General features: G+C 32.2%; 1 long non-coding RNA gene across 6 annotated transcripts; it reads left to right on the top strand.

The window, feature by feature from the left end:
- Window positions 1-11578: 11578 nt before the first annotated feature.
- LOC107441825 (uncharacterized) lies at window positions 11579-51350 on the top strand. Of its 6 annotated transcripts, none has more exons than XR_015433905.1 (9): window positions 11595-11816; window positions 15304-15406; window positions 17384-17482; window positions 29448-29646; window positions 31960-32022; window positions 34018-34041; window positions 37089-37202; window positions 45059-45196; window positions 51244-51350. It is a non-coding gene; the product is annotated as an uncharacterized LOC107441825 (long non-coding RNA). The 6 variants fall into 6 exon arrangements; XR_015433906.1 differs by having other exon boundaries at window positions 11677-11816; window positions 34021-34041; XR_015433904.1 differs by lacking the exon at window positions 31960-32022 and having other exon boundaries at window positions 11579-11816.
- The last annotated feature ends 17577 nt before the right edge of the window (window positions 51351-68927 follow it).

The following is a 68927-nucleotide window of genomic DNA, read 5'->3' as shown; positions in this document are numbered from 1 at the left end:
TCCGAGTTTCAAAATTATAACTTAATATTAAAGGGAGTTAGACGGCTTTGAAATTCTAACACCACCCTGCCATTTTTTTTTTTATTTTTTTTTTTATTATTATTATTCCAATATGCGTTCTTTAACAAAGAAAGATGCACGTTTCTACTCATAGAACACCTTACTCATGATAAACTTTCGAATATATTGCAAAAATAAATTAAAACAATGGAAATAAACCAATTTTCCTGGATTTTTCCAGTTTTTATCCATTATTCGCCATTTTTCCAATTTAAAAAAATTATTTCTTACATGTAGGACGTTATAAAATATAGAAAAACGCATTGAAAAAATAATATAATGCATAATAAGCGGAAGAAAAAAAAATAATTTTTTTTTTAAAAGTTGCTGAAGCTGGGATTCGAACCTGCGCCCCCTCGCCCCAGTGGTCAGTTACTAGTCCGGTGTCTCGACCACCATACCACTCGAACACGTGAAGCTTGCCACAATTTCACTTCAAATGTCCTCTCACAGTCAGCTATGCAATAGACCTTTGAGGGTTCCCTGATCCCCCTAATTCACCTATAAAAAATTCCTTAAATAGACGTGTTTGGACCGTAGTCCCCTACTTAGGGTCCGAGTTTCAAAATTATAACTTAATATTAAAGGGAGTTAGACGGCTTTGAAATTCTAACACCACCCTGCCATTTTTTTTTTTATTTTTTTTTTATTATTATTATTCCAATATGCGTTCTTTAACAAAGAAAGATGCACGTTTCTACTCATAGAACACCTTACTCATGATAAACTTTCGAATATATTGCAAAAATAAATTAAAACAATGGAAATAAACCAATTTTCCTGGATTTTTCCAGTTTTTATCCATTATTCGCCATTTTTCCAATTTAAAAAAATTATTTCTTACATGTAGGACGTTATAAAATATAGAAAAACGCATTGAAAAAATAATATAATGCATAATAAGCGGAAAAAAAAAAAATAATTTTTTTTTTAAAAGTTGCTGAAGCTGGGATTCGAACCTGCGCCCCCTCGCCCCAGTGGTCAGTTACTAGTCCGGTGTCTCGACCACCATACCACTCGAACACGTGAAGCTTGCCACAATTTCACTTCAAATGTCCTCTCACAGTCAGCTATGCAATAGACCTTTGAGGGTTCCCTGATCCCCCTAATTCACCTATAAAAAATTCCTTAAATAGACGTGTTTGGACCGTAGTCCCCTACTTAGGGTCCGAGTTTGAAAATTAAAACTTAATATTAAAGGGAGTTAAACGGCTTTGAAATTCTAACACCACCCTGCCATTTTATTTTATTATTCCAATATGCGTTCTTTAACAAAGAAAGATGCAAGTTTCCACTCATAGAACACATTACGCATGATAAACTGTCGAATATATTGTAGAAATAAATTAAAACAATTGAAATAAACCAATTTTCCTGGATTTTTCCAGTTTTTACCTATTTTTCGCCATTTTCCCAATTTAAAAAAATTATTTCCTACATGTTGGATCCTCTAAAATATAGAAAAACGCATTGAAATAATAATGTAATGCAAAATAAGGGGAAGAAAAAAAGAAATTTTTTTGAAAAGTTGCTGAAGATGGGATTCGAACCTGCGCCCCCTCGCCCCAGTGGTCAGTTACTTGTACGGTGTCTTGACCACCATACCACTCGAACACGAGAAGCCTGCCACAATTTCGCTTCAAATGTCCTCTGACAGTCAGCTATGCAATAGACCTTTGAGGGCTCCCTGATTCCCCTAAGTCACCTATAAAAAATTCCTTAAATAGACGTGTTTGGACCGTAGTCCCCTACTTAGGGTCCGAGTTTCAAAATTATAACTTAATATTAACAGGAGTTAGACGGCTTTGAAATTCTAACACCACCCTGCCATTTTATTTTATTTCTTAATTATTATTCCAATATGCGTTCTTTAACAAAGAAAGATGCACGTTTCCACTCATAGAACACCTTACGCATGATAAACTGTCGAATATATTATAAAAATAAATTAAAACAAGGGAAATAAACCAATTTTCCTGTATTTTTCTAGTTTTTACCTATTATTCGCCATTTTCCCAATTTAAAAAAATTATTTCCTACTTGTTGGATCCTCTAAAATATAGAAAAACGCATTGAAATAATAAAAGTAGTGCGAAATAAGCGGAAGAAAAAAAAGACATTTTTTTTAAAGTTGCCGAGACTGGGATTCGAACCTACGCCCCCTCCCCCCAGCCGTCAGTTACTAGTCCGGTGTCTTGACCACCATACCACTAGACCACGAGAGGCCTGCCACTATTTCGTTTCAAAAGTCCTCTCACAGTTAGTTATGCAATAGACCTTTGAGAGCCCCCGGATCCCCCTAATTCACCTATAAAAATTTCCTTAAATAAACATGTTTGGACCATTGACCCCTACTTAGGGTCCGAGGAACAAAATTATAACTTAATATTAACAGGAGTTAGACGGCTTTGAAATTCTAACACCACCCTGCCATTTTATTTTATTTCTTAATTATTATTCCAATATGCGTTCTTTAACAAAGAAAGATGCACGTTTCCCCTCATAGAACACCTTACGCATGATAAACTGTCGAATATATTGTAAAAATAAATTAAAACAATGGAAATAAACCAATTTTCCTGGATTTTTCCAGTTTTTACTAATTATTCGCCATTTTCCCTATTTAAAAAAATTGATTCCTACATGTAGCACCCTCTAAAATATAGAAAAACGCATTGAAAAAATAATATAATGCAAAATAACAGGAAGAAAAAAAGAAATTTTTTTGAAAAGTTGCTGAAAGTGGGATTCGAACCTGCGCCCCCTCGCCCCAGTGGTCAGTTACTTGTACGGTGTCTTGACCACCATACCACTCGAACACGAGAAGCCTGCCACAATTTCGCTTCAAATGTCCTCTCACAGTCAGCTATGCAATAGACCTTTGAGGGCTCCCTGATCCCCCTAATTCACCTATAAAAAATTCCTTAAATAGACGTGTTTGGACCGTAGTCCCCTACTTAGGGTCCGAGTTTCAAAATTATAACTTAATAAAGGGAGTTAGACGACTTTGAAATTCTAACACCACCCTGTTATTTTATTTTATTTTTTTATTATTATTCCAATATGCGTTCTTTAACAAAGAAAGATGCACGTTTCCACTCATAGAACACCTTACGCATGATAAACTGTCGAATATATTATAAAAATAAATTAAAACAAGGGAAATAAACCAATTTTCCTGTATTTTTCTAGTTTTTACCTATTATTCGCCATTTTCCCAATTTAAAAAAATTATTTCCTACTTGTTGGATCCTCTAAAATATAGAAAAACGCATTGAAATAATAAAAGTAGTGCGAAATAAGCGGAAGAAAAAAAAGACATTTTTTTTTAAAGTTGCCGAGACTGGGATTCGAACCTACGCCCCCTCCCCCCAGCCGTCAGTTACTAGTCCGGTGTCTTGACCACCATACCACTAGACCACGAGAGGCCTGCCACTATTTCGTTTCAAAAGTCCTCTCACAGTTAGTTATGCAATAGACCTTTGAGAGCCCCCGGATCCCCCTAATTCACCTATAAAAATTTCCTTAAATAAACATGTTTGGACCATTGACCCCTACTTAGGGTCCGAGGAACAAAATTATAACTTAATATTAACAGGAGTTAGACGGCTTTGAAATTCTAACACCACCCTGCCATTTTATTTTATTTCTTAATTATTATTCCAATATGCGTTCTTTAACAAAGAAAGATGCACGTTTCCCCTCATAGAACACCTTACGCATGATAAACTGTCGAATATATTGTAAAAATAAATTAAAACAATGGAAATAAACCAATTTTCCTGGATTTTTCCAGTTTTTACTAATTATTCGCCATTTTCCCTATTTAAAAAAATTGATTCCTACATGTAGCACCCTCTAAAATATAGAAAAACGCATTGAAAAAATAATATAATGCAAAATAACAGGAAGAAAAAAAGAAATTTTTTTGAAAAGTTGCTGAAAGTGGGATTCGAACCTGCGCCCCCTCGCCCCAGTGGTCAGTTACTTGTACGGTGTCTTGACCACCATACCACTCGAACACGAGAAGCCTGCCACAATTTCGCTTCAAATGTCCTCTCACAGTCAGCTATGCAATAGACCTTTGAGGGCTCCCTGATCCCCCTAATTCACCTATAAAAAATTCCTTAAATAGACGTGTTTGGACCGTAGTCCCCTACTTAGGGTCCGAGTTTCAAAATTATAACTTAATAAAGGGAGTTAGACGACTTTGAAATTCTAACACCACCCTGTTATTTTATTTTATTTTTTTATTATTATTCCAATATGCGTTCTTTAACAAAGAAAGATGCACGTTTCCACTCATAGAACACCTTACGCATGATAAACTGTCGAATATATTATAAAAATAAATTAAAACAAGGGAAATAAACCAATTTTCCTGTATTTTTCTAGTTTTTACCTATTATTCGCCATTTTCCCAATTTAAAAAAATTATTTCCTACTTGTTGGATCCTCTAAAATATAGAAAAACGCATTGAAATAATAAAAGTAGTGCGAAATAAGCGGAAGAAAAAAAAGACATTTTTTTTTAAAGTTGCCGAGACTGGGATTCGAACCTACGCCCCCTCCCCCCAGCCGTCAGTTACTAGTCCGGTGTCTTGACCACCATACCACTAGACCACGAGAGGCCTGCCACTATTTCGTTTCAAAAGTCCTCTCACAGTTAGTTATGCAATAGACCTTTGAGAGCCCCCGGATCCCCCTAATTCACCTATAAAAATTTCCTTAAATAAACATGTTTGGACCATTGACCCCTACTTAGGGTCCGAGGAACAAAATTATAACTTAATATTAACAGGAGTTAGACGGCTTTGAAATTCTAACACCACCCTGCCATTTTATTTTATTTCTTAATTATTATTCCAATATGCGTTCTTTAACAAAGAAAGATGCACGTTTCCCCTCATAGAACACCTTACGCATGATAAACTGTCGAATATATTGTAAAAATAAATTAAAACAATGGAAATAAACCAATTTTCCTGGATTTTTCCAGTTTTTACTAATTATTCGCCATTTTCCCTATTTAAAAAAATTGATTCCTACATGTAGCACCCTCTAAAATATAGAAAAACGCATTGAAAAAATAATATAATGCAAAATAACAGGAAGAAAAAAAGAAATTTTTTTGAAAAGTTGCTGAAAGTGGGATTCGAACCTGCGCCCCCTCGCCCCAGTGGTCAGTTACTTGTACGGTGTCTTGACCACCATACCACTCGAACACGAGAAGCCTGCCACAATTTCGCTTCAAATGTCCTCTCACAGTCAGCTATGCAATAGACCTTTGAGGGCTCCCTGATCCCCCTAATTCACCTATAAAAAATTCCTTAAATAGACGTGTTTGGACCGTAGTCCCCTACTTAGGGTCCGAGTTTCAAAATTATAACTTAATAAAGGGAGTTAGACGACTTTGAAATTCTAACACCACCCTGTTATTTTATTTTATTTTTTTATTATTATTCCAATATGCGTTCTTTAACAAAGAAAGATGCACGTTTCCACTCATAGAACACCTTACGCATGATAAACTGTCGAATATATTATAAAAATAAATTAAAACAAGGGAAATAAACCAATTTTCCTGTATTTTTCTAGTTTTTACCTATTATTCGCCATTTTCCCAATTTAAAAAAATTATTTCCTACTTGTTGGATCCTCTAAAATATAGAAAAACGCATTGAAATAATAAAAGTAGTGCGAAATAAGCGGAAGAAAAAAAAGACATTTTTTTTTAAAGTTGCCGAGACTGGGATTCGAACCTACGCCCCCTCCCCCCAGCCGTCAGTTACTAGTCCGGTGTCTTGACCACCATACCACTAGACCACGAGAGGCCTGCCACTATTTCGTTTCAAAAGTCCTCTCACAGTTAGTTATGCAATAGACCTTTGAGAGCCCCCGGATCCCCCTAATTCACCTATAAAAATTTCCTTAAATAAACATGTTTGGACCATTGACCCCTACTTAGGGTCCGAGGAACAAAATTATAACTTAATATTAACAGGAGTTAGACGGCTTTGAAATTCTAACACCACCCTGCCATTTTATTTTATTTCTTAATTATTATTCCAATATGCGTTCTTTAACAAAGAAAGATGCACGTTTCCCCTCATAGAACACCTTACGCATGATAAACTGTCGAATATATTGTAAAAATAAATTAAAACAATGGAAATAAACCAATTTTCCTGGATTTTTCCAGTTTTTACTAATTATTCGCCATTTTCCCTATTTAAAAAAATTGATTCCTACATGTAGCACCCTCTAAAATATAGAAAAACGCATTGAAAAAATAATATAATGCAAAATAACAGGAAGAAAAAAAGAAATTTTTTTGAAAAGTTGCTGAAAGTGGGATTCGAACCTGCGCCCCCTCGCCCCAGTGGTCAGTTACTTGTACGGTGTCTTGACCACCATACCACTCGAACACGAGAAGCCTGCCACAATTTCGCTTCAAATGTCCTCTCACAGTCAGCTATGCAATAGACCTTTGAGGGCTCCCTGATCCCCCTAATTCACCTATAAAAAATTCCTTAAATAGACGTGTTTGGACCGTAGTCCCCTACTTAGGGTCCGAGTTTCAAAATTATAACTTAATAAAGGGAGTTAGACGACTTTGAAATTCTAACACCACCCTGTTATTTTATTTTATTTTTTTATTATTATTCCAATATGCGTTCTTTAACAAAGAAAGATGCACGTTTCCACTCATAGAACACCTTACGCATGATAAACTGTCGAATATATTATAAAAATAAATTAAAACAAGGGAAATAAACCAATTTTCCTGTATTTTTCTAGTTTTTACCTATTATTCGCCATTTTCCCAATTTAAAAAAATTATTTCCTACTTGTTGGATCCTCTAAAATATAGAAAAACGCATTGAAATAATAAAAGTAGTGCGAAATAAGCGGAAGAAAAAAAAGACATTTTTTTTTAAAGTTGCCGAGACTGGGATTCGAACCTACGCCCCCTCCCCCCAGCCGTCAGTTACTAGTCCGGTGTCTTGACCACCATACCACTAGACCACGAGAGGCCTGCCACTATTTCGTTTCAAAAGTCCTCTCACAGTTAGTTATGCAATAGACCTTTGAGAGCCCCCGGATCCCCCTAATTCACCTATAAAAATTTCCTTAAATAAACATGTTTGGACCATTGACCCCTACTTAGGGTCCGAGGAACAAAATTATAACTTAATATTAACAGGAGTTAGACGGCTTTGAAATTCTAACACCACCCTGCCATTTTATTTTATTTCTTAATTATTATTCCAATATGCGTTCTTTAACAAAGAAAGATGCACGTTTCCCCTCATAGAACACCTTACGCATGATAAACTGTCGAATATATTGTAAAAATAAATTAAAACAATGGAAATAAACCAATTTTCCTGGATTTTTCCAGTTTTTACTAATTATTCGCCATTTTCCCTATTTAAAAAAATTGATTCCTACATGTAGCACCCTCTAAAATATAGAAAAACGCATTGAAAAAATAATATAATGCAAAATAACAGGAAGAAAAAAAGAAATTTTTTTGAAAAGTTGCTGAAAGTGGGATTCGAACCTGCGCCCCCTCGCCCCAGTGGTCAGTTACTTGTACGGTGTCTTGACCACCATACCACTCGAACACGAGAAGCCTGCCACAATTTCGCTTCAAATGTCCTCTCACAGTCAGCTATGCAATAGACCTTTGAGGGCTCCCTGATCCCCCTAATTCACCTATAAAAAATTCCTTAAATAGACGTGTTTGGACCGTAGTCCCCTACTTAGGGTCCGAGTTTCAAAATTATAACTTAATAAAGGGAGTTAGACGACTTTGAAATTCTAACACCACCCTGTTATTTTATTTTATTTTTTTATTATTATTCCAATATGCGTTCTTTAACAAAGAAAGATGCACGTTTCCACTCATAGAACACCTTACGCATGATAAACTGTCGAATATATTATAAAAATAAATTAAAACAAGGGAAATAAACCAATTTTCCTGTATTTTTCTAGTTTTTACCTATTATTCGCCATTTTCCCAATTTAAAAAAATTATTTCCTACTTGTTGGATCCTCTAAAATATAGAAAAACGCATTGAAATAATAAAAGTAGTGCGAAATAAGCGGAAGAAAAAAAAGACATTTTTTTTTAAAGTTGCCGAGACTGGGATTCGAACCTACGCCCCCTCCCCCCAGCCGTCAGTTACTAGTCCGGTGTCTTGACCACCATACCACTAGACCACGAGAGGCCTGCCACTATTTCGTTTCAAAAGTCCTCTCACAGTTAGTTATGCAATAGACCTTTGAGAGCCCCCGGATCCCCCTAATTCACCTATAAAAATTTCCTTAAATAAACATGTTTGGACCATTGACCCCTACTTAGGGTCCGAGGAACAAAATTATAACTTAATATTAACAGGAGTTAGACGGCTTTGAAATTCTAACACCACCCTGCCATTTTATTTTATTTCTTAATTATTATTCCAATATGCGTTCTTTAACAAAGAAAGATGCACGTTTCCCCTCATAGAACACCTTACGCATGATAAACTGTCGAATATATTGTAAAAATAAATTAAAACAATGGAAATAAACCAATTTTCCTGGATTTTTCCAGTTTTTACTAATTATTCGCCATTTTCCCTATTTAAAAAAATTGATTCCTACATGTAGCACCCTCTAAAATATAGAAAAACGCATTGAAAAAATAATATAATGCAAAATAACAGGAAGAAAAAAAGAAATTTTTTTGAAAAGTTGCTGAAAGTGGGATTCGAACCTGCGCCCCCTCGCCCCAGTGGTCAGTTACTTGTACGGTGTCTTGACCACCATACCACTCGAACACGAGAAGCCTGCCACAATTTCGCTTCAAATGTCCTCTCACAGTCAGCTATGCAATAGACCTTTGAGGGCTCCCTGATCCCCCTAATTCACCTATAAAAAATTCCTTAAATAGACGTGTTTGGACCGTAGTCCCCTACTTAGGGTCCGAGTTTCAAAATTATAACTTAATAAAGGGAGTTAGACGACTTTGAAATTCTAACACCACCCTGTTATTTTATTTTATTTTTTTATTATTATTCCAATATGCGTTCTTTAACAAAGAAAGATGCACGTTTCCACTCATAGAACACCTTACGCATGATAAACTGTCGAATATATTATAAAAATAAATTAAAACAAGGGAAATAAACCAATTTTCCTGTATTTTTCTAGTTTTTACCTATTATTCGCCATTTTCCCAATTTAAAAAAATTATTTCCTACTTGTTGGATCCTCTAAAATATAGAAAAACGCATTGAAATAATAAAAGTAGTGCGAAATAAGCGGAAGAAAAAAAAGACATTTTTTTTTAAAGTTGCCGAGACTGGGATTCGAACCTACGCCCCCTCCCCCCAGCCGTCAGTTACTAGTCCGGTGTCTTGACCACCATACCACTAGACCACGAGAGGCCTGCCACTATTTCGTTTCAAAAGTCCTCTCACAGTTAGTTATGCAATAGACCTTTGAGAGCCCCCGGATCCCCCTAATTCACCTATAAAAATTTCCTTAAATAAACATGTTTGGACCATTGACCCCTACTTAGGGTCCGAGGAACAAAATTATAACTTAATATTAAAGGGAATTAGACGGCTTCGAAATTCGAACCCCTACCCGCCATTTTATTTTATTCAGTAATTTTTTATTATTATTCCATTATGCGTTCTTTAACAAAGAAAGATGCACGTTTCTACTCATAGAACACCTTACTCATGATAAACTTTCGAATATATTGCAAAAATAAATTAAAACAATGGAAATAAACCAATTTTCCTGGATTTTTCCAGTTTTTATCCATTATTCGCCATTTTTCCAATTTAAAAAAATTATTTCTTACATGTAGGACGTTATAAAATATAGAAAAACGCATTGAAAAAATAATATAATGCATAATAAGCGTAAAAAAAGAATTTTTTTTGAAAAGTTACTGAAGCTGGTATTCGAACCTACGCCCCCTCCCCCCAGCCGTCAGTTACTAGTCCGGTGTCTTGACCACCGTACCACTAGACCACGAGAAGCCTGCCACTATTTCGCTTCAAAAGTCCTCTCACAGTCAGCTATGCAATAGACCTTTGAGGGCCCCCTGATCCCCCTAATTCACCTATAAAAATTTCCTTAAATAGACGTGTTTGTACCGTTGTCCCCTACTTAGGGTCCGAGTTTCAAAATTATAACTTAATATTAAAGGGAGTTAGACGGCTTTGAAATTCTAACACCACCCTGCCATTTTTTTTTTTTTTTTTTTTTTTTATTATTATTATTCCAATATGCGTTCTTTAACAAAGAAAGATGCGCGTTTCCACTCATAGAACACCTTACGCATGATAAACTGTCGAATATATTGTAAAAATAAATTAAAACAATGGAAATAAACCAATTTTCCTGGATTTTTCCTGTTTTTACCTTATATTCGCCATTTTCCCTATTTAAAAAATTGATTCCTCCATGTAGCACCCTCTAATATATAGAAAAACGCATTGAAAAAATAATATAATGCAAAATAAGGGGAAGAAAAAAAGAAATTTTTTTGAAAAGTTGCTGAAGTTGGGATTCGTACCTGTGCCCCCTCGCCCCTGCCGTCAGTTACTAGTCCGGTGTCTTGACCACCATACCACTCGGACACGAGAAGCCTGCCACAATTTCGCTTCAAAAGTCCTCTCACAGTCAGCTATGCAATAGACTTTTGAGAGCCCCCTGATCCCCCTAATTCACCTATAAAAATTTCCTTAAATAGACGTGTTTGGACCGTAGTCTCCTACTTAGGGTCCGAGTTTCTAAATTATAACATAATATTAAAGGAAGTTAGACGGCTTTGAAATTCTAACACCAACCTGCCATTTTTTTAAAATTATTATTCCAATATGCGTTCTTTAACAAAGAAAGATGCACGTTGTGACAAACTGTGATGGCAAGTCTGAAAATTTTTTGATACATATTTTCGTTGCCTTTTTTAGTACTTCTCTATATCCAAGTGGTCCCACTGTTGACTGATCGTTAAGACAATGTTCCCAGCAGAACACCGAAGTCAAGCATCACTGGCTGCGGTCATTGTGCGGGAATTTGACCATTTGGATTAGTCTGCGTAGGGACCGAGGATTTGCGTTATTGGTCCTCGTTAAAGTGATCTACAGTAAATTGCTCGACTTCGCGTGCATCGAGCTACCGAAGCAGGGGTGCCATCCCCTCTGCAGAGGATCAAAATTGTGATAGTATGTTTTCGGATTTTCCTCAGGGATGTTTCCCATTTCGTTGTCAAAAGCCCATGTTGCAGCTTTAGTGCGACGTAAATGAACTACAACTATGCTCAAGTGCTTGTTTTAGTTTTTCCCGCTAAAACATTTCATATTTCAGGTTATACTTCAAATCTCTGTCTCCCATTCGCGAATTTTTCTTAAACAGTGAGAATGTCCCTTGAGGTTAAGCAACGGGTGAGCTAGTTGCTTTAGGGTAGGCTGATCATATGATGTAAGATTAAAGAACTCATATAACAGAAATAGCAGGTCAGAAACGTCGTAATCAAAATAAACAGAATACAAATTTGGCAGAAAATTTAATTTTTTTTTTTTTTTTTTCAATGAGCTTCGATAAATGAGATTAAAATTTTCTATTTTTAATAGACTGTGAAGAATGGACCTCATTTAAGAAATCCTTCGTCTCTTGGGAATTCCTTTAAAGAACATTAAGCAGTATGCTCTTGATGAAGCTATATGCTTGGTTACTCGTTGGTTAGTTTTATTTCCACCCACTAAATGCTTAAATTAGTCATGGAACTAATTTAATCTTTTAGTGGTATACCGTGCTTATTGTATTTTCTACTACAAATCGTATTTTGATATCGTAAATAGAATAGTAATTTTTATATTGAAAAACTGTGAAGTATGAATAGTACTCAAACCAACTCTTAAATTCGATATTATATAGGTTTTATAATTTTGTATGAAACTTTAATAATACCAGGGGTCTGTCTAGGTTTTTCTGTAAGGTACCTATTTTCTGAAAATTTAGACATAATTTGTGAAAAATTATATTAAAAAATCAATACAAAAACGTAGATTTATAAACTAAAAATATAGATTAATCGTTTCTTAAGGGATAAAAAAATAAAATTTTAAGAAAAAGCATTTTGTGAAACTACCGTTTTACCTAAAATTGAATTTGCGAAGGTACCGCTAAACGGTAGTAAATTCGCCCTGGACAGACCCCTGAATACATAGTTATTTAAAAAAAGAAATATAAAAAAATTACATTTTCTGTTATTATATTAAATTGTAAATTATTTAAATTCAAATATAATTATGTAGGAACGAATTGCTAAACAATTCTATTTGGCCATTTTTAGTATCACCCATTTCATTTACTTTGTTTCGATTTTATTCTTTTCTATTTTCAATGACCTGGAAAAAATAAATTTTTTCCAGTAAATATTCCTAACTAATATAAAACCAAGATTTCTTGACAATCGAGAATACAAAATTGTTTACTATATTTTCCCTTTTTATCAAGAAAGACCCTCTTTTTTCTTGCCCTTTGGTTTATTGAGCCCACATTGTATGCTGAAAGTTTTTTGCTTTGGTAAATTCTTTTACCCTTTATAGTTGAAACCATTAGTTTTGTCACATCTTGTATACTACTAACAGCTATGTAATTGATTAAATTGTTCTCAATCAAAAATTCTTGCAAATAAAAGTTTATTCAGCTAACTTTATTTTGGTTGTAAGAGACAAATTTTCAATTTTTTAAGTTTTGTTTGCAGAGTTAAATAATTGAAGTTTTTTATTTTTGTGAAATATGACTAATTTATATTTATTTATATAATATGCCAATAATACTTACTTCTTAGATGATGCTACTAAAATTAAACATTGTTTATTTTTTTTAAAAATTTCTATAAAAAAATGTGTGTTAGGGAGATATGTCTCACACTTTTATGGGGTCGGCAGATTTGACCCTGAGACTTAAATGGTCTCAACAGAGAATTAAACTACCACTAATCATTTTATATGTTTAACTGCAATAGCATAGCAATTTTTGGGCATTTAATTACTTAATTTCTAAAAAATTTTTGGCAAATCCACCATATACATTCAAAATAAATTTCAATAATTTTACTTACCTAAAATATGTAAAAGACATATATAACCAGATGTAACTTTGCGAACACGTTTTTTAAGCAACTCTCATAAGTGAAAACATCAGATTGTGTAAACAAGATATTTCTGAGAGTTTAAATAGCTTTCTTTACCTTATACTTTTCTCAAAAAAGAAAAGAAAGGAAAAAGCTAAAAATCTTTTATGAAAATTGTACCATTACTGATGATCATAAAAATTAAAAGCAAAGGATTTTAAGGTGTAGCACAATAAAATCCTTAATATAATATTCCAAGTTTCAGAAAAAAAGGCTTACAGATATAATAATTTAAAATTTTTGACATGTATTTTCCAAACAGTCATTGTTTAAGAAGTATGCTCATGAAATTAAAATGTTGTGAGAAAGAAAACAAATTTTTAAAATCCAGCTATGTTTATTAGAACTCCTTAGACTGCTCCAAAACTATTGTTGTTCAGTTCTGAGATTTTTCTATTTATATCATGATAACATCATATGCAGGTTGGAGTTTTTTTATTTTGAAATATAAAAAGTTAATTTTAGAAGTAAATCATCTTTATAGGTAAAACAACAAAAGCAATTAAATTACTAAAATCAACTCTTAAATATAAAACATTTCTAACATTTTGTATAGTTTTTATGTTTTGTAAATATATTTGATTTTAACAAATCTATCTCATTGTCAAAGGAAAAGAAAAAGACCCTAAATACTTTTTATATTTTCTTTTTAATATAGTATGCAAAGGAAGACAATATTTGTTCAATATATGTCAACAAATTGTTCACACGCAAATATTTATTTCACAATTTTTAATAAATTTATTTATAACTTTTAAATTAAATGTTTATTTTACTTTATCTATTTACCTATATTTTTCTTACTTCAAATAAAATTTTTTATGTGTTTAAATTAGTATATTTTTATAAAAAATACTAAGAAATTTTTTTAAAAGTCAAACAGTATTTTTCATAAAACTTTATTTTAGCTTTTTAGTACTTATTAGTTATTTCTTAATGTGATCTATAATGTCATTTCATTTTTAATATATAACTGAGTTTGTTTCAGTTTTTTTCCCTTTTAATATTATGAAATAATAAAAAAGATATTGTAGCTTTCTTTTATTATACATATTTGACGCAATTTTTCACAACTTTAATTTTCTCGTATGTAAGGGGAAACCTTTCTTTTCTAATCAATTAGATATACTATTTTTCTTAAGTTTTTCTTAAATTTATTTTTCTATTTCGATCCTTATGAAACATACACTTAATTGTAAAACTTATACTTGGCATTTTAATTTTATTTATTTAATTTTAGTTTTTCTTTTTTTGATATTCATAATGCATATCATTATTATTAAAAAGATTTTATTTTTCATATATTATGCACACACAAAGCCACCAGAACATCATAATGGCCCCCACTCTCTTTCTTTTTGTTAACCAGCACAAAACTTGTGTGAATGACCAAGAAAACCTTTCAGTGGCCTCAAACTAAATAGCACATTTAAATTCAGTGCCACATAATGTAATAAAATTTTGATTGATATTAAGATTTTAATCTACAGGCGGTGCCATCTCCTTATTTGTGTGCGAAAAATCAATCATTAAATCTGAAGTTATTCAGTTTTTTATTTATTTTTTGTAAACGTTTTTCTTATATTCAGTTACCTAAAAAACTGCATGATATTTTCTCAGACTACTAGCTTTCAGGATTTGGGTATTAAGTCTTTTTTTTTTTCTTATCTAAGTGCATTAATATGTGGATCCATGCACACATTTTATACAACTCCCAACACTGTTTCTTCTAGATTAAATCTGATATCTCAAAACCTCTATATCTCAAATCTAGACGAAATCTTATGTTCCAATTTAAACTTTGTTTTATGGTATTTGTGGCAATGATACTTTTTTATGCTAATATGCTTGATTTGATACTATATCAATATTCTCAAACCAATTAATATTGCACCTTAGTATGTGAAAATCTGTTCACCAGATTAACAATTATTCACAGTGTTCTTTTCGTGCATTCTCCATAGTCTTTATGCTAGTATATTCCTTTACTAAATTGTTATTAAATTGTTAGTATGAATTTTTTACAGGCTTATTCTGAAGCTTTGTGTGATTTTTGGAAACATTTGTTTAAGCTAAATGAAAGAAGAAAAGAAAACAACATAATTGTTCATTCTAATCCAGTTAACAAAGGTATTAATTCTTTTATTATTTTAAATATTATAAAGGGAGAGTAGGGGGAAATTAGGTAACTTGATTGTGTCAAAATTAATTCTATTTTTCAGTGGGCGAACTCTGAATTACACTTCACTAGTCAAAAAGATGCACCTATCATATTGTTGGGGATTAATTCAATGCATCTGTGTAGATAAGCTTGTTTTTCCGTATCAACTTTAATGTTCTTTTGTTTTTAAATCTAACCTTATTACAATTATAAAATTATTTTTAGTTCAGCTTAATATATGTTTACCAATGATTCATAACAAACAATAAGGTTCATTAGTATCACTGTTCAGTATAACCTCTACTCTTGGGGTTAGACAGGATAACACCCAATCTTTCTCCTTGATGTGTGTCTACGCTGAGCCCACTAAAGCTACCAAACACTGAAGGAAGAAAATAACTGCATTTAAGATTGAACAAAAGTTTCATGGAACAAAGTTTATTGCTTCTTCCAAGTACAAAAACCTTATTTTCATATTTTGTGTAGTTTTTGAAGACAGCAGAATTGTAGTATATACTTTGATATAAAAAATTCTCTGCAGTTTTCTTTTAAAAAAATGCTATAGTTTTCGTAATGAATTTTGGTCAGGCCCCCAGATGTTTTGTCCCCCTCCCTTGAGTACAGTCTTGACTGACTGCATTACATGTAAATTGCTTGCATAATTTTCCTAAATTTCCTTATAAAATGGAAATGTCTGCTACTTTTTTCTTGAAATTCAAGTATTTCTAAATTTCCCATAGAGTTAGCATTTATTCCTGGTCTTACCCCACTAATGGGGTAAGGCTGGGTGATTCGACTTTTTCTAGAAAAAAATCATTTATAACAAAAGTTGTACATGTGTGACTTTTCATGACTGTTGTCTTGTATAAAACTAAACAATGGATATCTGAAAGTTTCTATGTTGAGCAGATCAGCTCCAACACCCTTTAAATCTTAGCTAAACGATCTTTACCCACTTTTCCCAATATCTGAAAATGAAAGACTATGATATTGAACTAAATTTAAGTATTATTTTTTTAATTATCCTTTTTTTAATAAACTTTTATAATTTAATAATATCTCACTGCCATGTATATTTTTTTTCATAAAATTATAATTCTCTATTTAGGTTGTATTTTGTGGATAAATTTACAAATTAAGTCATTGAAATGTAACATCACAAGATCACTTATGTATGATCTTTTGTGATGACTACTTGTTCTCATTCTATAATCTATGAAACAAAAATGGCAAACCTACAGTACTCGTGCCACTAGGTGTTCAGATGTTATAGTGGCACACATACTATAAATGACTTTATTTGCTTACATTTACTGCAAAGCGTTTTAAAAAAATCTCTAAGACTGACAACAGCAAAGGTAGATTCAGAAACGAGCACCATTGTGTGCAGAAGTTAACATGCAGTTATTTTATGATCTTTTGTCTATTTTAACTAGAATTCTTAATATTTATATCTGAATGTGCTTTAAAAAATCACAAGTTCTCTGAGTTATTACAGGAAATAGAATCTCAATAGGACAACATTTTTATGTTGTGTACAAATTCTTCTCAAATTTGAGGAACTTTTAGATGAAATTTGATTTTTTATACCAAAAAAAGAATTTAATTAATTTATGGGTTCAATTTCACTGCGTGATTTCATGTTTTTTTTTACATATGCAGCACTATCATTAGGAATTGCAAAGAAAAGTTTAAACTGAAAATATATTGCTTGAGATCCCTGAAGTGCAAACTTGATATATATTCCTTAAAGGAATAGCGAGTTTCGCTGATTTATCTTCTAAAGGCAGAAAAATATTTTTAAGAGCTGTTTGTATGTTACAAAATTCAGATGAAATATTATCAACGCTATCTTCTCTATTTTGTAAATTTTAGAAAACATGAAAGTTTTGTTTTAAGATCTCCCTTTGCTGAAATGAATGATCATAAAATGTAACTTTTTTTAGTGGTTTGATATTTCGGAAAGGAAACTGACAGAATGATCTTGGTAAAGCATTAGAAGAACTTAAGAATACAGATTTGAAGAATTGAACACAAAAAATCGGGTAATTTAATCCTTAGGAAATTGAATATTTTAATACTTGTTTTTAATGTGATATTATATATTTATTTATAATGTAATATAAACACAATTTGAAAAGTAATAGGTGCATTAAGAAGGCATCTTAAATTGAACAAAATTTTTTTAGAAACTGAAAGAAAATAATGGCAGATTAAAATAATATTTTCTGTTGTATTGATGCATTTAATTTTCCATGCTATAAAAAATTAAAAACTTTTAACATTAACTATTTTTTTCACTTACAACGGTGTTCTTCAGTGCAATTTAAAAATCTTAATATTAAATTGAAATATTTTCAAAAACATTTATTCAACTTATATCTGATACAAGTTAATCCTAAAACAGAAAATTCAGTAATAAAACATAATTTGATAGTTTAAAATCACAGTAAGGGTTTAAATATGAGTTTCAGAATGAAATACAATTTGTGGTATACTGGACACTTAAAAATAACAAACCAAAATCATAGTTTCATTGGTAAGAAAAAGGTTCATCATCCATGTTTATGGCTTAATTATGAAATATGTTTATCATGAACCACTTTTGAAATGACCTTAACTCTATTGTTGAGATTTAAAAGCATTTAAGTTTTAGCAAAAACTTTTAACCATTCATTTTATAAATTTATAATTTTTCATGAAAATTCCTTATTTGAAATTTTAATTATAGGATTTAAAATAAATAGTTCTATAATTGCAGAAACTCTTTATTATTATTTAATAACAAATATATAGTATATTGCACATTTACAACATCATGAGTATGCTAAACATATTCTGTGGAATTCAATTTGCTTGAAAACTATGGAAACAGCTCTTATTCTTTGTGAGGTAAAACTCACATTTAAAATTCCTAATTGAGACCCGAGGGTCATAGATAGGACACTAGATGAACATTTTCAAATTCAAGAGGATTGATTCAAACAGGATATATAATGAACAGATTGTTATAAATTTACAACTGCATAAAATGAAGGGTTGAAAACTTTAAAATGCTTTCAAATATAATTAAAATAAGCTATGTTAGGCCAGAAACTGTAATTGCCTTATAACTAATAGATAATAAGTCAAGTTTCTACTGATAGGGACAGCTTTTTGTTCTATCTTACATCAAATATGATGCAATTTATTGTTAACTAACTGTTGATCAGTCAAGATCAGGACATACTTCCTTTTATATTATTGAAAGTCGAATTTCTTAAAATTTTTGAATTATCATTGATAAAAGTAATGTTAATCTAGAGGGTCAGATTCAATAGCCATTTCAGCATTCTTGCTCTTAATTCAGACGATGAAAAAATTATTTGAAGATATTTTGAAATTGTAGGTTTGATGACAAGTTGACAAGAAGAACTGTTAGAAACTATTATAAATATATATTCAGTGATGATGAGTATGAAAACATCTGGTAAAAACAAAAAGCCCTTTCTTATGTCCAAGTGTGTAGTATATTGATATTTCCATGAAACTATTTATTTTTAGAGAATAATTAAAAGTCAACCACTAAAAGGTTTTCTTAAGGGAACTTAAGATAGAAACTTGGGTTTGCATGTTTCAAAAGGATAAATAGAAATTATTGTATTTCTCTTGAAGGTGACGTTGATGAGAACAAGTAAATGAGACATAAATACCATAAGCAGAATTTTATTTAACAGCTGCAACTACTTGGAATCTCCCTGTATATTAACCACAAGTAAAGAAAGTATAGTTATGAAAGAAGTTTTTTTTATAAGAAGAAATCCAAAAATCCTATCTAAAAGTACATGAAAAATATCCATTTAGATTTTTTGTGTACATATAATTTTTTATGTAGTAGATAAGCACATTTTGTCAATCTTCTTTGTTTATGGTGCCTTGGGCTTCTTTAAGCCACGCACTTGGCAATCTCTGATAATAAATCCAAAACTTTCTTAATAAATTGTTTAAAAATTATTCTTACACTTAAAATATTTTCTTGCATACAAATTACTAATCTTTTAAAATTGTAATTTTGTTCCCAAACTGTTGAGCTGTAATGTATCTTAATTTTAAGTGAACTGATTGTTAATATTTTCGTGTTTTATCTACAAAGTGCTTACAAAATTAAATTTTTAAACTCTATTAATTTACTATTTGTATTGTTAATTTACTAATGTGTCTGGAATATATTTATGCATTGAAATTAAATTGAGTGTATACCTGATAGCTCTTACTTTCATGAAACTAATATAGTCATATTTGCTTTTTGTAGTAATGATTTTGATGACTTTTTTCATATCATCACAATCTTGTTATTTCAAAGGTCCAATGTATCACAGATTTTAGATCATAACTGTTATTATAGTTTATTTCAACTGTGTGATGCAATTTATTTTTATGATACATCATACATTCGTAACTGCAGTTGTATAAATGTATAAGAAGAGTGCAAAAAAGTAAAACAAAATAAATTTGTAGCAACTTTTTGCAACAAACTTTTTTTAGCTAATTTTTTTCAAGCCTTTTGTGTAGTGCTAATTATGCTCCTCTGTTATGTGTACAAATCAACTGTTCTTTAAATGATATTTCAGTCCTCACATACTTGGTGGATCAACTATGTGACTGTTTCCTCTCTATTTTTTACATATAATGGACCAATTACTATGTATTCTCCATAATGCTATCTTACCTCGTACTATAAACTAATTTTTGTAATTTTTTTACTGATACTGAATGATTTTAAAATGATAAAAATGATAATAATAAGTTTTTTTTATTCCTTCTAATTAAAAGAAATCTTAATTTAGAAAAATATGTAAAACACTTCTAATACACTTTTCCACAATAAAAAAACATAAATGAGCCATGCAAGCACATTAATTCTTATTGCCATTCTTTCCTTCGCTTTGAAAGAATTAACAGGTTACTTCAAGCTATTTAGTCAAATGTAGTCTGTGCGTTGTATCCTTTTGCTAAGTTGCAAACTCACAAATAGATTTTCTATCTACAGAAGAAAAACTCAAAAGTATATTTTAAGTGTTTTATTTTGCTAATTTTGTGCTGTGTTTATTTTTATTTTGTGAATTTTTAATTATTTTAAAATTTGTTTGCTGATTTTAGAAAAAAACATTTCACATTATTGAAATGGTGTAATTATTAGTTGTTGTACATTATTAAATAGAGGTTATATATTATTCATTTCTAAGAATATGTAGGAATAAACATTCATTATGTAACAAATGAAAATGCTGTCAGAAACTTAAAGACTCATATCAATAAGAATATCTATGCCTTATCAGTTCAAAGAAATGAGAAATATTGGTTATTTGTACTTTTCCTAACTTTGTCATTTGAGTAGATTGTTCTGGTAACTGAATCTTCGTTTCAAATTATTTTAAATACAAAATGAAAATTTAAAACTCCTATTTTTATGTCTTTTTTTCTAGTGTATATCATTGAGCAATATTTTAAAGAAGGTATCAGATTTGTCAAAATATATATTTATTATAAAGCTACTAAAAATATTCATGATTATCACTGACAAACATTGATAAGTGGTTTGAGTCACTGATAATTAAAGTTCTAGCTTTAAAGAGCACAATTAATTGCAGTGATATTTAATTCCATTTTCATGGTAGATATGAGAACTGAATAAAGTAAAATATAAGACATAAAAAATAGTGTAGAACTAAATTATGTAACATTTTCTGTAGTTTAAAAAATGCTTTTCTTTTATCTTTACTTCAACGTTACCTTTTCACAAATTAAAACTGCTATAAAATTAAGTTAATCTGAGGTCAATATGTGCAATTTTAATCTGGTTATGTTATATTTTGCCAGTCTATTTATTTTCTGAATTGAGTCTATAAAATTTTTTAGACAGTTTAGAAGATCCTTGCATTTGCTAAAGGTGCGGGTTTTTTTCTCTCCATCTTTTCTGATTTTATCTCATTAGCCTTCTTCCCTCAAAATATATTTACTCATTTTCATTTTCTAAGAGAAAATGATAAAGCATGCGCTTATTAATTAGATATGCTGAAAAATCTGAAAATTTCGTTGTTTCAATTTGTACCAAGCATTTTATTTATTTATTTATTTTTACCTAATTCAGTCAATGCAACTTTTAAATGTTTAATTGAAAAAGTATTTATAGACATTTTAGAACCTGGAGTAGTGTTTAAAATTGAATTGTTTTTGTTGGAAGTTTACACTAAGTGTCATAAATCATAAGTAAAGAAGAATAATTTTTTTTTAAAAAAAATGCATACTTGCTGGCAGTAATATGATGAAAAAATAATTTTGTTTCAATGAAACAAAACTGATAGGTAGTGGTTACAATTTCAATGTCAATGGTTCAAAAGAACCCTTTAGCAAATGTTTGATATATTTCTTTATTGCAGATAGCTGTACAGTTAGCTGTCAGATAGTTGAAACATTCAAATTATATGGGTACATAATTTTAATAATCTACATTTATTTATGAATTCTGAAAATCAAGATTTTTTTTAACTGTAATAATTTTTATATACAAAATCAAAGCAACCAACTTTAACTAGTAAAATATTAATTTGTAGTCACTTCATTCATTAACCAATGATTCAGCTGTAAAATTTCTTAATGTGACTAATTGAAAAATTACTTTCTGAACAACCCAATACTTGAACTTTTCTCACCTTACCTGTTTTTAAACCTTGCTTCAATTAATCAAATGATTGCCCGAAGCAATCAAATTATTACTTTAATCTAAACTAAAAGTCTGTAGTTTCATAAAATTTAAATCAGGCTATAGACCTTTTAAATGATCAATAGATCTTCATTGAACTAAAGGAAGAAATACATTCTTGCCATTAGCAACCTTAAAAACACCAATAATTGATTGGTGGACAATTCATCTATTTTTGCCTCATAGCTTAGACATTTCTATAACATACAGCATTTTCAGGTTTTTAGTTACAAATCATTTATCACTCAAAAGTTATTTCAATAATTTATTTTCCAATAATTTATTTCATTGAGAGTAAACATAAAATGTAAACTACTTTTCTTGTAGCCGTTATTTTAAAAATTTAAACAATGGTTCATCAAACTTTGAGTTTTTGTTTGATATCTCAACTTTATTAAATAAATGAAGAAAAAAATGAATAAAACTGGGTGACAAATTTTATTTATGTGTAACCATAATTTAAGTTAAATATTTTAAATTTTAATTGAAGGAACTTTTGTCATTTGTTTTTTAAACGCAAATTGCTAGCTTATTTTTATTTGCTCGCTCCCAATGAAATATTATCCATGTTGCTAGATGAAAATGAGAGGGAATGTTGTTTATAGGTCATAGATTGATTGAATGTAGAGTTTAATGGCACAAAATCCAAATGTGGACATGCTGCGCCAAACAATATGTTTATACATGTCAAAATTGAAGTGCATACTTATTTTCCTAAATATAATTAAAAATTGATAAAATCATATACAAACAATCAACGGTAGTATTGGAATAAAATCACGTCAAAGTTAAAACACAGTAAAATAGTATAAAGGTAAGAATATCCTTCTAAAAATGAATAAATTCATGAACAGAATAAACTTATATACAATTTAAAATGCCCATAGCACGTAAAAATGCAAAAATGTTCGGATGATGAGAGTCACCTAACAAATCTCCCATAGATAAAATAGAACTGCCAAAAAAGGCAAGACGATGTCTGTTAAAATACGGGCATGTGATTAAAATATGGTGAATCGAAAGTAAAACATCACAAGTGTTGCATTGAGGAGGTGGTTCACCAAACAACAAATGTAGATGGGTCAGTCTGGTGTGTCCGATTCGCAGACGGGTAAGCTTAACATCTGCACTACGTAGTCGCAGCACAGGGAAGGGTTCCAAATTTGACTTATGAGCGTGCAACTTATTATTCACTTGGTTATCCCACTGCTGCTGCCATAAAGATTTTATATACTTTTTAATATGTATTTTTACATCTGAGAATGGTATAGATAAATTTAAAGTAGTAGTAGCAGATCGCGCTGCTGTATCGGCTAAATCATTGCCAGGGATTCCAACGTGACTTGGAACCCAGCAAAATAAAATATCGAAACCATTTTTATGAAGATTAAATAGCAAATGCTGTATAAAACACAAAATGGGATGAGTTTCATTGTCAAAATGGTTGAGTTGGCGCAACACGCTCATACTATCTGAGTAAACGCAGTATTTTCGATTCAAACTAGCTGAAATAAGCCTTAATGCCAACAGAATTGCAACTGCCTCAGCGGTGAATACGGAACACATAGTTGGTATTTTATAACTGTAGGTGTCGTCAGCAATAACAATACCACAGCCTACATAGCCAGGACATTTTGAGCCATCTGTGAAAACCGGAACATGTTGACAATATTGATGACGATGAGCTTTGTATAGTTGCTGAAAAATGATAGGCGCAACATGAGATTTACTATGTACATCGAATGGAGAATGAAAATGATATTGTGAAACGTTCCAAGGTGGAATAAGCGAGTGATCGACACATTGTGTTGTTGAGTCACAGATATTGAATGATTGGTTGAGCGAGCACATGCGAGCATTAAAAGGGCGAACATGTGAGGGTCGAGCATCATAAATCCGCTCTAAACTTACTGGAAGTGTTTCACGTTTAAGAGGGTGTGATGTGGATGAGACTACGTGAAAATAATATGTTAGACTGAGCTGCATGCGTCTCAAATCTAGAGGCAATTGGTGACACACAGCATACAGGCTTTCAACTGGAGAAGTACGAAATGCGCCGCTACATATACGCAAGGCAGTATGATGCACTGTATCCAACCTTTTAAGGTGAGAAGCTGAGGCACTGCCATATACTGCACAAGCATAATCAATACGCGATAGAATAAGTGCTTGATATATCCGTAGTAAGGCAATACGATCTGCACCCCAATGCGTATTTGAAATGACGCGTAACATGTTCATAGTTTTCTCACAGCGTTTTCGCAACTGTCTAATATGAGGGCCAAATGTCAACTTCTTGTCGAAAATCACTCCCAAAAATTTAGCTTCTTCAACTACGGGTATAGCAATGTTATTAATATGTATGAAGGGATCATTATGCAGCCTGCGCAACCGACAAAAATGCATGCATGAACTTTTGGAGGGGGAAATTGTATGCCCGTTCTCATCACACCATTTGATGGTTTTATTCACAGCAAGTTGAAGTTGACGTTCAATCACTCGCATGTCAGATCCTGAGCATGAGACGTTTAGATCGTCAACGTATAGTGAACCAAAAACTGTAGGTGGTAAAATATGTAAGATGAGAGATACATGAACGATGAAAAGTATGACACTCAGAACGCTACCCTGTGGAACACCTTCAGATTGAATGTAGACATCAGAGAGTGTATTACCCAGTCTGACTCGAAAATACCTCTGTCTCAGAAAGTTTTCAATAAATGCAGGGAGATGACCTCGAAGACCCATGTTAAACAAAGCCTTTAGAATGCCGTAACGCCATGTTCGATCGTACGCCTTCTCAATATCAAAGAAGATAGAGATAAAATGGCTACGTCGAACAAAAGCATTACGAATACGCGATTCCAAAGCAGCAATGTTGTCTACAGTCGATCTGCCCTTGCGAAATCCACTTTGAAAGTCGGGGATTAGATGTTTCCTCTCTAGATAATAGACAAGTCGAGAATTTACCATGCGCTCGAGAGTTTTGCAGAAGCAACTCGTCAGCGCAATCGGGCGATAGTTCATCGGATTTGTCGCATCCTTACCTGGCTTCAAGATAGGTATGACAATTGCCTCACGCCAATTAGTTGGAAATATCTGTTCTAACCATATTCGATTGAAAAGATCGAGAATATTGCGCAAGGAGACAGTATTCATGTGGCGTAGCATGCAATACGTAATTCCATCGGGGCCAGGGCTTGTATTGGGAGATTTCGCAATTGCTCGTAGTAATTCTGTAAAAGTAAATGGTTGATTATACTGCAGTTGCTGTCGAGTCACAAAATTTAGTTTATTTTTTTCCGCAACGCGCTTATGGCTTTGAAACGCTCGGCTGTAACTGTCAGGACTGGAGACGGCAGCAAAAGCTTCACCTAGGATGTTACTCACATCTACAGGATCGGAGTAAATAGTACCGTGTCTTTCAAATACCGGAAGATGGAATTCACGGTACATACCATTCGCCTTTTTAACTCTCGACCAGACTTGTCTGGGAGACGTTGTAGATGTGATAGATGAAACGTAACGCTTCCAAGACTCCCTTTGACTTTGGCGCCTTGTCCTACGAAAGAAAGCTCTAGCTCGTTTAAAAGCCACAAAATTAGTGTTTGTTGGATAGCGACGGAAGATGTTCCACAATCTCTGCTTCTCTTTGCGAGCCGCAGAGCAATCGGCATTCCACCATGGTCGGCGGTGACGGGGAAGAGAGGTAGATGTTTTCGGTATGCTAACTTCGGCAGCATGCATTATGACCGAAGTTACGTTTTCAACTGCATCACTTATATTGCTAGAGTTAACCATATCTTCAGTGATATCAGCAAGCTGATTAAAGAGACTCCAATCAGCATGATGATATATGAAGACAGAGGGTCTAGGAGTGATATTACTAGTAGATGAATATGAAATGATGACAGGAAAGTGGTCGCTGTTATGAAGGTCATCATCAACTGAGAGTTGTGAGAATGGTAAAATTGCCGGTGAACATAAAGCTAAATCAATGCAATGGAAAGTCTGTGTGGGTGCATGAAAATATGTGTCCTCTCCTTGATTCAGTAAACATAAGTTATGATCAATAATGAGTCTTTCTATTTGACATCCGCGTGCATTGGAGTCGGAACTACCCCATAATTCGCTGTGACCATTAAAATCCCCTAATAGTAGAAAAGGTGTGGGCAGTTGATGAATCAATGAGTTTAAATCGATTTGAGTTATAGCGGCATGTGGAGGTAAGTAAACAGAGCAGATTGTAATGGAGATATTAACGTAAATTTGAACGGCAACAGCCTGTAATGGAGTCGACAATGAAATGAGAGATGATGGGAAACTTGTAGAGATTAATATTGCAACACCACCGCTAGGTCGATTAGTATCAACGCAATCCTTTCGATGGCAGACATAGTTGCGAAGTTTAAAATTGTCTGATGAAACCAAAAATGTTTCTTGAAGCGCAAGACATAAAGGTTGATATTTAGATACAATATCTCTGATATCAGAGATTTTATTTCTTGCACTGCGACAGTTCCAAGAAATAAGGGAAATTGTCATTATTTCTTTTTCTTGGATGTAGAAGTAGATGTGGATGGAGGTGCGTCATCCATCGGAAGTTCATCAAAAAGCGATTCATCTTCTGAAGGATGTAACGTTAAAATATCATCCGCCTTCTGTGCAATAGCAGAAGCAGATTGATTAGAGTACTGATTAAATTTAGGATTTTTCTTTTTCCGGGTGAGTCCCGGTTTTTCGCTAGGAGGGAGTTTTGACTTCGAGCGCTGCGTAAAGTCAGGCCGAGGCTTCACTGAGAAATCTGTCCGAGATGCTTTTGTAGGTGGAGGAGATGTTGAGACAGGTCTACGAGGTGCTGAAGGTCCAGTAAAATTAAATATGGGCTTTTTGCTGCTCTGTGTCAATGGAATCGGAATTTTTTGATTTTTGGGCTGTGAGGGAGGGGTTGGTAGATTATCTGTTTGAGTGCTCACTGAATTATATGAAATTTTAGTAGCCGCGGAATAGGATACACCCGGGCGAGGAGTACGGGCGGTGACTATCCGGCGAGCTTCACTGAACGTAACATTTTGCAACACTTTTACACTTTGTATTTCCTTCTCTTGGGACCATTTTGGGCAGTTCCTGGAGTATGCTGCATGCGCGCCATTGCAGTTACTGCAAAGGGCTGGCAGCTCACAGGAAGTGTCACTATGGTCAAAACCAGAGCAGTGGGCACAAATTGGCTTGCTACGACAAGATGTTTTAGAATGGCCAAACCTTTGGCACTGAAAGCACCTTAATGGGTTTGGCACATATGGTCGTATGGGGCAGTTATGCCAGGCAAGCTTAACCGAAGATGGTAGTTTCGGCGTGTCAAAAGTAAGAATCAGATGTTTCGTTGGGATAAGTTTACCATCCCTACGTATCTTAATTCTACGGACAGCAGTTACATGTTGTTCTTTTAATTCTTCAGCGATAGTTTCCTCTTCATCATCGAGGAATTCTGATTGTGATATTACACCTCGTGAAGTGTTGAGAGTTTTATGAGGGGAGACAGTTACTGTAAATGAGCAGATTTTCTCGCATGTGGATAATATAGCAGCTTGTTTTTCGGAGACCTCAACTAAAAGGTCACCCGAACGCAATTTTTTCACAGAAGCTACTTCTCCCAATACTGACAGAAGAGCCTTGTGGATTAAAAATGGCGAGACTTTCGCAAACGAAGTGTTTGGAACAGTTGGATTTGTCAAACTTATTATGAAATATCGAGCGTGTTCTAACGGTAAAGGGGTTGTTCCGCTGTTTTTGCTATGGTGTGCAGAACTAAACACCTTGCCTCTATTTTCAGCCATAGAAAATTTCAAAATACTTCCACTATCAGCGGCATCACCCACCACGGAGTCCTACATGGGGGATGCAAGTAACAAAAATGAGGAACTTGACACCGATGCTAACCAATAGCTATACGTCCGCGAGTCACCCCTGAAGCAGCCTCCACCCTTAACGAGGTGCCCAGTAAGTGACCCCGGACTTGACCCTAGCCAACTGATGACGGTCGTGACTAGCCGGTTGATGCATACAGGCCAATATGCACCTCCCGTTTACCTGAAGCACGGGCCGAAGCAGTGTATTGGGGTACCAGGATGCCCCTCAACTGCCAGGATCCCCTTTTCCAGGGACACGGGTCTCCACGCACGGCAAACACGCGGGTGGTCTCTTCCCATCTGAGTCCGATACAACAGGGTGGTTATCGAACACAGACAAAAGCCCTCACCAGTTAATGTGGCAACCACGACAAGGGGGAAGAGAAAGGAGAAAGTGGGAGAAAAGGGAGAGGAAACGGAAGGGAGGACAGAGCACTAGGGTATCCCGGGGCGTGACTCCCTGTGTTTACCTAAAGAAGGTAAACCCCCTCAGGGGTTATAGGTCATAGAATTTTGTTAAAAAACTATCTGTTAACTTTTGAAAAGAAGCATAATGTTTTTAAAGAAATAAAGATTTTGAAGTTATATAAATTTTATAAAGAAAAAGTAAAATTCTAAAAACAAATAATCCACTTTTTTCAATGATTTTTTTTACTTTAAAATATGTTTTATAAAATAATTTTTTGATAATCAGATTTACAGCATCGAATTACTCTGTTTTATAGAATCAACCTCTCTTTTTTTAGTAATTTTTAAAATAGCACCCTCCTGTGTTTTTCTCATTTTGTAATAATTATGAAGCAACAATACTGTGAATTCTGTTTTTTATTTAATTACTTAAATCAGGTTGGAAGATAAGACAAAATAATGATAAGTGGATAGTCGAAACCCTTTGAATGTAGTAATCATTGATAAAGAAAAGGCAGTAGAAGAAAGTGAATTTTTATTTCTGTCTAAAAATAACCTTTTAAAGAACCTTTTCTTTTGTTTTTTATTGTGGACACCCTTTTTTCTCATTTAGATACAAGGTACAAAAATTAATAAAAAACATTGTGCCAGAAAACTGAGATAAAAACACATATATTGATAGTTATGATGTAATAAATATGTGTTCAGTTATATATTTAGATTATTTTATGAGTGAATAAACCCTTGATGCTTATTACACTTTAGGAAATTTTAAATGTTGACTTACTGACCTCTTGGTAGACACTCTAACTAAATGTATCATTAAGAATTAATCTTCTGGATTATGGGATTAAAGAAAAATTATATGATTATAGTCATTACATGTTTATAGTCACTGTTAACTTTCCACTGCAATAAATTTTTTCATTCAAACTTTTTATTCTTTCACAGGAATGGACACCAGGTGAATGTGTTCTGGAATTTTTTTCAGTTCCACTGATTTTTAATTCTATTCACTCAGACTTAAATAATCTTTGCATGGTGGTGTGATAGTCCAGAAGATTTTGTGGCAAAGCATAGAAATGCTTTAGAAAGTTCTCATGTATCTGAGCCACTTCATCACTGGATTGATTTAACTTTTGGTTGTAAAGTATGTATTCTTAATATTTCTCTTTTAAACAAATGGATTTATGATTTTGGTGTGTTGAAAATTGTATTCATTTTCTGTACTGTGATCTTTAAGTAGCTTTTAGACTTATCATTATTCATATACATAAATTTTTCAGGTAAAAATTTAAATAAATAATGTGAAAGTACTAATTTTAACCACAAATTATTTTTTTAAAAAATTGTTTGTTACTCATTTTTTAAAAAGAAAGATTAAACTTCATAAAAGTAGATGTAAAATTTTTACTGATATAGCCTTTTTGTAAAAATTTTCTATTGTTGGGTTATTAATTTTTAAAGGGTAACCTAAATAACTTTATTTATTGTTGCAGGAAATCTGGTTTTGTAAGCACTAACTACTTTTTCAACTACTGATCAACTGTTTTTCATGTGATCAACATTTAGTTAACATATTATGTTACTTTTTAAGTTTGATAAGCATTATATGTTACTGTTTTTTCTTAAAAAAAATCCATTTTTTTAGTATTTATATATCATTTTTAAATTTATTTTTAGAATGAATTTTAACCTTTTATTTTAAACTGCATACATCATAATCCTATGAGACAGGAGGCGTAAGCTTTTTTGAAAATGTTTATTTTTTAAGCTCATTTTTCATTGATGAGGTAAAAAAAAAGTTTTATATAATGTTGCTTAAATGTATCATACTGGTTATTTCTTATTAATTTGCTCTATGATGCAAATAATGAAGGAAGTTGCCCTTAAAAATGAAAGTATTGAAATTTTATTTCTAAAAGTATTGACACCTGAATTCCTAAAAGTTGTATATTTGTAGGGAAATGAAAGAAGGGGACAAATATTTCCTTTTAAGATGAAAAAAATGAAGTTAAAAGAAATAATGTATACATTCACTAAATATTACATGACGATATTATTTTAGAAAACTTAGAAGGGAAGGGAAGAACTAAATTCTCCAAAATAGATTATGACTTAGTGCAGTAATATTGTAAAATAATATTGTACCTAATATAGTAATATTATAAAAATGACCAAGCTGTTGTTATTCTTAACATGCAGAAATCATAAAAAAAGGGGGGAATGTAGTAAGCTAAGGAAGTAATCAACTTATATGACCTCATTCTTGTGAATTGCATGTATTTTTTTTTATTTGGGAACCTATTTTTATTTTTTTAAATTATAAAACAGATTTTTCGTTTCATTATTTAAATTTTTTTTTTCATTCCATGCCACATTTACTGAAAAATAAGCTAGTGTGCTTTTATTTTTAGTACTAAAGCATTCAAAACAAATCTTTATGAAGAAAAGAAATTTTTAAATAATTTTTGGTAAAAGAAAAATATGGATTGAGCTAATTTTCATTTAAATTTAGGTCTATATAGTTTTAAAGTTACCTTCAAATCTAATAGTGAGCTATAAATGGATCACTCAACCTGATTGCTTTGAGGTTTTATAAACAGTCAATTAGCACTGCTTTATTTAGAAGTCTAGCATAGACACAATCTTGGAATTTCCAGATAATTGGTTTTTAACTATAGTAGTAAATATTAAAAACAAAGTATTCTTATTTTGGTTTTATTGACATTTAAACTAGTACTTCCTTTTGTAAAAAAAGTTTTAGACCATGTTCTTAAATGTATAGCAAATCATTATAAAATACGTATTAAAAAATATGAAGGATGAATTTCTCTTAAACATTATTCAATAAATGACTTTTTAAAGAGTGAATACAAAATTATAGAACTGTCATCTTCGTGTAAATTTTATTTTAAATTTTAACTTTATGCATAAAAACTTCAATTTTGTAATTTTATTTATCAATGATGAATTAAAAATAGTAGACTTTTGACATCTAAATTCTAAAATAACATTGATTTATGTACACTATATTTAAAAAATTGGAACAAAAGAAGCTTAAAAGTACAATTTTATGTTTGGTGAAACTCAATTTTATTCAGGGAGTTAAAAAGAAGGATCTTAATTAAAATTTTGATGCAATTTTAAAAAAAATACAATTTGTTTTTAAAAAATATTAAAATTTTGTAAATGTTTTAAAGTTATTTATTTATAAAAACCAAACAAAGATATTGTAATATATTTGTAGTTATTATTGTAGTAAAACACTTTTTAAAAACTATTCAGAACTATTTTTTTTTTAATTATTCAAGCAAGCCCCCTTAATCTATGCAGGTTCAAGGCTCCTAAAAGTGGCCAAGCTAAAAAAAGTATAATCATAAATGTTAGTTTTAGAATGTTAGTATGAATGTTAGTTTTAAAATATTGACATCTGATTGTGCACCAAATTAAAATGTTACAGGTGTTTGACACAAAAGAAAGTAGTGCTGAGGGAGGGCAAGTCCAGCTTTTTTAAAAGATTTGGGTAATATAAATAATCATTTTAATTTAAAATAATACATTTTTAAATTGTTATTCTTTAATTACTATTTGATTAACTTTCAAAAATTTTGACATAATAATTATATGGATTGAAATTACGTAAAATGTTGCTTAAGAGAATTTCAAATAATAATTTTATTAAAAAGTATTTTTGTCTTCAGAATAAATATGTTGAATTGTTCTGAGTATGTTGACTTTTTATCGATTTCAATAATAAAGAAAATGAAAATATTGTTTTTAAAAGTATTTTTTGCTATAGTTTTCTTGAAATTATTTATCAAATATAGTGAGCTTATTTGTGTTCAAAACTAATGACAAAAAATAAATGAAACATTCTAAATTACTTTAGATGTAATGATTGGATTTTCACATACTAAAACTCAATCTTTTCCCAATGGGAGAAGTTTAAATCTACTTGTATTTCAAATCCTATGAAGATGCAATTCTATTCTGTGCCTAAAATTATAGTTTTCAAAACATTCCAAAGCACTGTCACAAATATGGGATGGTCGGGAGTTAACGAGAAAGTGCATGCCAGTGTGTCGGCTGGAAAATGAGAGGGTTTCATTTCTGCTTGTGTATGTGACAGTCAACTCCAAACTGTTAATTGTTCAAGGAAGTGACATCAGATATGTTAATTAATTAATGTAGATGATTTTTTAGTTACAAAACCAGACCACACATACTTTCTCTGAATAAACTTACCTTTTTTTGGCAAATTTTTACTTTGCCCTCAAAATATTGGGGCTAGTTGTTATCTGGGAATAATGGTCAGGAAAGCAGTTAAAATTTTGGAACTTTTAATTCAAAGCTCAGCCCCGTCCCGCCCACTAGCGGGGGCATCCGGGGTGAAAATTTATTGATTTGGAACTTTTAATGTTAATTTTACTTTTTGCTCAGTTTGGAGTGTTTTGAGAATTTCTTATGTGAATGGAAAAGTTTTTGCACACAATTATGGAATTGGTTTCTTCAGAGCTGATTTCTTACAAATTTTTTTTATTTTATTCCTTATTAATTCAGGGTTGCCACTCCACAGGGAAAACCTGGAAAATACAGGGAATTTAAAAATCACCTAAAATAACTGGGAAAACACAGGGAAATTTGTTTCTTATTTTTGTCTTTTAAAAAATGATGACCACTCAAAGCGTAATCTGTGGGATATTTAGCCTTGATATTTCAGCTATACTAAACTATTTCATTCACTATAGCATTATTTAAGTATGTTCAGCTGTTTTTCCAGCAATTAAAACTAATAAATATACCTCACACAAGACCACAGTAATTGTTGTTAATATATTGTGTATAACATGTACAGGGAAAGCAGGGAATTTTTTTCCTTATTTGAGTGACTACCCTGCAGCTTAAACAAGTGATTTCACACTGTCGTTTTCATAGCTTAAACAACTCTAATATGGCAGATCTTTTACTTGATATTGTGAAAAAGACAAGCAGAAAAACACAACTTAAACTAAGAGGAATTGTAAAATATGTTATTATTAATGTGGTTGATAAAAAAAGAACACTAATTAGAAAGAAATCAGTTAACTTCTATTTTATGATGCAATAGCATTTTTTTAACCGAATCTTGTAACCTGTGAAACTTATCTAATTTTATGGTTAAAAACGCTGTTTTTGCAATGAAAAGAAGCATTTTGTTTCCATTTTAATATGAAATTCAGTAAAATTTATTTTATCCATTAATAAAATTTTATTACAAGGTGCAGCTATTTATTTTAATGACTTGATCCTAAAAATATTAAGTCAATTTTATACCCTTTTAATGAACTTCAAAACAATCTCCCCTTGCCGTAACGTGCTTCCATAATCAGTTCTAAAATTTTCCAACATATTAAAAGGGTATGTAACTCACTTAATATTTTCATGAGTTATTAGATCTGTCTTAGTTGATAGCTGCTCAACGTATTTAAAATTGTATATGTAGCATTACGTGCATGAATGATTCTTTTATTTGTTTCAGAAGAAAAGATCAAAGGCTCAGTAGGTAAATACAATTTTAATTATAATAATAAAATTTTTAAAAAAAAAATAATTCTGACAATGTTTTATGCTAGATTTATTTATATCATTGTAAGTTGTGAAGAAATTAATACTATAAATTTTTTATGCATAAAATGTGTATTAAGGATTTATTTTAAACTTCTTCTGTTAATTACTTAAAATCTATCATAGCTGAGCATTTCATATTCAAATTTTATCTATAGTCAGTTATTGATACTTATCATTTCAAAACATATTCTTCTACTTTTGATTTGATTGTTTTGTTAACTGCAATTGTCATTTCATTTCAGTGTTGCTGGACATTGCAGATAAGTTTTAATTTTATGATTGAATGATATATTAAAATAATACTGACTAAAAGTAAAAAAGAAGATAAAAATAAATTTAAAATTTAGTTTTTCTACTAAAAACGAAGAAAAATATATACAGTTGAACCTGTTTATCTCGAACCTCTTTATCTCGAAAACCTCTATATCTCAAAATTTCTAAAATTCCCACAAAAATGAACCCGCAGGAAGTAGGGATGAACACGTTGGGGGTGTTTCTTGGAATTTCATTCACTTTCCCTGCACTTCCTTCACTAGAAAGGAATACAATGATTCTGGCAGTAAGTGAGGGGTTAATGAGTTGTGACCACCGGCGGTTAGCTTTTCAATATAGATAAGAAAGCTAAAAATAGAAATTCATTTTCACCTTAAAATTGTAACCAATGGAATGGATCAAAGGATAGTTAAGAGTTTTAAAGTGAACTATAGAAAATAGTTGGTATGCTTACTTGTAGATGCCATCAATGAAAAAAGTTCTCTTCCAAAAATAAAGATGTTAGATGCTATCAGAATTACTCGTTTGCCCGGAGAAATGTGTCTAAAAACTATCCAAAATGATTTTAAAAAAGCTGGTTCTAAGAATAGCTTTGAAGATGATGAACAAAAGGGCGAAGGCATCAGTAAAGAAGAAGAAACTGTTGACACAGAAAATGCAATGCCAGATTTGCCAGAATGGAATGCTATAAAATCTGAATTTAATGTTGACATTGATTTTGAAGATTTTCACAAGTGGACAACTGCCTGGTAACATGCGGAATATTGACAAATGTGGAAATCATAGATAATGTCAAAGGAATATCAGATGAAGAGGAAGAAGCTGAAGATCATATTGATGAACCAAAAGTGAATGCAAAAGAGGTAGAATTCTTTTAAACTTTCCTTGAATCACAGGAAAATGTTGGCTATGAGGAATTTGCACTCTTTCTAACCTTAAAAGAATAATCAAAACAAATAAGGTTATACATCAAAAATGTTTGAAAAGTCATTTTCAGTGTTAAATGTATGTTAAATTTTTTTTTTTATGTAAATAGATGTATGTGGTACAATTAATTTAAACAAATGCCTATTTTTTTCTACTGAAAGCAATTAAAGCACTTTTAATAGAATTTCTTAATTAAATTTAAGTTTTTAATGTACCTGTATAACTCGAAACCTCTTTACCTCAACTTTTTCGCTTCTCCCGTGAGATTCGAGATAAACAGGTTCAATTGTATATAAAAAGGGAAAAATTCCTAAAAGTTAGCCTTTTTGCTTCTAATATAGTTAGTTATTCAAAGTATTAGTGCAGTTCGAATGATAATTGTAAAAATTTAAACGCAACTTCATTGAAGTAAGTCTGATCTTGACAAAGAAATTTAAAGTATCAAGTAATGCATTTACAATTAAAGAAATAGTTTATAACATTCCTACTGGGAGTCAATACTAGATGGCCTTTTGGCCTTGTTTACTATTGATCTAAGTATTTTGCTAATATTAGTTGGCAGTCCTTAATTAACTTTTTATGTAAGTAAATCAAATTACATGGTTAAGGTAATCTTAGATCCTGTTTTAGGCTATTTTTCAAAAGTCCTTTCATTGTATGAAATTACATTTGCAAATAATATGGTATTTTTTTAATTGTCGGTTTGCAAAAGCTATTCAAAACTTTTAAGTTTTGTTCATCTTAGTTCCGGTGGCACAAAATTTCTTTCTGAAAATAATCCACAGTTTTTTTCATTTGAAAAATGTTTGAGATCTAAATTTTTTAGTATCTTAAAATTTGCTCCATCACTGCTTTTGTTTCGTCTTATAAAACAGCAAAAATTTTAATTATTCTTTTATAATGATTTTAATTTAGGTGGAAAAAAAAACCTGTGGCAGAATTTTTTTCGGGCTTTCTGCGACATGCCTCTCTAGTACAAGTATCTTTCTGCAGGATTCTTTTAAATATAAAAAATATACTTGTTAGTAACTGAAATGTCAACTAAAAATTTTTTTTTTTTTAAAATCTAATATTATGGCAGATATTCTCGCATTTTGTCTGTGAAAAATACACTAATAATTTCCTTTTAAGAAATTTTGTTAATCATCATCACATTAAATGAAAATAATAAAAAAGTTGTGAAATCCATAGCAGTAACTATCAGGAAAAAAAGATTGAAGGCGAAATCAAGTGAATCGGTTTCTTCGAAAAAGGGTTACTAAATGCATGTTTTCATTTCGAGATTCAGTTGCTACAATAAATAATATCAAATTAATAATATAGGATTTTAAAAACTATGTGAAATCAAAATTAATAGCGAAATAAAAAAAATAATAGAATGAAAATTTCTGCTGAGAAGAAAACCAAAATTATTTACTTCCTAACGGAAAAATCTTTTTGCAAGAACTCCGTATTGTTCTGTAACAATGTCACCACGATTTAATTATCTACATATGGACCTGTAATCCATAATTGAGTGTTTTTTATGTATTTCTTTTTTATTTTAAGTCCAATTAAATCAAAGAATTGAACTGATAGAACTCATAGTAGTTTTTTTATGTGAAAGAAAGAAATCCACACTTATTAGAAATTTAATAAAAGTATCTTTTAATAAGACTAAATATTTTGAAATGGAACTTTTTCTACCAAAAATATTTTGAATATTATAGTTCAAATCTTAATTAATATCACTCAAATTCAATAATAATTACATCTCAAAATTAATGTTATGCTTTTATCTAGAAATGAGGAGCCCATACAAATTGAAGAAGAAATATTCGAAAAGGATGTCTCGATACAAATGTATTAGATGGAGGTCCAACGGTTGAAAATAAAGAAATAGATTTGAGTGAAGAGGTATTTTAATGTCTTAGTACTGTAAAGATTATTTCATTATCCTTTCGGTCAGGGGTTTCCAACTTACATGAGGCCGGAGGTCACAATTAAAAACACAAATCAAATGGCAGGCCGCAACTTTATCAAAATTTTATGTAGGACTCTTTTATGTTTGAAGGAACATTAGTAGAAAGTATTAAATTACAAATTAAAATAAGAAGTAGATTTTTAAAAATACTTAATTGTTACTAATAATATTTTTAAAAATATTAAATAAATAATAAAAATTCGGGCTACAATAACATTAATGTGCACCTATGTATTAAACAATTAATGTGCAACAGATATCTAATTGTTAAGATATAAAACTTTAAAAAGGTTGATATTAAAATTTACATAGTACCACACAAAATGTTCCATGAGAAAATTGAGGTTTGTCTGCTGGAACCACCAGAGAATAGATATTTACATTTAAAATTTACAAATATGAGTGTAAATATTTTCATCCAAAATTAGTGGTTTCTAAAAGTTAAATTGGAGAATTTCTTCAAGAAAATTTATGATACACGCACACATTGAAATATATTCACAAAATACAAAAGAATGAAATAAAAAAGAGCAACATACAGGATTATTTTGGTATTTGATTAAATATTTCCTTGGATGCAAAACCCGAGAAAGAAATTTTTTTGCACCGTTGGTATGTTAAATTTCGCAGAAACGAAGAAATTAGGTTTCTATTATCGAGAAAAGTAATTTAAACTCATATAAATTTTTACGATAATTGTCCGCAAAAAAATGACAACTAATATATTTTAGTTTGTGGGTCACAAAAAACGGGCCGGATGCGGTCCCCGTGCCGCCAGTTGGAAACCCCTGCTTTCGATTATTAACCTGTTAACTGATAATATACTTTTTGTTATAACTTTAACTGTCATTATAAAACCAAAAATATTTTTTAATGAGACATATGTTATAAATATATTCTTGAGGAATCTTGAATTATATTATAAGACTTTGAAATGCCTTTTTCAGAAATAGTATCATTAAGTTTTAACTCTTTCATTGCGACAGACAAGATAACTTGTCTTCTGAGAATAATCGCTGTGCTCCAGTGTTGAATTAGTGAATATGGTTATTGATTGCAACTAAATATTATAATATAATATTATTTATTAAAGTAAAATAATCAAATTTTCATGGAATATGCATTTTATTTCAATTTTAGTGCTGCAGGGAGAACTCTAAGTGCAGAGGGTGGGATGCATCATTGCCGCGGTGCAAGTGCTTAAGTTAAAACTTAACCAACACAAAAACATTATAAATGTAACCTATAAATAATATTTCAAAAACTAAAAAAAAATCAGAAATATCAGTTTCAATTATAAATACTTTTTTCAGAGTGAACTTTTTTCAGAAATAAAAAATGAACACATGTATTGCCAAGAAATATGAAAACTAAGCCATTATCTAGTTAGCTGATTTAACTGCTATATTAATATAACATTGTGTGTTCCATTCACATATTTTTTTCAACCTATAAATTCTTGAGTTGGAAACTAATGTTTTGTTATGAAATTAACTTATTATTTTATTTTGAACGGAGAAAAGTAGAATCTAAATGCAAAAAAGTTAAAAATAGATACCGTAGCTTTTGAAACTAAATTTTTTGCAAAAAATAGTATGTTTAAAATGTGCATTTAGTAATTACTTTGAATAGTTCAGATTAACTCCAAAAGAAATAAAATAACATTTAATGCCATTATTCTAACATTGAACTGGAAAGATATCTTAGCAAAACTGTCCATCCTAAGTCTAGGGAAGAAATTTCATAAGTGCTTCCTGTGGTGTATTTTCACTTTCAGCTAATCATAAATCTTTGTTTTGACGTCACTTCAGTTAGTTATGACTCTTGAACAAACAAAAGAAAATTGGAAGTGATTATAAGAATGCCGGACAAGTCCATGTTTTCAGATAGTACTTTTGCATACCTGCTCAGTTATTATTATCAGTTATCCCTAGGTAAAAAAATTATGTAGCTTGCCTTGAAAATTATTTCTTATTAAATTTTCATCATCTATAAAGCAGAAAGTAACATAATAAGCAAAAAAAAAAAGAAAATGTTTTAGGACGTATTCTTAAGTTTAATAAATTTTTCCTTCATTAATATTAATTGGTTAGACATAGTTTTGAGTACCTGTTCACTTTTTTTTTCTAAATCAACCAAACTTTAAGTGCTTTTGTTTGCATACTAGCTTAAAGTTCATTTTTGCTTTTAGCTACAGCGAAAGAATTCCAGCACTTATACCAAATGTTTAAAACGAAGCAGAAAAATATTTTTTTTTGTTGGAAGATCTTTATTTCTCTGTTTTATGTTTTGCTTTCTGTTTAAATCATTCTGTCTCAAATCGTTTGCTTTTTGTTTAAACTATTTCTTTCTTTAATGCTATTTATCTAAGCTAAATTTTAGCATTACTTTATAGAAATTGTAGTACATTAATTAATTCCAACCTTGGCAACAGGAATCGGATCATTGTTTTTATCCTAACTCAGTGAATGCCCAAACAATCTGAAATTTAACTGACCAGAATTTTTAAAATGTAAGTATTGTTATTATTTGCAAAAAATCAACCAGAATAATTGTACCATTACCCTTCAAACTTTGGCAAGGCTGGGATCTTTTAATTGAATTTTGGTAACAGTTACCCAGGTTCAAAAATAGACAAATAACTAATGAATTATATGAAACATTTAACAATTAAAATTAAATTTTATTATAACTATAAATTTTCAACAAACACAGCTTCAATCATCTCCACATGCCTTCTTGTGCACAAAAATTTCCAATTTATACACTTTTAGATTTCCAAATTGTTATACTCAAGATAAAACTCTTCGATAAAAAGCACTTCTAAATTTCATATGCATAACATTCAATTAATTCACACTAAAAGAGACAATTACGAAATAAAAATACTAGCTCATTCTAAATCTACAAAAACATTTAAACTTTAGATCTTTATATTCCTACAACCGATAATTAAGATTAAATATCCATGGCTCACCTTAAAATAGGTATCTTAACACCTAATAGAAATAATTTAAAATTCGGGATAAATTGCTCTTCTAAAAAGTTACTATTCCTATTTATTACATAATATATTTCAGTAAAAACTACATTGCGAAACATTAATGGCACCAAAACTTTCCGAAATAATAAAACCTGAGATCATTTTCAACATAGTGGACTTTTGTTTAGCTTTTACAACTGATAAAAATATCTTAAAACAAAACCTTTTTAATCGAAAGTTTAAATTTTTATAGTTTGTATGTTTGTTAAGAATTTCATATTTTACTATGAAATTTTGCTATTTATTTTTTATCTACAATGCACCAAAAAAACGGACCATCCTAAATGACTTTTGATTTAATGGTCAGATTTTCACATTTTAGGACTCAATTTTAATGGCTTGAAGGGGTGACCTCAAATATGCTAATTAATTGGTGCAGACGATATTTTAAGCTACAAAATCAGTCACAAAAACATATCTTCTGAATAAACATACCTTTTGAAAATTTGGCCATATCTCCAAGAACTTTTTAAACAAACTGAAAAATCTTTACAAACAATTATAAAATTCGTTTATCCTAAAATAAATTCATGCTAAAAATATTTATTATTTTTAATTATTTTATTTAGTAATAGTCAAAAAACTTTTGAATTGTTAAGGTATACAATTTTCTACATCATTTTAAAGTATCTAATTTTACGTGGCAAAATAAAACTTTTGAGAAAAATCGGTTGAGTAGTTCCTGAGAAATCAAATTTTTGAAAAATAATATTTTTAAAATTCCATTTCTCATGAACTGATTGATTTCCTTCAAATTTTGTATTTTGCCATCTAAAATTTGATATTTTAAAATTACTGTAAAATTTATTCTTTGCATGGAATTATCGTTGGATAAACGAAGTTTACAATTGTGTCCAAAGATTTTTAAATTTGCTTTAAATGCAAAAGTTCTTACCAAGGGCTATACATTCTAGCCATGCTTCGGTCCATCCTTGCTTCATAATTATAGTATAAATGCAACAGAAATTTTCAAAATTATTTTAAAGCATATTACAAAAAATTGAAACAAAATTTTTTTCTCTATATGCAGTTTTATTAGTTGAAAAATAATATCTTAAAAATTTTAGCGCAGGTTTTTTTCAAAACTGAACATTTTAAAACATGGATTTTTTTAATTTTTACTAAAACAACGGTTTTAGTTTTATAATTATAGTTGAACGAGTTTTAATTGAGATTTATCTAGTTAAAAAAAAAATCTGCATAACTTAAATAAATGTTTCACAATGTTTCACGAAAATTTCCTTTCCAGGCTTAGAATCAACAATTGCATATTTTAACATATTAGAAATGGCGTGTTACAAATTTAATTTTTTAACTTTTAACAAGAACTTATGATATAATGATCTACATCATAGGTTCCTTACCTTTTTTCGATAACCGCCACTTTGCAAGTCAAAAAATATTCAGTGCCTCCTTGCAAAATAATAATAATAATGGTTAATAAAAATTTTTTTGTCTCATTTTAAGAATTTTAATATTTTTGTATGGATACTCTTTAATAATTATGCCTAACAGGTTTAATGATCAATGTATTTTTTTGGAAACATCTTTTACTTTAATTTTGGTGAACTAACTAATATGTAAAATTTTTAAATACTTGCACATTACTATAAAGTTTAAATTAAATACTTAAAAAGCTGTGAATGAAGTGATGTTATGTAAGAATGTAACCAAGTAAACCTGCAATCCATTTTGTGTACAGAGAAACATATTTCAAAATTAAATTCGAGAATTATATGTTATAAATTAACAATAAGAAATTCCTAAATAATTATATTTTAATATATTCCTTTTGAATGTTAAAAAAAAAATGGATTAAACAATTGATTAATTAAAAATATTCAAAACTTCTTTTTAAAATTTGTCAAAATTAGAAGAAAAAAATTTAATACTTTAAAGTTCTCAAATAAAAAATGTATGAGCTTTTGAATGGTAATATAGATAAACCACAGAGTCACAAAAGTTGAATTAATGCTAAGATCTCAGAGCCATTTAACATTAAAATTGTTTAGTGTGTATTACAGTATTTTCTATGCACATATTTATCTGTTTTTATTATAGTATGTACAGTGTGTATTACAGTATTTACAAAGCGTTTTTTTAATTCAAACAACATTAACAAAAAATTTCTAAATTGTTGAATTGTTTCTTTGTTATTTTTCTGCTCCTTTGTGATGTAGTGAGCTGTCAAATTTTCTGGATTGAATTCCTAATAAAGCCATATGAAGCTCACACACACTTTAACAAAATAACTGCTTTGATAACAAATATTATATGCTGAGTTAGGCATTTATATAATTCTTCAACATCAAACCAAAAATGACTAAAATTTTAAATGTACTAATTTCATTTATGTTCATTAAATACCTTCTAAAAGTAATACTGCTCTAATGCCCACAATTGTACTAGCGCCACATTAAAAGTCATCATCCATTACTGGCGGATAATGCCCATGTTTTGAACCTATGTGATCTTTAAAATATGACTTTTTAATCTTTTTTCTTGTTAAATACTGATCCAAAGTTTCAAATCTAATGTTTTTAGTATCGTATATAGTTGTTGTGTCAGTGCCATATTCAATTGCTATTCTGTTTCTTTTAATGTCTTTCTTCAATATTTTAACAATCTCAATTTTTTTTATGTAATGATAGTGAGACTATTTTGTGCTTTTCAAACATGTTGGAAAAGTCCTCTTGCACCTACAAAATTTATTCAAAAAAAGTAGCATGTGTGCTCTAGAATGTGCTTTTAAATAATTTGAAACTGGAAACATATTTTTTCCTGTCTAATTTTAGAAGGAAAAAAGAAACTCGTTCCTTTATTTGTGAAACTGGTTCTCCTTATTACCAACCCTCATTGAAAGTAGGGATTGCAAAGGATACAAGGATAAGGATTCCAAGGATACTTCTAAAGGATTCCAAGGATACTAAGACAGAAAAGCAATTTTTTAAAACTTTTTCCAGGGAATCTGAAGATAAAGATCGATTTATGTGAGAGAAAAATTTATGGGAAAAGTGAGGAAAACTTTTGGGCTTTGATTGGTACAGTTAAGTAGACAATTCTCTTAATCTTCTTCTTCTTGGGCACTACAGCCTATGATAGGCCGCCCCAATAAGTTTTTGCCATCTTGATCTATTCTGTGCCATGGCCTTCCAATTAGTTATTCCCATTATCTTTAGGTCCCTCTCAACTGCGTCCAGCCACTTAGTCGGTAGACGACTCCTTTTTCTTGTACCTTCTGGTTTAAAAAATGTTACTCTTTTTGTGGGGTCTTCAAATCTATAAAGTTGTCCCAGCCATCGAATGCCTTAATAACATAAACTATGTCTGGTTTTTATATAACTCAGGGTGACCCATTTGTTATTCTCATAGACTGCACCAAAAATTCTTCTAAGTATCTCAAAAATCAGCAATTTGTTCTCGTTTTTATTAAGAGTTCAGCACACTCACTACCATATAGGATTACAGGAGTGTTTTGTATATGTTAAATTTTGTCTAAGAAATTTACTTTTTAGTTTGTTTTTTAAACCAAAGTAGCACTTGTTTGCCATTGCTAAACGGCTATCGATTTCAATATTTATATCATTTTTGCAGGTTACATTAGTCCCAAGATATTTAAATTCATCAACATCTTCAAATTCATAATCATTCACATGCAAGGGCCTTAATGAGCCCTCTGTTTATCTCCATATATTTAGTTTTGTCAGCATAATTCGGTTAACCCACTGACGGTTCTGCACGTAAAAAGTCGCATTTTAACCTGCAGTCTTCTCTGCATAGCAAAACCGGTTTTCCCATAATAACTGATAGGGGAACAGTGTGTAGGGGAGAAACATTCTCCCAATTTTGCCCATTTCCTTAACCGCCAGTGGGTTAATCAGCTTTCAGATCAGAGGCGGATCCCGAATTTTTTCCTGGGGGAGATCATGGACTCAGATTCTCCCCCCCCCCCACACACACTTATAATTTTTAATATTTTTTTAAAAAAAAAACGGGTTTTTAATGCTAGTCTTCTCATTTATTTTTTTCATAATGAACAATAGAACAATGCATAAATAATTCAAGTATTCAAAATCTTTAAATAATAAATGTAATGCGTTTTTTAGAAACTTTGGCAAATCTGTTAATGATTTTTTCAACATCCAAATCAATTTCTCGATGAATGTTTAATGATGAGATTCCATTTAATCGTTCTTGATTTTGAGTTGCTCTAAAAGCCAAGTTTTGAGACGTCGTTATCATTAACGTCAACATTATTAATGTTTACAATGAGACTATGACGAATTTCGTTTTAATCTTTTGGATTATGATTCTTGAAACAGTGAAGAACATAATTAGATGAAAAAAATTTTTTTTCCCTGACCTACCTATGTGTATGTGCCCCCTTAAATAATTTTTTAAATATTTTATTTCTTTTGTAAACTATTAAAAAAATTTATTTTTATTTTTCCAATTTGGGGGGGGGGTCATGACCCCTATGTTTATTCTTCTGTAAAAAAAACAATGAGACAGTTGAAAATCCTTCAACTATGAATGAAGGAAGAAATGTATCTGCTGAAAGCATGCAGTAGTTAGCTCACAGATTAGGTCCCATTCTCATTGATAGGTATTTGACTTTGAATGTTAACTCTATGTTATGACAGCTAAGAGAGATTCTAGATATTCCTCCTCATGGTAGAATACAAAGTACTTAAATTTCTTTTTGTTCTGCTTATTTTTATTTATTGTATATAATTTTATTTCCAGAAGCTAAGATGTTGAGTATTAGCTGCAAATGGTTAACTGGTGATTTAAATGCCTGTTGGACTGCTTATCTAGTATAGCATCACTTTTTGGAGAACAGTTTCTGATGCTTCAGTATATAAAGCATATATAGATGATTTAGTAAGAACCTTTTCTTCTTCTTTCCAATTCTGCTTTGTTTGATATTTTTTATTTTCTTTTTAAATCAACAATTCACAAAATTAAATCACTCTCCATTTTTTGCCATGGCTTCTCACCCTTAATAAAAGCATAACTGATTATTAATCTGATATTTATATAAATTTTAAGAAAAGAAAAACTTTATAAAACTTTAAGTTTCCATTTTTTTTTAAACTGAAAAATGTATATTTTTTAATTTTGAATGCATAAACTCTTCAAGAAGAATTGTTTATCATTTTTAACACAAAAAATATTTTAAGACATTCATTTAATTTTTTGATTTAAATATAATAATTAAGAGTTTTTTAAATCTTTCTTCTGAAAATGCCTTATTTTTTCGTGTAATTGAAATGAATAAGAAATAAAGAAAAAAATATTTATCAATTTCATAAAATACTTTGATTTAATTTAACGGAAAATTATTTTTATTTCATCTTGAAAAAATGAAATAATATTGAGATAAATTTTATGAAAATATAATAAAAACGTTTTTCAGAAAATTCCTTTATAATTTTTAAAAATATTTATTTATATTTCTGAAAGAATTTGGCCTACTAAAGCAATAATGTTTAAAATTTTCAAAATTTAATTAAATTGTATATTTTTATAAAAAAAAACTATATACTGTTTTAATTTTCTTTTCAACAAAGAAAAACATTTATCATTTTAAGGAAATAAATTAGAAATTCTAATATTTAATGAACTAATATTTAATATTTATTTAAATTGAATAAATATTAAATCAGATTATATTATAAAAAGATGACCTCTAAACCCTTCATATCACAACACTTTCAATTTGAAAAAAAATTTCTAATTAATTAGAATACATCATTTTAAGCTCATAAAAAATTATAATCAAAAGTTACAATTTAAAATTAAAAATTTATTGAAAAAAATGGTTTGCTTCAATTCTATCATGTTACGTAAAATGACAATACATTGATTGTTGCATTTCTCCAACAATATGAAAAAGACATATGGTTATATCACAAAAGAGAAAAAAGAGCAACTGTAAATGAAACCTCCACTCTATCCGCAACTCTAAAAGGCAATTTCTCCAAAAATTGCTTAAAAATCCTCGTGTGTTATAGAAATCATGGTAAATAAATTGTAAATAAAAATGGCGGCGGCGAAGATGAAGAGAATGATCGAATGAAATTTTTTATCGATGAAACGGAACAGTTTTTTAGTTTGATAATAATACTTCCTTTTAAATTAAAGCATTAAAAATACTTTCACATGCTGAGATGACCATCTCACTGCAGTTGATGTACTACCATAACAGGAACCTGCTCGTCATTTTAGATAATATCTGGATAATTTTTCTTTTAAAATATTTATTTGTTTTAATTACTTTAGATAGAAATAATTTCTATTTTTATAAATGTAAGGATTTATATTGGCAAAAAGCATCATTTTGAAATATCTGCCAAACTTTGTTGCATTATTATAACATAAAATATAATAATGTATTTTTTTATTTTTAAATTTTAATCTTTATTTCTGTTGATTGTAAAAGCATGTGTTCGATTATTTGAAAAATTATTTTTTTATTATTATAATTTGTAAAATAATTATTTTATTCCTCCCTAAGAATTCTTTTAATATTTGAAGAGCTTATTTTAAGCAAGTTAGGCAAATATTTATGTGTCTCTCACAAAGTTACCCCATTTTTCGATAATTATTGAAAAGTATTAAAAGAAAGTAGTAATATTGTATATAAAAAGTAATTTTAGGAAATACAAGTTCCCAATCCCCTTATCTGTTTCTACATTCACCCCCTCTTTTTTTTTTTTTTTGGTATATGATAATATGCATAATACTTTTTATTCAAAGTTAACTATTGATACTTCACTTTTATTTATACTTTACATTTATCTATTGATACTTTTCTACAATAGTAGTATGTATGTAAGAAGATGATAATTATTGAAAGGTATTAAAAGAAAGTAGTAATATTGTATATAAAAAGTAATTTTAGGAAATACAAGTTCCCAATCCCCTTATCTGTTTCTACATTCACCCCCTCTTTTTTTTTTTTTTTTTTTTTTGGTATATGATAATATGCATAATACTTTTTAAAGTTAACTATTGATACTTCACTTTTATTTATACTTTACATTTATCTATTGATACTTTTCTGCAATAGTAGTATGTATGTAAGTTTACCTTACTGTTATTGTTTTCGTGTCCATGGATCTTCAGATTACATCAAAGGTCTAGACTATTGCGACCGCCAGCTTCTTCGCCTCTTGACTGTAGAGAACAGCTCTTAGATTGTCTTCAGTTGGTACCATTCCCAATTTCAAAACAAGTGTAGTGAGTGCGGGGCACTCGAAAATGTGTCTTGGTGCCAGCATGACATCCGGGCTGTTTCTGCAGGGAACATATGTCCTATTCTTGTCTAGGAGAATTTTCATCCCTCTGAAAGGATTGGTTCTATGTCTTGCTATTACCGATGTCAAGGTTCTAGGACAGTTGAAGTCAGTGATAAGTGGCCTCTTAAAGGTGTGAGGTAGGAGTCTGTATTTGGCCACTGCATTTACATCTGCAAGTGTGATGGTGTAACCCGTCTTCACGGGCTTCTTTGGCCAATTGGTCGGTACACTCATTGCCCTCAATGTTGACATGTGCAGGGATCCACTGAAGATGACATGATTTTCCCCTACAATTCAGACTCTAAAGCAGTACATTTATGGCAGAGGTGATGTTCGTGTCACCGTTAATAATTGCTTCTAAGGCCGATTTACAGTCAGAATGAATCAGTAGCCCGTCAGTGATGGCTGAGACATTCGAATCATTCAGGTAGAGAGTGACAACGCTAAGAGCTCGCTGGTGAAATTTGAAGCTAATAAGACCTGTATTCCTTTTAAATTGGTAATTACTACTATCAGGAAGAAGTAGGAGAATGCCTGCTCCTCTTTTATTGAGGAATTTGTCTGATGAACCATCAGTGTAAGCAATTGCCAAGTTGCCTAGGGAGAACTTTTCAATGGTTTCAAGGCCCTTAAGCTTAAGATCATTGGGGTCTTCTTTCTTTGTGCAAGGTTGTAATAAGTTCAAGCTAATCCTTGTTTCTTTTGGTGGCTTTCTGGGAAAAAGGGGTTCTTGAAGAAAATTAAGGGTAGAATGTTCCATATTGATGCGACTTCTGATGTCTCGATCAAGCTGGAGAGTCGAGGATCTGTTGAGTCTGGGTGTTACTACGGAGTCTATTGGTGAACTTGATGGTGGCAAGGTGGCGTCTGTTCTCCAAGGGAGGTAGGCCACATTCTTGTTCAGCCTTTTCATTATTGGTTGAGGAAGTTGCACCTACAATAATTTTAGACGCTCCGTGTTGGACTGAGTTCATTCTCGAAGATTTGGTGCCAGAATTCCAAATTGGAGTGGCCTAATGATAGCGCAATATGTGGTTTTTACTGTAGTACGCCTTAAACCCCATGTTGTTCCACATTGTTTCCTGAGAATGTTTAACTTTCTCAGGGCTTTGTTAGCAGCTTTTTTGATGTGCCTTGTGAAGCGAGGCTCGGGATCCAGGGTGGGGGAGTTAATCCTTTTGATGCTTGAATCGTTAACTTTTATATCTATATTAAAGGTGCTTCTGTGTGTTCTGTCAGTAGAAAAGACGCAGAAGTTGGTCTTGTCAGCATTTATAGATAGATTGAGATCCTTTTCCCAGGTCGCAATTTTCTACAACTGTTTAAGACCACCTCGGATACTGAAATATCTCTGTGGGTGTGCCAGATTGTCGGCATAGCAGGTAATTTTTGTATCGCTAAATGGATGTGAGGATGAATGGTGTCCATGTAAACAAGAAACAAAAGAGAACTAAGAATTGAGCCCTGGGGCACTCCAGCCCGTAATCTATATAACTTCGAGTGCGCACCATTGAACCTCACATAGAATTTTCTTCCTCTGAGAAAATCATTGATCCATATCAAAGCGTTGCCTCTTATGCCAGTGCTGTGAATAATAGGTAAAAGTTTTTGCCACCAAACATGGTTGAATTCCGCAGATAGGTCCAAAGTGACAGCAACAGTTTTCCTGTGAGGTTTTTCCTGGAGGCCATCGATTATTGATTGACTCAGGTAAAACAATTGATCCACAGTGCTATGTTTGATAGAAGTGGAGTATAGTGTGTTCAACAAGGTAGTTCATAAGTCGACAGTGAATAATACTTTCCAAAAGCTTACAGAGGATGCAGGTTAGAGAGATAGGCCTGTAGCTTTTACAGTTGGTGGCATCCTTTTCTGGCTTAAGAATGAGAATAATTGTAAAATACTTCCAGATCTTGGGCAATTTTCCAGTGCACCAGGAGGCATTAAATATTTTAAGCAGGAAGCATTTTGCATTTTTTCCAAAATGAGTGATCATTTTCCCATAGATGAAATCAGGTCCTGAGGACTTTTTTTGGATCCAAACGATGAATAGCGGATTCCAATTCTTCAAGAGTAAGATCAGAGGTGAAAATGCAGTCTTCAGTTATCTTTCTATTATTTTTAATGGCTGATTTATAGGACTTATATTGTAATCTATTTTCAGCTGAAAAGTTTAATTTGATTACTTTTCCATATTGCTTTGCAATTGCAGCTTCTTTATTGGTTCTAGCATACTCGCCATCTATTGAGAGGACATTAAATAGAGGCTTTTCCTGCGTTGGATTGCTGGAGTTATTTAAGATCTTTTACAGGTTCCAGTATTGAGTTGTCCGATTTCTTGGGTCAAGTGTACTGCATAGCTCGGCTCATTTTTCCTGCTTGCAGAAAGAGATCTGCTCTTCCACTTTGTGGCTGGTTTCCACGAGTTTGCTCCTGAGCTCTTCACTGTTATTCATCAGGAGTTTTTGGCCAATAGAATTCTTTTCTTTAATGAGTTCCAAAATGGGATCCAGCTGTCCTTTCTCTTTCCTCTAGGGATGTGGTGTCTTGCTGCACTTTGGATGTGGCCGGTAAACAGCGAGAGTAGTTCTTCAGCTTCATTATGTTCAGTTACACCAGAAAAGAGAGAATCCAGTTTTCGCTTGAATCCATCCCAGTCAGCTTTGCGGAAATTTCATGAGCATTTTACTTGAGTGGGGGATTCTTGATCCATTGAGAACGTTGTAAGAACTGGAAATGATAGCTGAATTGAGCACTTGCGAGCAAGTTTTATCATCGGAGAGGTGATTAATGGCAGTGATATCCAGATGTGAAGCTGCGCCATTTGTCCTAGAGATATAAGTATTGTCTCCTGTGTTAAGAATTGTCATATTGAGGTCGTCCATAAGGTCTTCACGCTGTTTTCCTTTAGCATCTAGGTGTTTATTACCCCAAGACGGGCTCTTTGAATTAAGGTCTCAGAGAATGATTTTGGTCTCTGCCGTTGTTGAAGTGAGATCCTGAAGAAGTTCGAGGTCAGTGAGTGAAGTATCAGGATGGTAAGCATTTATAACCGTTATGCTGTGCTCTGGAAGGAGGATATTTATTGCATGAGCTTCTGTGGTGCTGTCGGGCAGAAGGGTCAGGAGGACTTAGATGTATTTCTCTTCAGCCGTTTTTACCGAGAAAGCAAGTCCTCCGCCAGTGTTGGCAAATCTGTCCTTTCTTATTGTCGTATAACCCTTAATTTTGATGCTCAGCTTGGGGGTAAGTTTTGTCTCTTGTAAGCAGACCACATGAGCGTTGTTTGTTTATAGGATGTCAGAAAGTTCGGCAACTTTTCTCTGGGTGCCAGTTTACCTTACTAATTTTTCAATATAATTACATTTTTAATAGTCTTCCTTTATAAATACAATTAAAAAAAAATTCAGTTTAAACATAAAAGCTACAAAACCAAATATACCTCCCTTCTTTCATTTGTGCATAGAATAATCTTAGAACTATTAACAAAATACCTATCAATTTTAAAAGTTTTAAGGGATACCTGAACGCTTAAATAATTTCAAACTCATGGTATTTAATCTCCGTTATTCTAATAATATGTTGGTAAAATTTTATCATTATACTGATTTCTTTCTTTTATTTCAGATATTTTGTATAATCCTGTAAGGTTTGTCTCTGGTGAAGAAGGAAAGAGAAGTAATATTGTTTTTATGAATGTTAATAAATAATGTAATAAATGTTTAATTTTTAAAGTGATTCTTGTATTATTTAAAATTTAAAACAAAGCACGTAAAAGGCTATAACAAAATAATGGGGTACATAAAAAGTATGCTCTTAATAAAATATTGTTTTTTTTTCCTTAGTTATTAATAAATTTTAATTTTCATGACCTGCAACAACTCAAAAAATCATGTTTTGAGATAAGTGGGTTTAAAGTTTTCATTGCTAATGTAAATGCTTAAGGTTAAAATTATATGTTGGGTTGTGAAGATATCTGAATCCTTTTTGATAGTGATGTGATGCGCATCTATAATGCCTTGATTTGAGAGACCTTCTATTATTTCTGACATAGGTGTGGATTGCAGAGTATTATCTGAAACAAGGAGGCTTCGCCCCCTGCTCGCTGACGCTCACCAACCCCCGTAACTGCTTTCACAGTTCATTTCGGATTGCTTCGCAATCCAATGCTCTATGTCATTATGTCATTTTGATTTATGTTGCTAAGTTAACTTTCAAAAAATTCTATGGCTGGCAACAGCATTTTTATTTTTTAAGTTGTTTATTTTTATTTCTTTTAGAATTCGTTATATTTTTAGCGAAATGTTTTTTTAACCTAACAGAATTCTTTGCCGACTGTTTTCTCTATGAATGAAGAAAATAAAGTAAATATTTAACTGTTGTGAAAAGAATCTTATTTAGTTGTACAAAATACTTCAGCCAAAATTTGGGAGCCACGCAAGAGAATTATATATAGTAGTGACCCCAGTAAGTACCCTAGCCAACAGCTGACGTTTGTAACTAGCCGATTGATGCATATGGGCCACTATGCACCTCCCCTTTACCTGAAGCATGGGCTAAAGCAGTGTATTGGGGTACCAGAATCCCCTTTTCCATTGACGTAGTTTCTTTCCATCAGAGTTCGGTATAATACCGAACCAAGACGAAAAACCCTTTACCGGTCAATTTGGCAACCACGACAAGAATGAAAATATAATAATTATACCGTCGCAGGAGAGAAACAGAAAAATGCCCGGGTGCGCCGTGCCCGTCACGCAAGAGAAGTCAAAAGTAAGAATCACATAGCTGCCAACCTTTCCGCATTTTTACTTATTTTAGCTATTTTTTCCGCTTTTACGTGCAGAAGATAAGATCTTCTGCATTTTACCCGTCTGCCCGATAGCTAGTATTTCCTTTAAGTCAGACTATGATGACACTATACCCCACAGCAATGCTGAATGCGAAAGGGTGTTTTCTGTAGTAAAAAAAATAGGACTCAATTCCGCTCATCGATGTCTGATGAGACTCTCGAAAAAATTTTAATAATTAAGTCTAAGGAGGGCAGGCTTTGTTTTGAAAGAGACTTTTCGAAACATGCTTAGTAAAAGCAAAAGGTGCTACTCAAGCATCTTTGCGAGAAATTTTTTTTTTTTTTTTTTTTTTTTATGTAATTCTTTTTCCATAATTTCTATTGAGTTTATATATACTGCATACTTAAAATATTACATGTTTTCCTTTAATTAATAAATGAATATTGCACCCTCAAATAGCTGGTCAAAAGTTTTTTTTAATTTTTTTCTTCCTTTTCTTGTTTTAAATTGATTGATTGAATGTAGGGTTCAGTGGCACAAGGTCCAAATTAGGACATGCAGCGCCAAACAATATGGTGAAACAGTTCGAACGTCTAAGTGCATGCAAATGCTAATTGCAGCACAATTAAAACTGATAAAACAGTACTAAGTGAATAAAACAAGAAAAATTGTATGATTAAAATCAGATAAAAAGTATGAATACAGTATAAAACGCGCTAAATAAGTAAAATGTACGAAGGTGATAAGATATTAAGAGAGTATAAAACAATAGATGTGTTAAAACTTTTATAAGCAGTTAAAAATTTTCTTGTTTTTTAAAAAAAGGGCACTGTTTTTTAAAATTAAATTATTAGTAAGTGGAATGCAGTTGCGAATCTTCTACATTTTTATGCATTTCTATTGCATTTATTTTGTCTATCTTCTGCATTTTTAAAACTAGATGTTAGCAGCTATGGAATCGGATGTTTTCACATTTACAGCTTCCTGCGATTTCTACTTGGATGAACTGCATTACCAATTGATGAACGTCATTCACATTTTTTATATTCGGTTTTCAGTATGTACATCAGTGCTTCCTGCGAATTTTACTTTGATGAACGCAATTCCATTTGATGAACGCCATTCACATTTTTTATATTCTGATTTCGGTATGTCCATCAGTTTTTCCTGCAATTTTTACTTGGATGAACGCAATTCACATTTATTATATTCGGTATGTCCATTAGTGCTTCCTGAGATTTTTACTTTGATGAACTCCATTACCATTTGCTGAATGCCATTTACATTTTTTTATATTCGGTATGTCCATCAGTGCTTCCTGCGATTTTTACTTTGATGAACGCCATTACCATTTGATGAACGCCATTCACATTTTTTATATTCGGCTTTCGGTATGTCCATCAGAGCTTCCTGCGATTTTTACTTGGATGAACTGCATTACCATTTGATGAACGTCATTTACAATTTTTATATTCGGTATGTCCATCAGTGCTTCCTCCGATTTTTACTTTGATGAACGCCATTACATTTTGATGATCGCCATTCAAATTTTTTATATTAGGTTTTTGGTATGTCCATCAGTGCTTCCTCCAATTTTTCTTTGATGAACTTCATCACCATTTGATGAACGCCATTCACATTTTTTATATTCGGCTTTCGGTATGTCCATCAGAGCTTCCTGCGATTTTTACTTGGATGAACGCCATTCACATTTATTATATTCGGTATGTCCATCAGTGCATCCTCCGATTTTTACTTTGATGAACTTCATTACCATTTGATGATTGCCATTCATAATTTTTATATTAGGTTTTTGGTATGTCCATCAGTGCTTCCTCCGATTTTTAATTTGATGAACTTCATCACCATTTGATGAACGCCATTCACATTTTTATATTCGGCTTTCGTTATGTCCATCAGTGCTTCCTCCGATTTTTACTTTCATGAACGCCATTACCATTTGATGAACTCCATTTACATTTTTCATATTCGGCTTTCGTTATGTCCATCAGTGCTTCCTCCGATTTTTACTTTGATGAACGCCATTACCATCTGATGATCACCATTCACATTTTTTATATTAGGTTTTTCGTATGTCCATCAGTGCTTCCTCCGATTTTTACTTTCATGAACGCCATTACCATTCGATGATCGTCATTCAAATTTTTTATATTATGTTTTTGGTCTGTCCATCAGTGCTTCCTCCGATTTTTACTTTGATGAATGCCATTTCCATTTGATGAACTCCATTCACATTTTTTATATTCGGCTTTCGTTATGGTCCATTAGTGCTTCCTCCGATTTTTACTTTATTGACCGTCATTACCATTTGATGATTGCCATTCACAATTTTTATATTAGGTTTTTGGTATGTCCATCAGTGCTTCCTCCGATTTTTACTTTGATGAACGTCATTACCATTTGATGATCGCATTCACATTTTTTATATTAGGTTTTTGGTACGTCCATCAGTGCTACCTCCGATTTTTACTTTGATGAACGTCATTACCATTTGATGAACGCCATTCACGTTTTTTATATTAGGTTTTTGGTATGTCCATCAGTGCTTCCTCCGATTTTTACTTTGATGAACGTCATTACCATTTGATGAACGCCATTCACATTTTTTATAATAGGTTTTTGGTATGTCCATCAGTGCTTCCTCCGATTTTTACTTTGATGAACGTCATTACCATTTGATGAACGCCATTCACATTTTTTATATTAGGTGTTTGGTATGTCCGTCAGTGCTTCCTCCGATTTTTACTTTGATGAACGCCATTACCATTTGATGAACTCCATTCACATTTTTTATATTAGGTTTTTGGTATGTCCATCAGTGCTTCCTCTAATTTTTACTTTGATGAACGTCATTACCATTTGATGATCGCCATTCAAATTTTTTGTATTAGGTTTTTGGTATGTACATCAGTGCTTCCTCCGATTTTTACTTTGATGAACGCCATTACCATTTGATGATCGCCATTAAAATTTTTTATGTTATGTTTTTGGTATGTCCTTCAGTGCTTCCTCCGATTTTTACTTTGATGAACGACATTACCATTTGATGAACTCCATTCACATTTTTTATATTAGGCTTTCGTTATGGTCCATCAGTGCTTCCTCCAATTTTAACTTTGATGAACGCCATTACCATTTGATGATCGCCATTCACATTTTTTATATTAGGTTTTTCGTATGTCCACCAGTGCTTCCTCCGATTTTTAGTTTGATGAACGCCATTCACATTTTTATATTAGGTTTTTGGTACGTCCATCAGTGCTTCCTGCGATTTTTACTTTGATGAACGCCATTACCATTTGATGATCGCATTCACAGTTTTTATATTACGTTTAACGTATGTCCATCAGTGCTTCCTCCGATTTTTACTTTGATGAACTGCATTACCAATTGATGAACGTCATTCACATTTTTTATATTCGGTTTTCAGTATGTACATCAGTGCTTCCTGTGAATTTTACTTTGATGAACGCTATTACCATTTGATGATCGCCATTCACATTTTTTATATTCGGTTTTCGGTATGTCCATCAGTGCTTCCTGAAATTTTTCTTTAAGGAACGCAATTCCATTTGATGAACACCATTCACATTTTTTATATTCGGCTTTCGGTATGTCCATCAGAGCTTCCTGCGATTTTTACTTGGATGAACGCCATTCACATTTATTATATTCGGTATGTCCATCAGTGCATCCTCCGATTTTTACTTTGATGAACTTCATTACCATTTGATGATTTCCATTCACATTTTTATATTAGGTTTTTGGTATGTCCATCTGTGCTTCCTCCGTTTTTTACTTTGATGAACGCCATTACCATTTGATGATCGCATTCACAGTTTTTATATTACGTTTTTGGTATCTCCATCAGTGCTTCCTCCGATTTTTACTTTGATGAACGCCATTCACATTTTTTATATTATGTTTTTGGTATGTCCATCAGTGCTTCCTCCGAGTTTTACTTTGATGAACGCCATTACCATTTGATGATCGCCATTCACATTTTTTATATTAGGTTTTTGGTATGTCCATCAGTGCTTCCTCCGAGTTTTACTTTGATGAACGCCATTACCACTTGATGATCGCCATTCACATTTTTTATATTCGGCTTTCGTTATGTCCATCAGTGCTTCCTCCAAATTTTTACTTTCATGAACGCCATTACCATTTGATGAACTCCATTTACATTTTTCATATTCGGCTTTCGTTATGTCCATCAGTGCTTCCTCCGATTTTTACTTTGATGAACGCCATTCACATATTTTATATTAGGTTTTTGGTATGTCCATCAGTGCTTCCTCCGAGTTTTACTTTGACGAACGCCATTACCATTTGATGTTCGCCATTCACATTTTTTATATTAGGTTTTTGGTATGCCCATCAGTGCTTCCTCCGAATTTTACTTTGATGAACGCCATTACCATTTGATGATCACCATTCACATTTTTTATATTAGGTTTTAGGTATGTCCATCAGTGCTTCTTCCGATTTTTACTTTCATGAACGCCATTACCATTCGATGATCGTCATTCAAATTTTTTATATTATGTTTTTGGTATGTCCATCTGTGCTTCCTCCGATTTTTACTTTGATGAACACCATTACACTTTGATGAACTCCATTCACATTTTTTATATTCGGCTTTCGTTATGGTCCATCAGTGCTTCCTCCGATTTTTACTTTGATGAACGCCCTTACCATTTGATGATCGCCATTCACATTTTTTATATTAGGTTTTTGGTATGTCCATCAGTGCTTCCTCCGATATTAACTTTGAATAACGTCATTACCATTTGATGATCGCCATTCACATTTTTTATATTAGGTTTTTGGTATGTCCATCTGCTTCCTCCTATTTTTCTTTGATAAACTTCATTACCATTTGATGAACGCCATTCACATTTTTTATATTAGGATTTCGGTATGTCCATCAGTGCTTCCTCCGATTTTTAATTTGATTAACATTATTACCAATTGATGAACGCCATTCACAATTTTTATATTAGGTTTTCGGTATGTCCATCAGTGCTTCCTCCAATTTTTACTTTGATTAACGTTCTACCATTTGATGATTGCCTTTCACAATTTTTATATTAGGTTTTTGGTATGTCCATCAGTGCTTCCTCCGATTTTTACTTTGATGAACGTCATTACTATTTGATGAACGCCATTCACATTTTTTATATTCGGCTTTCGGTATGTCCATCAGAGCTTCCGGCGATTTTTACTTTGATAAACGCCATTCACATTTTTTATATTGGGTTTTTGGTATATCCATCAGTGCTTCCTCCAATTTTTACTTTGATTAAGTCATTAATATTTGATAATTGCCATGCACAATTTTTATATTGGGTTTTTGGTATGTCCATCAGTGCTTCCTCCGATTTTTACTTTGATGAACGTCATTACCATTTGATGATCGCATTCACATTTTTATATTAGGTTTTTGGTACGTCCATCAGTGCTACCTCCGATTTTTACTTTGATGAACGCCATTACCATTTGATGATCAGATTCACTTTTTTTATATTAGGTTTTTGGTACGTCCATCAGTGCTTCCTCCGATTTTTACTCTGATGAACGCCATTACCATTTGATGATCGCCATTTACATTTTTTATATTCGCCTTTCGTTATATCCATCAGTGCTTCCTCCAATTTTTACTTTGATGAACGCCATTACACTTTGATGATCGCCATTCACATTTTTTATATTAGGTATTTCGTATGTCCACCAGTGCTTCCTCCGATTTTTACTTTGATGAACGCCAATCACATTTTTTATATTATGTTTTTGGTACGTCCATCAGTGCTTCCTCCGATTTTTACTTTGATGAACGCCATTACCTTTTGATGATCGCCATTCACATTTTTTATTTTCGGCTTTCGTTATGTCCATCAGTGCTTCCTCCGATTTTTACTTTCATGAACGCCATTCACATATTTTATATTAGGTTTTTGGTATGTCCATCAGTGCTTCCTCCGAGTTTTACTTTGACGAACGCCATTACCATTTGATGATCGCCATTCACATTTTTTATATTAGGTTTTTGGTATGTCCATCAGTGCTACCTCCGAATTTTACTTTGATGAACGCCATTACCATTTGATGATCACCATTCTCATTTTTTATATTAGGTTTTAGGTATGTCCATCAGTGCTTAATCCGATTTTTACTTTCATGAACGCCATTACCATTCGATGATCGTCATTCAAATTTTTTATATTATGTTTTTGGTATGTCCATCAGTGCTTCCTCCGATTTTTACTTTGATGAACACCATTACACTTTGATGAACTCCATTCACATTTTATATATTCGGCTTTCGTTATGGTCCATCAGTGCGTCCTCCGATTTTTACTTTGATGAACGCCCTTACCATTTGATGATCGTCATTCACATTTTTTATATTTGGTTTTTGGTATGTCCATCAGTGCTTCCTCCGATATTAACTTTGAATAACGCCATTACCATTTGATGATTGCCATTCACATTTTTTATATTAGGTTATTGGTATGTCCATCATTGCTTCCTCCTATTTTTCTTTGATGAACTTCATTTCCATTTGATGAACGCCATTCACATTTTTTATATTAGGTTTTCGGTATGTCCATCAGTGCTTCCTCCGATTTTTCTTTGATGAACTTCATTACTATTTGATGAACGCCATTCACATTTTTTATATTCGGCTTTCGGTATGTCCATCAGAGCTACCTGCGATTTTTACTTGGATGAACGCCATTCACATTTATAATATTCTGTATGTCCATCACTACTTCCTGAGAGTTTTAATTTGATGAACTCCATTACCATTTGATGAACGCCATTCACATTTTTATATTAGGTTTTTGGTATGTCCATCAGTGCTTCCTCCGATTTTTACTTAGATTAACGTCATTACCATTTGATGAATGCCATTCACATTTTTTATATTAGGTTTTTGGTATGTCCATCAGTGCTTCCTCCAATTTTTACTTTGATTAACGTCATTACCATTTGATGAACGCCATTCACATTTTTTATATTCGGCTTTCGGTATGTCCATCAGAGCTTCCGGCGATTTTTACTTTGATAAACGCCATTCACATTTTTTATATTGGGTTTTTGGTATATTCATCAGTGCTTCCTCCAATTTTTACTTTGATTAAGTCATTAATGTTTGATAATTGCCATTCACAATTTTTATATTGGGTTTTTGGTATGTCCATCAGTGCTTCCTATGATTTTTACTTTGATGAACGTCATTACCATTTGATGATCGCATTCACATTTTTATATTAGGTTTTTGGTATGTCCATCAGTGCTACCTCCGATTTTTACTTTATTGAACGTCATTACCATTTGATGATCGCATTCACTTTTTTTATATTAGGTTTTTGGTATGTCCATCAGTTCTTCCTCCGATTTTTACTTTGATGAACGTCATTACCATTTGATGAACGCGATTCACATTTTTTATCTTAGGTTTTTGGTATGTCCATCAGTGCTTCCTCCGATTTTTACTTTGAGGAACGTCATTACCATTTGAAGATCGCCATTCACATTTTATAGATTCGCCTTTCGTTTTGTCCATCAGAGCTTCCTCCGATTTTTACTTTGATGAACGCCATTACCATTTGATGATCGCATTCACTTTTTTTATATTAGGTTTTTGGTACGTGCATCAGTGCTTCCTCCGATTTTTACTCTGATGAACGTCATTACCATTTGATGATCGCATTCACAATTTTTGTACTAGGTTTTTGGTATGTCCATCAGTGCTTTCTGCGATTTTTACATGGATGAACGCCATTACCACTTGATGATCGCCATTCACATTTTTTATATTCGGCTTTCGTTATGTCCATCAGTGCTTCCTCCGATTTTTACTTTCATGAACGCCATTACCATTTGATGAACTCCATTTACATTTCTCATATTCGGCTTTCGTTATGTCCATCAGTGCTTCATTCGATTTTTACTTTGATTAACGTCATTACCATTTGATGATCGCATTCACATTTTTTATATTAGGTTTTTGGTACGTCCATCAATGCTTCTTCCGATTTTAACTTTGATGAACGTCATTACCATATGATGAACGCCATTCACGTTTTTTATATTAGGTTTTTGGTATGTTCATCAGTGCTTCTTCCGATTTTTACTTTGATGAACGTCATTACCATTTGATGAACGCCATTCACATTTTTTATATTAGGTTTTTGGTATGTCCATCAGTGCTTCCTTTGATTTTTACTTTGATGAACGTCATTACCATTTGATGATCGCCATTCCAATTTTTTGTATTAGGTTTTTGGTGTGTTCATCAGTGCTTCCTCCGATTTTTACTTTGATGAACGCCATTCACATTTTTTATATTAGGTTTTTGGTACGTCCATCAGTGCTTCCTCCGATTTTTACTTTCTTGAACGCCATTACCATTTGATGAACTCCATTTACATTTTTCATATTCGGCTTTCGTTATGTCCATCAGTGCTTCCTCCGATTTTTACTTTGATGAACGCCATTCACATATTTTATATTAGGTTTTTGGTATGTCCATCAGTGCTTCCTCCGAGTTTTACTTTGACGAACGCCATTACCATTTGATGATCGCCATTCACATTTTTTATATTAGGCTTTCGTTATGGTCCATCAGTGCTTCCTCCAATTTTAACTTTGATGAACGCCATTACCATTTGATGATCGCCATTCACATTTTTTATATTAGGTTTTTCGTATGTCCACCAGTGCTTCCTCCGATTTTTAGTTTGATGAACGCCATTCACATTTTTATATTAGGTTTTTGGTACGTCCATCAGTGCTTCCTGCGATTTTTACTTTGATGAACGCCATTACCATTTGATGATCGCATTCACAGTTTTTATATTACGTTTAACGTATGTCCATCAGTGCTTCCTCCGATTTTTACTTTGATGAACTGCATTACCAATTGATGAACGTCATTCACATTTTTTATATTCGGTTTTCAGTATGTACATCAGTGCTTCCTGTGAATTTTACTTTGATGAACGCTATTACCATTTGATGATCGCCATTCACATTTTTTATATTCGGTTTTCGGTATGTCCATCAGTGCTTCCTGAAATTTTTCTTTAAGGAACGCAATTCCATTTGATGAACACCATTCACATTTTTTATATTCGGCTTTCGGTATGTCCATCAGAGCTTCCTGCGATTTTTACTTGGATGAACGCCATTCACATTTATTATATTCGGTATGTCCATCAGTGCATCCTCCGATTTTTACTTTGATGAACTTCATTACCATTTGATGATTTCCATTCACATTTTTATATTAGGTTTTTGGTATGTCCATCTGTGCTTCCTCCGTTTTTTACTTTGATGAACGCCATTACCATTTGATGATCGCATTCACAGTTTTTATATTACGTTTTTGGTATCTCCATCAGTGCTTCCTCCGATTTTTACTTTGATGAACGCCATTCACATTTTTTATATTATGTTTTTGGTATGTCCATCAGTGCTTCCTCCGAGTTTTACTTTGATGAACGCCATTACCATTTGATGATCGCCATTCACATTTTTTATATTAGGTTTTTGGTATGTCCATCAGTGCTTCCTCCGAGTTTTACTTTGATGAACGCCATTACCACTTGATGATCGCCATTCACATTTTTTATATTCGGCTTTCGTTATGTCCATCAGTGCTTCCTCCAAATTTTTACTTTCATGAACGCCATTACCATTTGATGAACTCCATTTACATTTTTCATATTCGGCTTTCGTTATGTCCATCAGTGCTTCCTCCGATTTTTACTTTGATGAACGCCATTCACATATTTTATATTAGGTTTTTGGTATGTCCATCAGTGCTTCCTCCGAGTTTTACTTTGACGAACGCCATTACCATTTGATGTTCGCCATTCACATTTTTTATATTAGGTTTTTGGTATGCCCATCAGTGCTTCCTCCGAATTTTACTTTGATGAACGCCATTACCATTTGATGATCACCATTCACATTTTTTATATTAGGTTTTAGGTATGTCCATCAGTGCTTCTTCCGATTTTTACTTTCATGAACGCCATTACCATTCGATGATCGTCATTCAAATTTTTTATATTATGTTTTTGGTATGTCCATCTGTGCTTCCTCCGATTTTTACTTTGATGAACACCATTACACTTTGATGAACTCCATTCACATTTTTTATATTCGGCTTTCGTTATGGTCCATCAGTGCTTCCTCCGATTTTTACTTTGATGAACGCCCTTACCATTTGATGATCGCCATTCACATTTTTTATATTAGGTTTTTGGTATGTCCATCAGTGCTTCCTCCGATATTAACTTTGAATAACGTCATTACCATTTGATGATCGCCATTCACATTTTTTATATTAGGTTTTTGGTATGTCCATCTGCTTCCTCCTATTTTTCTTTGATAAACTTCATTACCATTTGATGAACGCCATTCACATTTTTTATATTAGGATTTCGGTATGTCCATCAGTGCTTCCTCCGATTTTTAATTTGATTAACATTATTACCAATTGATGAACGCCATTCACAATTTTTATATTAGGTTTTCGGTATGTCCATCAGTGCTTCCTCCAATTTTTACTTTGATTAACGTTCTACCATTTGATGATTGCCATTCACAATTTTTATATTAGGTTTTTGGTATGTCCATCAGTGCTTCCTCCGATTTTTACTTTGATGAACGTCATTACTATTTGATGAACGCCATTCACATTTTTTATATTCGGCTTTCGGTATGTCCATCAGAGCTTCCGGCGATTTTTACTTTGATAAACGCCATTCACATTTTTTATATTGGGTTTTTGGTATATCCATCAGTGCTTCCTCCAATTTTTACTTTGATTAAGTCATTAATATTTGATAATTGCCATGCACAATTTTTATATTGGGTTTTTGGTATGTCCATCAGTGCTTCCTCCGATTTTTACTTTGATGAACGTCATTACCATTTGATGATCGCATTCACATTTTTATATTAGTTTTTGGTACGTCCATCAGTGCTACCTCCGATTTTTACTTTGATGAACGCCATTACCATTTGATGATCAGATTCACTTTTTTTATATTAGGTTTTTGGTACGTCCATCAGTGCTTCCTCCGATTTTTACTCTGATGAACGCCATTACCATTTGATGATCGCCATTTACATTTTTTATATTCGCCTTTCGTTATATCCATCAGTGCTTCCTCCAATTTTTACTTTGATGAACGCCATTACACTTTGATGATCGCCATTCACATTTTTTATATTAGGTATTTCGTATGTCCACCAGTGCTTCCTCCGATTTTTACTTTGATGAACGCCAATCACATTTTTTATATTATGTTTTTGGTACGTCCATCAGTGCTTCCTCCGATTTTTACTTTGATGAACGCCATTACCTTTTGATGATCGCCATTCACATTTTTTATTTTCGGCTTTCGTTATGTCCATCAGTGCTTCCTCCGATTTTTACTTTCATGAACGCCATTCACATATTTTATATTAGGTTTTTGGTATGTCCATCAGTGCTTCCTCCGAGTTTTACTTTGACGAACGCCATTACCATTTGATGATCGCCATTCACATTTTTTATATTAGGTTTTTGGTATGTCCATCAGTGCTACCTCCGAATTTTACTTTGATGAACGCCATTACCATTTGATGATCACCATTCTCATTTTTTATATTAGGTTTTAGGTATGTCCATCAGTGCTTAATCCGATTTTTACTTTCATGAACGCCATTACCATTCGATGATCGTCATTCAAATTTTTTATATTATGTTTTTGGTACGTCCATCAGTGCTTCCTCCGATATTAACTTTGAATAACGCCATTACCATTTGATGATTGCCATTCACATTTTTTATATTAGGTTATTGGTATGTCCATCATTGCTTCCTCCTATTTTTCTTTGATGAACTTCATTTCCATTTGATGAACGCCATTCACATTTTTTATATTATGTTTTTGGTACGTCCATCAGTGCTTCCTCCGATTTTTACTTTGATGAACGCCATTACCTTTTGATGATCGCCATTCACATTTTTTATTTTCGGCTTTCGTTATGTCCATCAGTGCTTCCTCCGATTTTTACTTTCATGAACGCCATTCACATATTTTATATTAGGTTTTTGGTATGTCCATCAGTGCTTCCTCCGAGTTTTACTTTGACGAACGCCATTACCATTTGATGATCGCCATTCACATTTTTTATATTAGGTTTTTGGTATGTCCATCAGTGCTACCTCCGAATTTTACTTTGATGAACGCCATTACCATTTGATGATCACCATTCTCATTTTTTATATTAGGTTTTAGGTATGTCCATCAGTGCTTAATCCGATTTTTACTTTCATGAACGCCATTACCATTCGATGATCGTCATTCAAATTTTTTATATTATGTTTTTGGTACGTCCATCAGTGCTACCTCCGATTTTTACTTTGATGAACGCCATTACCATTTGATGATCAGATTCACTTTTTTTATATTAGGTTTTTGGTACGTCCATCAGTGCTTCCTCCGATTTTTACTCTGATGAACGCCATTACCATTTGATGATCGCCATTTACATTTTTTATATTCGCCTTTCGTTATATCCATCAGTGCTTCCTCCAATTTTTACTTTGATGAACGCCATTACACTTTGATGATCGCCATTCACATTTTTTATATTAGGTATTTCGTATGTCCACCAGTGCTTCCTCCGATTTTTACTTTGATGAACGCCAATCACATTTTTTATATTATGTTTTTGGTACGTCCATCAGTGCTTCCTCCGATTTTTACTTTGATGAACGCCATTACCTTTTGATGATCGCCATTCACATTTTTTATTTTCGGCTTTCGTTATGTCCATCAGTGCTTCCTCCGATTTTTACTTTCATGAACGCCATTCACATATTTTATATTAGGTTTTTGGTATGTCCATCAGTGCTTCCTCCGAGTTTTACTTTGACGAACGCCATTACCATTTGATGATCGCCATTCACATTTTTTATATTAGGTTTTTGGTATGTCCATCAGTGCTACCTCCGAATTTTACTTTGATGAACGCCATTACCATTTGATGATCACCATTCTCATTTTTTATATTAGGTTTTAGGTATGTCCATCAGTGCTTAATCCGATTTTTACTTTCATGAACGCCATTACCATTCGATGATCGTCATTCAAATTTTTTATATTATGTTTTTGGTATGTCCATCAGTGCTTCCTCCGATTTTTACTTTGATGAACACCATTACACTTTGATGAACTCCATTCACATTTTATATATTCGGCTTTCGTTATGGTCCATCAGTGCGTCCTCCGATTTTTACTTTGATGAACGCCCTTACCATTTGATGATCGTCATTCACATTTTTTATATTTGGTTTTTGGTATGTCCATCAGTGCTTCCTCCGATATTAACTTTGAATAACGCCATTACCATTTGATGATTGCCATTCACATTTTTTATATTAGGTTATTGGTATGTCCATCATTGCTTCCTCCTATTTTTCTTTGATGAACTTCATTTCCATTTGATGAACGCCATTCACATTTTTTATATTCGGCTTTCGGTATGTCCATCAGAGCTACCTGCGATTTTTACTTGGATGAACGCCATTCACATTTATAATATTCTGTATGTCCATCACTACTTCCTGAGAGTTTTAATTTGATGAACTCCATTACCATTTGATGAACGCCATTCACATTTTTATATTAGGTTTTTGGTATGTCCATCAGTGCTTCCTCCGATTTTTACTTAGATTAACGTCATTACCATTTGATGAATGCCATTCACATTTTTTATATTAGGTTTTTGGTATGTCCATCAGTGCTTCCTCCAATTTTTACTTTGATTAACGTCATTACCATTTGATGAACGCCATTCACATTTTTTATATTCGGCTTTCGGTATGTCCATCAGAGCTTCCGGCGATTTTTACTTTGATAAACGCCATTCACATTTTTTATATTGGGTTTTTGGTATATTCATCAGTGCTTCCTCCAATTTTTACTTTGATTAAGTCATTAATATTTGATAATTGCCATTCACAATTTTTATATTGGGTTTTTGGTATGTCCATCAGTGCTTCCTATGATTTTTACTTTGATGAACGTCATTACCATTTGATGATCGCATTCACATTTTTATATTAGGTTTTTGGTATGTCCATCAGTGCTACCTCCGATTTTTACTTTATTGAACGTCATTACCATTTGATGATCGCATTCACTTTTTTTATATTAGGTTTTTGGTATGTCCATCAGTGCTTTCTGCGATTTTTACATGGATGAACGCCATTACCACTTGATGATCGCCATTCACATTTTTTATATTCGGCTTTCGTTATGTCCATCAGTGCTTCCTCCGATTTTTACTTTCATGAACGCCATTACCATTTGATGAACTCCATTTACATTTCTCATATTCGGCTTTCGTTATGTCCATCAGTGCTTCATTCGATTTTTACTTTGATTAACGTCATTACCATTTGATGATCGCATTCACATTTTTTATATTAGGTTTTTGGTACGTCCATCAATGCTTCTTCCGATTTTAACTTTGATGAACGTCATTACCATATGATGAACGCCATTCACGTTTTTTATATTAGGTTTTTGGTATGTTCATCAGTGCTTCTTCCGATTTTTACTTTGATGAACGTCATTACCATTTGATGAACGCCATTCACATTTTTTATATTAGGTTTTTGGTATGTCCATCAGTGCTTCCTTTGATTTTTACTTTGATGAACGTCATTACCATTTGATGATCGCCATTCCAATTTTTTGTATTAGGTTTTTGGTGTGTTCATCAGTGCTTCCTCCGATTTTTACTTTGATGAACGCCATTCACATTTTTTATATTAGGTTTTTGGTACGTCCATCAGTGCTTCCTCCGATTTTTACTTTCTTGAACGCCATTACCATTTGATGAACTCCATTTACATTTTTCATATTCGGCTTTCGTTATGTCCATCAGTGCTTCCTCCGATTTTTACTTTGATGAACGCCATTCACATATTTTATATTAGGTTTTTGGTATGTCCATCAGTGCTTCCTCCGAGTTTTACTTTGACGAACGCCATTACCATTTGATGATCGCCATTCACATTTTTTATATTAGGTTTTTGGTATGTCCATCAGTGCTTCCTCCGAGTTTTACTTTGACGAACGCCATTACCATTTGATGATCGCCATTCACATTTTTTATATTAGGTTTTTGGTATGTCCATCAGTGCTACCTCCGAGTTTTACTTTGACGAACGCCATTACCATTTGATGATCGCCATTCACATTTTTTATATTAGGTTTTTGGTATGTCCATCAGTGCTTCCTCCGAGTTTTACTTTGACGAACGCCATTACCATTTGATGATCGCCATTCACATATTTTATATTAGGTTTTTGGTATGTCCATCAGTGCTACCTCCGAGTTTTACTTTGACGAACGCCATTACCATTTGATGATCGCCATTCACATTTTTTATATTAGGTTTTTGGTATGTCCATCAGTGCTTCCTCCGAGTTTTACTTTGACGAACGCCATTACCATTTGATGATCGCCATTCACATTTTTTATATTAGGTTTTTGGTATGTCCATCAGTGCTTCCTCCGAGTTTTACTTTGACGAACGCCATTACCATTTGATGATCGCCATTCACATATTTTATATTAGGTTTTTGGTATGTCCATCAGTGCTACCTCCGAGTTTTACTTTGACGAACGCCATTACCATTTGATGATCGCCATTCACATTTTTTATATTAGGTTTTTGGTATGTCCATCAGTGCTTCCTCCGAGTTTTACTTTGACGAACGCCATTACCATTTGATGATCGCCATTCACATTTTTTATATTAGGTTTTTGGTATGTCCATCAGTGCTACCTCCGAGTTTTACTTTGACGAACGCCATTACCATTTGATGATCGCCATTCACATTTTTTATATTAGGTTTTTGGTATGTCCATCAGTGCTTCCTCCGAGTTTTACTTTGACGAACGCCATTACCATTTGATGATCGCCATTCACATATTTTATATTAGGTTTTTGGTATGTCCATCAGTGCTTCCTCCGAGTTTTACTTTGACGAACGCCATTACCATTTGATGATCGCCATTCACATTTTTTATATTAGGTTTTTGGTATGTCCATCAGTGCTACCTCCGAATTTTACTTTGATGAACGCCATTACCATTTGATGATCACCATTCTCATTTTTTATATTAGGTTTTAGGTATGTCCATCAGTGCTTAATCCGATTTTTACTTTCATGAACGCCATTACCATTCGATGATCGTCATTCAAATTTTTTATATTATGTTTTAGGTATGTCCATCAGTGCTTCCTCCGATTTTTACTTTGATGAACAGCATTACACTTTGATGAACTCCATTCACATTTTTTATATTCGGCTTTCGTTATGGTCCATCAGTGCGTCCTCCGATTTTTACTTTGATGAACGCCCTTACCATTTGATGATCGTCATTCACATTTTTTATATTTGGTTTTTGG

The sequence above is a fragment of the Parasteatoda tepidariorum genome, chromosome 5, assembly GCF_982258835.1.
Source record: "Parasteatoda tepidariorum strain Cologne lab strain chromosome 5, Ptep-v5.0, whole genome shotgun sequence".
Lineage (NCBI taxonomy): Eukaryota > Metazoa > Arthropoda > Arachnida > Araneae > Theridiidae > Parasteatoda > Parasteatoda tepidariorum.
The sequence above is the reverse complement of the archived record's forward strand: the minus strand, read 5'-3'. Positions and strand labels throughout refer to the sequence as shown.